This window comes from Diceros bicornis, chromosome X, assembly GCF_020826845.1.
Source record: "Diceros bicornis minor isolate mBicDic1 chromosome X, mDicBic1.mat.cur, whole genome shotgun sequence".
Taxonomy (NCBI): domain Eukaryota; kingdom Metazoa; phylum Chordata; class Mammalia; order Perissodactyla; family Rhinocerotidae; genus Diceros; species Diceros bicornis.
This window is the reverse complement of record NC_080781.1, coordinates 123,422,025-123,494,113: the sequence shown is the minus strand read 5'-3', so window position 1 is coordinate 123,494,113 and position 72,089 is coordinate 123,422,025. Positions and strand designations below refer to the sequence as shown.

Sequence of the window (72,089 nt, the reverse complement as noted above, 5' to 3'; positions counted from 1 at the left end):
AGTGATTGGGTGATTTACTTACAAGTTGCTGCAGCCAGAGCCCTGAGGACAGGTCACAAAGCCAGGAAAAAGCTGAGTTGGGACCGGATCTCAAGTCTTCTGAGCAATAATTCTCCTGTTTATAGCCAGCCATAACATTGTCATGAGTAAGGACAAATAGTGCTGAGAAAGAGGCAAGTGGAAAAGTGAAATCTTCTGATTTGGTCTGACTAGACTTGAAACCAGATCCTCTCCCTAGGTCACCTGGAATTGCGCATGGTAGTACTCTTCTCTCATTCAGTTTATTCCTCCAGTATTATGAATACCCACTATGTATCTGGCACTGTTCTAGGTGCTGCAGGCACAGCAGAGAACAGCAAAAGAAATCCCTGCCCTCATGGAGCTGACATGGAAGTGGGGAGAGACAGACAATACTTTTTTTTGTTTTTGCTGAAGAAGATTAGCCCTGAGCTAACATCTGTGTCCATCCTTCTCCACTTTATATATGCATACCGCCACAGCACGGCTGGACAAGTGGTGCATAGGTCCGTGCCCAGGATCCAAACCCTCGAACCTCAGGCTGCTGAAGTGGAGCACACAAACTTAACCACTATGCCACCAAGCCGGCCCCCAGGCAATGCTTTTTAAAACATATCAATAATGGAGCAGAAGGAGTGACATCAGCAAAATAGTGACATTGGGGTCTTCTAGTGCGTGTTCCCCCTACACACAAAAATACTTTCACGAGAGCTAAGGATTCCAGGTGAGGGATTACAGTACGTGAGTGAAGCACAGAAATAAGAAAAGATGCATTGAGGAGAGTAGCAAAGATAGATTCACATTGCCCCCATCACCCCTCTCCCAAGCTCTGGCAGCCCAGCACAGAGAGAGACAGCTTACCCATGGGAGGAGAGTCAAGTGAGCACCCAACTTCACTGCTGACCGTAGATCAAGCTGGCCTCAGAACCAGGCCTACTCCCGTGCCCCTAGGTTCTAGATTCTAAAAATAGAACTACATATGATCTAGTAATCCCACTTCTGAGTATATATCCAAAGGAAATGAAAACAGGATATTGAAAAGATATCTGCATTCCCATGTTTATTGCAGCATTATTCACATAGCCAAGATATGGAAACAACCTCAGTGTCCATCAATGGATGAATGAATAAAGAAGATGTAATACATATATACACACATACACACACACACACACACAATGGAATATTATTCAGCCATGAGAAAGAAGAAAATTCTTCCATTTGTGACAACATGGATGGATCTTGAGGGCATTATGCTAAGTGAGATAAGAAAAACAGAGAAAGACCAATACTGTATGATATCATATTATGTGGAATCTAAAAAAGCAAAACTTGTAAAAACAGAGAGTAGAATGTTGGTGGGTGGGGGAATTGGGGAGATGTTGTTTAAGAGTACAAACTTGCAACTAGTAGATAAGTAAATTCTGGAAATGTAATGTACAGCCTAGTGATTATAGTCAACAATATTGTATTATAAACTCCAAAGTTGCTGAGAGACTAGATCTTAAATGTCCTTACCACAAAAAAGAAATGATAATTATGTGATGTGATGGAGGTGTTAGCTAACACTACAGTGGTAATAATATTGCAATATATAAATGTATCAGACCAACACATTGTACATCTTAAACATACACAATTTATACATCAATTATATCTCAATAAAAAAATTACTCCCCATAATTGAAAAGAGAAGTACAAATGACCAATGGGCATATGAAAAAATTTAATCTTGATATGTATTCAAAGGCATGTGCACTGAAACATCAAAATAAACTATTTGGCTTATCCAATTGAGATTTAAAAATGAGACTTTGGTACAGGTAAAGAGGAGGAGAAGAAGGAAAACATCGAGGTCTTTATCCCAGGACACTTGGAGACTGGATTTAACGCTAACTGTAAATTGGGGATGATGGGGAAGGAAGAGTTTTAGGGAAATAATGGGTTAAATGAAAGATTACACTGATCTTGAGGAGAGAGAAATGCACCCAGCTTGAGGCAATGAAAGGCAGTAACAAATTTTAAAACATCTGTTGTTACCCAGAATTTCCACCCTTGTCTCAAAACACTCTCATTCCTGAGTGGAGTGTGTAACTCGGCACCACCATTCTGGAGGGTGTCAAAACCCCTAAAGCATGCACATCCTTTGGCCCACTTCTAGGAATATATGTTAAGAAATTGATCACGGGCCAGCCCGGTGGTGCAGCAGTTAAGTGCGCGCGCTCCGCTGCAGCGGCCCAAGGGTTCGCAGGTTCGGATCCCAGCGCGCACCGACGCACCCTTTGTTAAGCCATGCTGTGGCGGCGTCTCATATAAAGTAGAGGAAGATGGGCACGGATGTTAGCCCAGGGCCAGTCTTCCTCAAGAGCAAAGGGGAGGATTGGCGTCCGATGTTAGCTCAGGGCTAGTCCTCCTCACAAAAAAAAAAAAAAAAAGAAATTGATCATGACTATGCCACAGCATTTATCCACAATGACATCTGTCACTGCATCATTGATAAAAAACAAATAAAAACAACAAAAAGCAAATCCTCACAACAACCAAAAACCCAACCCCACAAACAAACAACAATAAAGGCAAACAACAAAAAGGCCTTGGGAAATACATGATGAAACCTTCATACAAGAGATACCGTGCAGTTTTAGATGCAGAAAAATACTTAATCGCATGGTAAGATACACATCAAGTAGGGGGAGTAGGTTTCAAAGTCATATGTGCCTAATTTTATATATATAAAATATGTACACACAAAGTGAAAATACACCCCAAACTCAGCAGTTTCCCTTGGGGGTAGGGTGGGCTGGGATTCTGTCCACTGTTTATATTTCTCGGGTTCTACTGTATTGGCTCTAGTGCTCCTGGAACTGCCAACTCGGCTGCTGTTTTGCCCTCCCCTCAGGTGCTTAGATCCCAGCCAGTCTCCAGAGGTGAGAGGTAAGGGAGAAGACAGTTGGGCCCATCTCAGCGTGGCCCCAGCTGCTCCCATTGCGGAGCTCCATACCGAGAAGGCCCCCAGCTCTGCCCCCAAGCCCTGGATTTCTTATCTGTTTCCTGTCCCCTACCCAGAAAGGACAGGGTCATCTTCAGCCTATGCCACTCCCCCACCCCTCCAGCCCAATTCCCTGACCCTCCAGGGGTACTGGGGCGTCAGGAAAAAAAGATTCTGCTTGGGGTTCTAGTTCAGACTGGGTTTGAGACTCCAGTCCTCAGTTTCTCCATAAAATGAGAATAACGGTTAAGTGGTGTTAGTTTGCAAATTGGCTCCCTTACAACACAGAGGGCGAGGAGAGACTGAATAAAGAGGCATACCACTCCAGCTTGGTAGGTGGCAGGATTAATAAGCAAGGGAACTCACATACAAGGCTTGTCTTGGGAGGCCACAAGATGAATAGATCTCTGCACCCACCCACTAGAATCTTAAAAGTTTATATAGGGGTCTTAATGGCATTTGTCACATATACCGTCCAGATGGTCTCAACAACACCTTACTCTCTCAAGGCTGCATCCCTGAAACAGCTCCGGCTATGGGAACAGTGGGCGGAACATACATTTCAAGGACAGGAGAGGGGTTGACCAGCCTCCGATTGCCCTGGTCCAGCTCATGGGTCAACCAGCGGTCACATCCTCTTGATGACCTCCTCCAACAGGTGGCTGTGTGGATTATGATGAGACTGTGGAAGCAAAGCACCCAGCAGGGTACCTGGAGGTGGGTAGGCTCTCATCGCATGTCAGTTCCCTTTACTTGGTTTCCTCTCCACATAGTGACAAGGCTGCTCCAGGTGAGATGTGAGGACAAATGTTGGATAGATATCATCACACTGAATGCCCGTAACCACCTGAAGGCTCCTTGCTGAAAACACATGAGCGCAGCTGACTAGCCTGGGGCCACGCAGTGGTCAGCGGAGGGCCTGGGCTCAGGGCTCCACTCTCAACCAGAGCAGGACGTGCCTGCCTGCCTTCCTCCATAGCAGGGAAGGGTGGTCCTCCCTCATCAGCAGGCCTTGGACCCCAGGCTCTGGTCTGATCCTCTCCCACCTTGGTTGTGCCAGGCTACACGATCCCTGGAGTGGGTGCGGGACCATCAGGGACTGACTAGGACCACCTGGACAAAGGGGATTGAAGCTCAGGGCACTGGCAGGGACTGGGGTCCATCCCTCCTATGGTGGCTGATGTTGGAAGGGTCCCTCTTATCAGGGTGCTTTGTCTCAGGCCGTGCTCCTCAGTGTGAACATAACCCTGCGTCCTCAGGACGCCTCCCTCCTGGGGCCTGTGGGCCTTCCTTCCTCTGTGGCTGGCTGCTGTGCTCCCCCCCAGGCCTCCCTCACCCAGTCCTCTGACCCCCTGCCCACCCTTACCATGCAGCGGCCTCAAAGCCCCCGGCCCGGCTTCTCTGGGGAGGCACTGGGAGGGGGGCTCTGAAGAGGCAGTTTGGGTCTAGAGTGGGGGAGGGGGAGCAGGTTTCTGATCCTGGTGGTTCATCTTCCCCAAAGCTCCGCATCGTCCTGGCCAGCAGGGAGGCAGGGGGACCTTGCTACCTGCTGCTGCAGAGGGGCCTCCAGGTGACACAAAATGATCTGCAGACAGTCTATTTCACCTCACTTCCCCCAGTCCACCCTCGGGGTTCAACTGAATTAAGCGCTTTGTAACGCCAGGCTCTAAAATGAAGAAAAGACTTAGGTAGTAGGTTATTCAAACAAAGGCTGTGGATGGGACAAATTGCCACCTCTCGGGCCAGGCCTATGTTGCTGCCTTCTCCTCATGGGGGCAGTGGTCCAGGTCAAGTTGGGTCTCTGAGCATCCTCTGAACGGGTCCCAGCCCCTTACAGCCCTCTGAGGGTGCTCCCCTCCCCAGCTCCTGGCCATCAGCGGGGTGAGCTCACCACTGGCCCCTCTCTCCTCCAAGGCGACTGCACCACACCAGAAACAGGAGGCCTCCAGTTTTATTTTATTTCATTTCATTGAACTCAAGGACTGTTTTCAACTTAGAGAGACAACAAGATGTGACAACAGCAGAAACAAGACCATTTCTCTGACCAGACTGTGCGGACCAGTACAGAGTTAACACCCACAGGAAACTGAAAGTCATCTTACTAGGTCGGTGTCTTTGATTTTGTAGAAGCTCTGCTACCTGAAAAGCAGGCTGCAAATAAATAAAGTGCACTGAGAGCCCGTCAAGCAGCGAGGGCCCAGGGGGGGAGAGAAGGAAGGTGGGAGGGCAGAAGCGTGCTAACTACTCAAGGCCAACACGGTAAGGAAAGCAGTGGCAGGGACTCAGGCTGAGGACCTGTCCCTGGCCCCTCCCCCAGCCAATCCCTCTGAGCCCAGACAGCCACAGCCAGAGCCACCAGGACTTCCTGTGCTCCCCTGTGTGGGGTGGGGCTCTCTGCAGGGGAGGAGGTCTCGGAGGCCAGGCCCCTGAGGCTGTGCCCTGTCTGTGGGGAAGCGGCCTCCTAGGCCCCAGGCAGCTCCAGCTGAGCCCCCTGCCCAGGGAGGGCCGGGCACTCAGTGCACTCATCCTGCTCCACAGCTCCACCCCACCTCACCACACACACATGCACACACACACACACCTGCACACGCACAGGCACACGCAGTGAGTGAAGAGCCTCCCTCGTGCCATTCCCAGGCCTTCCTCCCCCCTCCCTGCCTGGACCAGAAAGATGCTGGAGCTGGGGATCGAGTCACCCAGAGGGTGAGACCTGGGCTTGAAAGGGGCACATCTGCATGTCAGCACCAAGGAGGCCCCTCCTCCTCCTCTGCTCTCATGCAGTCCCGAGTTGCTCTCCTCTCAGAGGCTGCCCCAGAGATTGATGGGTGGAGTCAGCAGGCTGGCAGGCTCCCAGAAGTGGTCCTGGGTGGACAGAGCTGGGGTGGAGGAGGGACCACTAGGACGGGGGCTCCCAGGAGACTTGGCACAAGGAAGGAAGCCATCGGGGCCCTGTCTGTGGGAAACTGCAGGGGCCATGTGGTGGCCTTGGTCCAGCCTCGTCCCTGGGATGAGGCAGGCAGAGATCTTCACCAGGACTCAGGCTCCGCCGGGCAGCTGAAGAGGGCAGATGCTGTGAGAGCGGGCCGCTCTGTCCCTGGGCTTGAACAGACTGCTGTGGTTTTCAGTCCCAGGAACCTGAGCACATGGGCCTGGAGCAAGCAGTGTAGAGCAGATGTGGGACGGGGCTCCCCTCTGGGCCACCACGGGCCGTCCTGGTATGCCAGTCAGCAGTGCAGCCAGGGCCTCCAGGACCAACCCAAGCCCATCCAGAGGAGATTCTCCTGTGTGATCCTGGGCCGAGCCTGGGGACAGAGAGATGGAGTCACGCAGGGACCCAGCCCCATCCCACCCCAAGGTTATCCCTTCACTCTCCTGCTTACATCATGTCCCACCCCCACCCCGTCACCCAAGCTAAGAGGCTTGTGCCACCCAACTGCTGCAGAGCCCTTGGTCACACCTGGGGTGGGGGTGGGGAGGCTAGGCTCTGTGGGTGAGGACCTCGGCTCCGGGGGAGAGTGGGGTGGTTCTGGGACTCATCTCTCCCGTGCCCTTCTCAGCTCAGAATGTTCTCCTGGTCTTCCCTGTGACCTCCCCTGCCACTCCAAGGAAAGCTAGTTCCCCACCTTCCCTACCATGGACCTCTCTCTCCCTAGGTCCCTTGGGAGCCTTGTGCTCCCCTCCCCATCCCCCTGTGCCAGGTCTTGGAGAAGACTGGGGGTCGCTGGGGGAGTGCAGCTTAGGCACAGATTCAGCTCCACCACTTATCTGTGTGACAAGGGCCAATCCCTCTTTCCCCGATTGCCCCAGTTTCCCCAGTCAGTAGTGGGGAGACTGGAACTCCCTCATGGTCCTGCTAGGAGATTTCAGTGCCTAGGTGACAGGGTCTGTCCTTCCCCATGCCAGAACCCGACCACTGGCCTACCTCACCCCTCGGGCCTCTGCCTGGAAGGCCCTTCTTCTCCTCCTCCATCAGGCCCTCACTCGCTGCTCCTCAGGCAGCTCTAGAGCCAGGGGCCCCCCATGGGCAGGCATTTGCCTCTCCTGACAAGGCCAGAGAAGGGGCAGGTCACCACCCACACACACCGGTTCCTGAAAGACAGAAAGAGGGAGACTTGAGAGTTGCCTCGCCCCCCAGAGAGGTCCCTGTTTCCCCAGTGCTACCTCTACAAGCCCCTTCTCCATGTGCTCCCCCACCCCAGCCTGAGAGCTGCCCTCTGCACAAGGAGATCCCCATTTCCCCAGATCCTTTGGGTATACAGGGGCTGCTGGAGGCCACGCCGGGCCGGAGGAGGGTGTTCTGGGGCACCGGGAGGGCAGTGGTAGGGCTGCAGGGAGCATGGCTGAGATGGCAGAACAGCAAGACTGTGGGGGAGGAAGAGGGTGAGGGAGCAAGTCTTTCCCACTCTTCCTTGTCTCCAAATGCAGAGCTTTGGGGGACGCCCTCAGAGAGGGCAGAGGGGAGCAACAGGGACAGCAGCAGCAGGCGGAGAGCAGGCCCCGGGCCCCAAATACAGGGCAGGCGGCAGCCTGCAAAGGGCTGTGCCGGGAGCTGCAGAGAGCCCCAGGGGCCTGAGGGCTGCGAAGGGGACAGACCTGGGAAACGTTTGGCCAAGAACACAACCATCCTCCCGGGCTGTCTACCCCAGGGGGTGGAGGAGAAGGGCAGCAGCATCATTTCTCCTCTAAGGCCTTCTCCCAGCCCAGGGGGGTGGGGACTGGGCCGTGGACAGGAGGGGACGCCCGGGTCTCTGTCGGTGATGGGCTGACCCTCCGAGATGCAGATGCGCGGTGTCGAGGCGCCGCCGCCCCTCACCCCCATCTTGGAACCATGACACGGGGATCTGGAGAGCCTGCGCCTGCCCTGCCTTGCCTCCGCTCAGCTCGGTAGCTTTCCAGGAGGGCTTCCTCGGGTCCCTTCCATATTTCCCCCAAACCACCAAGGGGCTTGGACATCTAGATGTCATGGCAACCGCCTCCCTCCAGCCCGCGAGTCCACCCTCGGGCCTCCTACCTTTGTGGTCAGGGCCAGCCGAATCAAGTTCCTGCTGCGGAATTTCTCCTTTCTGGTCCCCCTTTGGCCAATGTGAGGCAACAGGTCGGCCACACTCCATTTTCTCGAGCCCGACGGAAAGGGCCCGTTGTGTGAGTTTCGGTGCAACCTGTCACCGGCTGCGGCGCGTGTAGGCCGGTCACGCCGGGGCTGGGGCTCGGGGGCTGGAGCAGGGGGTCGGCGGCTCGGAGGCCGGCGGCTCGGAGGCCGGCGTCCTCCCGCGCAGGTCTAGGGCCCAGGGGCCGTGGCCGCCCCGCCTCCTCCCTCCGCCGCGTCCCGGCGGCCCCGGGCGGCCCCGCCGTCCTTCATGCCGGCGCCCCTGCCCGGGGGGCGGGCGCGGGACCCTCGGACCGGGCCGCTGTGGCCGCGGGCGCTCACTCGATCCGCACCTGCAGGCGGACGTTGAGCATCACGGAGGCCACGACGTAGAAGTAGGGGAAGTTCATGCGCAGCCGCCAGGCCAGGTCGAAGAAGGTGAGCAGCGTGCGCGTGAGCCCCTTGCAGAAGGCGCCGTAGGAGCCGCGGGCCGCCACCGAGCGCGACAGCCGCACCGCCAGGCCCGACAGGGCCGCCGCCGCCGCCGCCGCGGTCACAGCCACCGACGCCGCCATGGGCCCGGGCCCGCGCAGGCCCCGCCGACCCACCGCAGCGCGAGCCGGCGGGCGGCTGGGCAGGCGGACGCGAGGCCTGCACCGACCCGCGCTCGGTCTCCGGCTCCCAGGCTAGGCTCGGGCCGCACACACCGCCACAGCCACGGCCGCTTCTCAGTCGCCCACCGACAGCTCCGCCCCCTCGCTGGCTCCCTGAAGTGCGGCCGCCAGCGGAGCTCCGCCCCTAGCGTAGCCACGCCCCCTGCCGTGCGCCCTGGAGCCGCCGCCGCTGACACAGCCCCGCCCGAGGGACCGCCCCCGGCAAGCCCCGCCCATGAGGCCGCCCAGCCCGCAAGCCCGCCCCCTCCTGGGCTCCTCCCGCCTCAGGGCCTGAGCTGATTGGAAGCCAGGGACCCGCAGGGACCGCTCTTGCAGAATGCTCTAGAGCGGAGTGCAGGGCCAGAGGGTCTGGACCGCTGTGCTGATTCTGTACAGAAGGTCCGCCTGGAACGCTCCGCCGTTCACCCCATTCGCTTTCCCCTACCGTCTCCGCAGAAAACGCGGCCAGCCAACCCGTTGTACCTTGCTTTAATTCGCATTTCTCTGTTTCACCAAAGCCACACGCGCATTTTTTTGCTTTCTGGTATGTTTGCTCGTCATGTGTGTTTCTTTATTCGTGAATTGTTCCATTGGCCTTCCTTGTCCCTGTAGGGGTTGAAAGACTCTCCCTCTACTCTCCTAGATTCAATATATATACACCTCTTAGGTCTGTCAAATAAACCCAGAACAGGCAGATTAACAGGAGAAATGTAAACACATTTATCAGCTTTTAATATTGCTTGCACGGGGGCATCACAGGAAAAAAAGTGAGCACCCAGAAAGGCAGTGAGATTTGAGAGCTTATATACCGTATTCTTCTTTTTTTTTTTGTGAGGAAGATCGGCCCTGAGCTAACGTCTGCCAATCCTCCTCTTTTTGCTGAGGAAGACTGGCCCTGGGCTAACATCTGTGCCCATCTGGCTCTACTTTACATGGGACGCTGCCACAGCATGGCTTGATAAGAAGAGCATCTGTGCACTCCGGGATCCGAACCAGCGAACCACGGGCTGCTGCAGCGTAGCGCGCGCACTTAACTGCTTGGGCCACGGGGCAGGCCCCTATATACCATATTCTTAATAGGGGAAGAGGAGGGAAGATGTAGGCAATTTAGGGGAAAGAATGATTTTTAGAAAAGATGAATGGTCCTTAGAAGAGTAGATGGAAGATATGATACTTTGTGACAGAGTTTGTCTGAGTGTGGTGTGGACTTCTAGTTTCCTCTCCTGTGGTAAGAGTTAATTCTTCCCTGGCTGATGAAACTCCCAAGGAAGGGATTTATGACAACTGAGTTCCTTCTGGAGGATCTGTCTTTAGACAGATAAGGGGATTTCAGAAGAGGCCTCTCCCTGCATTTGCTGTTTTTCAAGTGCCTTCAGCTCAAAATAATCAGTATACTAAAGTGGCATATTTTGGAGTGGCATGTCCTGAGCTCCCTCTTACCTCCTAGTGATTTGTAAACCCTCCTCTTAATCCATTGTTTGCCCTGGATGCTGCACAGGATCTTCTCAGGTTTTCGTTTGCACTTGTTCATAATGTTTTTCTTGCTAATGGGCTTAAAAGCCTTTTCCTTGTTTCATCTAATCTTTTTATTCTAAGCCAAATCCAACCCAAACTCGATCGTGTTTTCAAGACTATTGAAATGCTCACACTTCTTTATAGTCATGACTTTTTAAAAGCTGTCTGCTAGAAGTAGATTTACCACGACCCCATCCCAGTTTTCATGGGAAGGGCTGGGCTGAGTATTAAGGCCCTCTCAAAATGCCTGTTCACTGTCACACTTGAATATCTCTGTGGCATCTGTGTAAATATTTAAGGAACCCAGCAGATTCATATACACTGATTGTGCAATTGTCATTCCTCCCTGGTCAAGGAAAAAAAGCGAGTTTCAGAGACACTAGGTTATTTTGTGGCATCATGATTTTATCAACAACATAACTGTGCATGGGTATGAATGCATAAAAAAATGCCCGGCCATATATATAAAATTACTCAACATTGTTTACCTCTGATTAAGGCAATAGGAAGGAAGACATACTTATTAATCTCTATGTATATATATGTATATCTATAAGTATTACTTGTATAATACAATAAAAAATTAATTATTTGAAAAAGAAAGGGCCACAGAAATATAGACTTAAGCCACTTAGAAGCCCTTGGTTCCAGACTGGATCCAGCCTCATTCATTTGCAAAGCTTGTTTCCTCCAATCATTTCTGAAACTTCTTGTCCTCATCTCATTTATTTTTAACATTTTATTTTGAAATAATTATAGACTCACAGAAAGTTGAGAAAATAGTACAAAAAAGACCTGTGCCTTTCACCCAGCTTTCCCACTGGTGGTATTTTCTATAGATGCAGTATAATATCAAAACCAGGAAATTGATATTGGTGCATAACTGTTAACTAGACTATAGGCCTAATTCAGCTTTCACCAGTTTTCTAACCTGCATTAATTTGTATGTGTGCACATGTATAGCTCTAGCAATTTTATTCCATGTCAGGATTCATGTAACCCCCACTACAATCAAGATACAAAAATATTTCATCAACACAAAAGAACTCCTTTGGGCTACTTCTTTGTACTCACTCAGCCACCCTGTACATATTTTGTTAGTTATATCTATTTCGTTTTCTTTGGAGTGGCTGTAAGCGGTAATGTGTGTTTAATTTTGGTTTCCACAAGTTCATTGTTAGTGTATAGAAGTGCAATTGATTTTTTAATTAAACTTTTTATTTTGAGATAATTGTAGATTTACGTGCAGTTATCAGAAAAAATACAGAGCAATCTCATATACCTTTTACTCAGTTTCCCACAGTGGTAGCATCTTTCAAAACTATAGTACAATATTAAAATCAGGATATTGACACAATCCATCTATCTTGTTCAGATTTCCCCAATTTATTTGTTCTTGTGTGTGTATGTATATATTTAGTTCTATGCAATTTTATCACATGTGTAGGTTCATGCATCCACTACCACAGTCAAGATACAGAATAGTTCCATCACTGAAAGGATCTGTCATGTTGTCCTTTTTTGACCACACCCACTTTCATCTTGTTCCCCGTCCTTAATGCCTGGCAACCACCAATCTGGTGTCTATTTCTATAATTTTGTCTTTTCAAGAATGTTATGCAAATGAAATAATACAGTATGTAACCTTTTGGGATTGACTTTTTTCACTCGGCATCATTCTCTGGATATTCATCCAAGTTGTTGGGAGTGTCAAGTGTCAACCGTTCACTTCTTTTTATTGCTGAGTAGTATCCCTTGATATGGTTATATCATAGTTTTGTAACCGTTCACCAATGAAAGACATCAGGGTTGTTTCTAGGTTTTGGCTATCAGGCTGTGAACATTTTTTTACAGGTTATTATGTGAACAAAAATTTCCATTTCTTTGGGGTAAATGCCCAAGAGTGCAATTGCTATGTCAAATAGTAAGTGCATGTTTAGTTTTGAAAGACTCTGCCAGATTGTTTTCCAGAGCGGCTGTAACATTTTACGTTCCCATCAGCAATTTATGAATACGTCCAATTTTTCTGCATCCTTGTCAGCATTGGGTGTTATCACTATTTTTTATTTTAGCCATTCTGATAGGTGTATTGTGATATCTCATTGTGGTTTTATTTTGTATTTCCCTAATGGCTAATGATGGTGAAAACCTTTTCATGTGCTTATTTTCTATCTGTATATCCTCTTCAGTGAAATGTCTTTTGTAATTTTCTAATTTAACTGTTTGTTTTTTATTATTAAGTTTTGTTAGTTCTTTATATATTCTAGATATGAGTCCTTTACCAGTTATGTGGTTTGCAAATATTTTCCTCCCAGTCTGTAGCTTGTCTTTTCATTCTGTTAACAAGAGCTTTCTTACAGCAAAAGTCATTAATTTGATTAAGTCTAATTCATTTATGGATCGTGGTTTGGTATCATAATAAGAACTTTTTACCAAGCCTTAGGTGCCAAAGATTTTCTCCTGTTTTCTTTTAAAAGTTTTATTTCACATTTAACTCTGTAGTCCATTTTTTTTTTTTGAAGAAGAAGATTAGCCCGGAGCTAACATCTGTTGCCAATCTTCCTTTTTTCTCCCCAAAGCCCCAGTAGATAGTTGTATGTCACACTTGTACATCCTTCTAGTTGCTCTCTGTGGGACACCGCCCCAGCATGGCTTGATGAGCAGTGAGTAGATCCGTGCCAAGGATCCAAACTGGCGATCCCAAGACTGCCCAAAACAGAACTCATGAACTTAACCTCGCTGCCACCGGGCCTGCCCCTATAGTCCATTTTGAGTTAATTTTTGTGTAAGGTTTGAAGGTTTAAGTCCAGGTTCAATTTTTGACTATGAGTGTCCAATTGCTAGAGCACAATTTGTTGAAAAGGCTATCCTTCCTCCACTGAATTTCTTTTTCATCTTTGTCAAAAATCAGTTGAGCATTTTTCTATGGGTCTATTTTGGTGTTCTGTATTCTGTTGCATTGGTCTGTGTGTCTATCCTTTCTCCAATACCACACTGTCTTTATTACTGTAGCTACATATATAGTATGTGTTAATATCAGGTAGAGTGACTCCTCGCACTTTATTTTTCTTTTTCAACATTTCTCTAGGACTTGTGTTTGTTCATATAAATTTTAGAATAAGCTTGTCTATGGGTACATTAATCCTTGCTACAAATAGTGTTAAACTTACAGACCAGTTTGGGGGAGAATTGACATCATTTCTATATTTGATTTTCCAATTCATGAACACAGTATGTCTCTTTATTTATTCATTTAGATCTTTGATTTCTTTCATCAAAATTTTTAAGATTTTCTTCATTCGATTCCTGTACATGTTTAATAAATGTATTCCTAAGTATTCACTTTCTTTGAAGCAATTATAAATGATATTGTGTTTTTAATTTCAGTTTGCACATGCTCATTGTTACTATATAGAAATTATGTAGAATTAATTAGAAGTGTGTTGTTTATTTTCCACATTTGGAGATTTTATTATTATCTTTCTATTATTAATTTATAGTTTGATCCCATTGTGGTCAGAAATCAAACTCTGTATGCTTTCAATTCTTTTAAATATTTCTTAGATTTGATTTATAACTTGAAGAAGAGCATTCCTCTGGGGTGTTTCCAGAGGAAGACGATGTGGGTGATGAAGGAACTGGTTCCATGTCTTGTGATGAATGATTGAAAGAAATGTTTATAGTTTAGAGAAAAAAAACTTATAAAAGAAACATGAGAGCATCTTCAAATCTTTGAAGGTCTACTGGGCTCAAGAGGGATGAAACTTCTGTACTATTCCACGGTTTAGAATTTAGGCCAATTGGCTGAAATTGTCCTTCACCAATGTAAGGAATGGACAGCCTTGAGAAGCAATGAGGCCCCTGTCATTTCAAGTGTCCTAGCACTGCCTGGAAATTAATTATTGGTGAGAAATATTGCTAAATTGAGTTTTCCATGATGGGGCCATTAAACTACATGACCTAAAAGATTACTTACAATTCCAGGCTCTTTTGCTTCCAAGTTCACTAATATTTATGTTCATTACAAAACTAAGAAATTTTATTTTGTACTTTATTTGGAAAACATGTTTTTTGTATAAGAAGCATAAAACTATGCTTTAAAATGAGTAAATCTTTAAAATCACATAAAAATCTTAAGTGAGGTTCTTGTAGGCAGCATAGAGATGGGTGATATGTTTTAAAAATCTACCCTGCCAATTTCTGTCTTTTAATTGTTGTTCTCACACCATTTACATTTAAAGTAATTATTGATATGTTAGTGCTTAAATCTGCCATTTTATTATTGGTTTTCTGTTTGTTCACTTTGTTCTCATTCCTCTTGCCCTTTTCTTGCCTTCCTGTAGGATATTTGAACATTTTTTAGAAATTCCATTTTGATTTATCTCTGTTTTTTAATATAGCTCTTTGTATAGCTTTTTATCTTTTATTTTATAGTTTTATTATTTATTTTATAGTTTTTTAATGCAATATACATGTGTACATATCACAGTTTACTGGTATCAGCACTTAAACCACTTCAAGTGTAGTGGAGAAACTTTACTTCCATTGAGGTCCCATTACCCTCTTCCCTTTTAAATATAAATAGCTTAAATATTTCCTATATGTACATTGAACCCACAGCAGATGGTGTTATAGCTTTTGCTTTCACCATAAAACATGATCTTAAAAATTCATCAGGAGATGATTATTCTATTATATTTACCCTGACTTTTACTCATCGCATTGGTCTGTCTGCCTTCCTGAAGTCCCATCGTCCTTGTGTTATAATTTCCTTTCTGGTTAGGGCATTTCCTTTAGCCATTCTTTAAGGGTAGGTCTGCTGGCAACCAATTCTCTTAGATTGCCTTCATCTGAGAAGGTCTTTATTTCGCCTTCATTCCTGAAGGATGTATTTGCGGATATAGAATTGGCGGTTGTCAGTGGGTGGAAAAGCAGAGGGCCAACTAGTTCTGCCCGCCTGTTTCCACGAGGGGGTTGGAGGAGGGATTGAAGATCAGCTCCCTGCTTAGCCCTGTTGAAACTGTGGAGAGGAGGCGGCACTTTGACTGGAGAAAGGTGAGTACTGTCAAAAAGGTGTCCTGTTCTGTTAGGCCACCTTTTCCCCAGTTCTTTGACTAAGGGGAATAGGCTTTTCTTTGTTGGAGGTTCTGTGTTGCAGGCCTCTCCAGCGCCCCGTCAGGGATATGTGGGAGGCAAAGAGAAAGCCCAGGGAACTCACTGCCTTGTCTTTCCTCAAGTTCCAAGGTCCCTAGGCAGTCTTTACTTCCACCTTCCAGAGTTTTCCTATGTTTGAGGTATAATTAACATGCAATGAAATGCAACCATATTAAGTATACTTATTGATAAGTTCTGTTAAATTTCTACATCTCTGTAGCCATCACCACAATCAAGATACAGACCATTTCCATCACAACAAAAAGTTCCCATGTGCCCCTCCCAATCAACTCCTTCCCTCTACACCCAGGCGCAGGTCACTCCTGATCTGTTTTCTGTCACCAAAGATTTGTTTTTGTCGCTATGGATTTGTTTTTCTAGCTGGTTCACATAGATGATTCATACAGTATGAAATCATTTCTGTCTAGTCTTTTTTGCTGAGCACAACGTTTTTGAGATTCGTCCTGTTGTTGCATGCGAGTATTTAGTTCCTTTTTATTGCCCAGTAGTTTTCAATTGTATGGATATATTACAAATTGTTGACTCATTCACTTGTAGTAGGCAGCCTTTAAGATAGCCCCCAGTGGGCTGGCCCTGTGGCTTAGCGGTTAAGTGCTTGCACTCTGCTTCTGGTGGCCCAGGTCCGGATCCCGGGTGCACCCCGACGCACTGCTTCTCCAGCCATGCTGAGGCCGCGTCCCATGTACAGCGGCTGGAGGGATGTGCAGCTATGACGTACAACTATCTACTGGGGCTTTGGGGGGTAAAAATAAGTAAATAAAATTATAAAAATAAAAAAAGATAGCCCCCAGTGATCCCCCACAACCTGGTATTTACTTCCTTGGGAAATCCACAGCCTTGAATGTGGGCTGGACTTACCGACTTACATTTAATAGCAATGCTTGGTAGAGAGAGTCTTTAATTTTAGCCATCCTAATGGGTGTGTACTGATATTTCATTGTGGCTTTCTTTTGCATTTCCCTTATGACTAATAATGCTGAGTGTCTTTCCATATGCTTGTTTGCCATTCAATATCTATTTTCTTGTAGTGTTCATTCAAATCTTTTACTGCCTTTTAAAAATTAGGTTGTCTATTTATTATTGAATTGTAAGAGGTCTTTATATATTTTAAATACCAAGCCTTTGTTGGATACATGTTTTGCAAATATTTTCTCCCAGTCTGTGGCTTGCCTTTTAAATTTTGCAATGTATTTCAAAGACCAGAAGTTTTTAATTTTGATGAAGTTTAATTTATCAATGTTTTCCTTATGATTCATGGTTTTTGGTCCTGTGTAAGAAATCTGTGCCTATCCCAAAGTTACCAAAATCTTCTCCTATGCTTTATTTTAGAAGTTGTCACTGACTAACTGCCCTGAGTAACTCAAAGGAGGGTTGGGAAGCACTTACTTGTTTCTCTTTTAGTTATGTTAAGAGATGCAATTGCCAACTGCCCTGAACTGGTCCAAACGCTACTGCAAGAGTGACGCCTGCATAGACCGGCTGAGAAGTACCTGAGAGGTTACATTTGCTTCTGTGGGAGATCAAGATTTGGCCACCATGAAATATTTCTTTACCTTGATTGTTTTCTCTGATGAACATTTGATCTCCCCCACTAACTGCCTAAAGAATTTAACATAGAAGACCTGTTCCAGGAAGGAGTTACTATCTGATAGCTGAAATATAATGTAAAATAGATGTTACAATAGGAAAGGCACCAACGGGCCCCTCTTATCAAAAATTCTGTCTCTTCCTGGCCACATTCTCTAGGTGGCCCTGCTAAGAGTTGCCAGACAAACATTTACATTTATAAGGGAAATCTCCATTTGTAAAGGTATCTCCCTCTCTGTACTGGGAAGAGGAGGGATGACCTCATCTCTAAAAACTTATCAGTGTGAAAAGTGAGGCCTTAAATCTGCATAATAACCTTACTCTTGTTTACTGTGCTTTTCTGGTAATCTCCTGTAACTGACTCCCCCCACCCCCAACATCCTCCTTTGTCTTTAGCTGAAGATAGTATTTAAGACGAGAATCTCTGCTATTGTGTTGAGAAACTCAGTTTCCCTGGTTTCTCCCATGTATACATGTTATTAAACTTGGTATTATTTTCCCCTGCTAACCTGTCTTTTTAATTATTTGGCCAGCTAGAAGAACCTTAAGGGAATGTGCAGAGGGGGATTCTCCCTCTTCCCCGACACTTCATTTTAGTGTTAAGATCTCTGCCCCAGGAGGAGCTTAGGCCTTATTACCATAACATGTGACATATGTGGAAGCATGTTTTCAAACTGTGCCTGTGCAAGCAAATACCCACCTCTACATGTGATGACGAAATCTCCCTTTTGAATATTCATTCCCCATCTGAAATAAAAGGTACCTGTTTTCTCTTGCTCAGGGGTCACGGCTTTGGAAACGATTCACTGTGGTCTCGTTATTTGCTGCAAATAAATCATACTTTGTGTGACAACTACTTCTGGTGAAGGCTTTGATTTCAACGCGCCAAGAAGCAAACCCACTTTGGTTCAGTAACAAAGTCTTACAGTTTTAGTGTTCCATTTTGATCTGTTACCCATTTCAAAATAATTTTTGGTTATCCTCTGCCCAGTCGGAGTGGCAGCTGGGTGCTTCTGGCTTACAATGCCAGGAGAGTGGAAGTGCCAAAAGTGTCTGCACCCAGTGAGAGAACATTTATGCTCTGGCTGAAAAAAATAATAATGACTTTTGTATGTATGGTATGAAATAAGAGACAATGTTCATTTCATTTTTTTAGACACCTTTATTGAGGTATAATTGACATACAATATATAGAGCATATTTAAAGTGTATAATTTAATACGTTTTGACACATGTATACCCCCTTGAAACCATCAGTGCAATCAAGTGAATACATCCATTACCCTCAAGTCTCCTTATGCCCCTTTGTAATGTCTACCTCCCATCCTTTCCTGCCTCCCACACCTAAGCAACCACTGATCTACTTTCTGTCATTGTAGATGCATAGAGGAAGGGTCATTCACCAGGAGCTACAATTGTGGAGGGACATAGCCTCTGCCAGAAACACAATGACAAGTCACGGTTGTGGTAAGGAGTAAACACCTCGGCCTATTTCCTCCCATCCTCGGATTTCATGAAGTTGCTTACCATTGGCCAAACCCAACTACCAACCAGAGGGCAAGGAAGCCCAGGTAATACAGTCTATGAGTGTCAGCCTTCTAGGGCACACAGTGTGTAGAGATAGTCATATGTACATAGCATGTACAATAGTCATCTTTTTCAGGACCTGTGATGGAAAAAATCCAGTAGTGGTCGGCCTATGGGATTGTAACTTGAAGAGAGAGGAACCAGAACTAATCATCAAGACCATCCAGGCGAGTAAGTGCATCTCTATGTAGTGGGAGGTGAGGGGTGATGGGCAGAGGGCAGTCTTCCTCTCCTGTCCCTTGTGCCGCCATTATAGATGGTGTTGAAACCCCTTCCCTGGGTCTCTAGAGACAGGAACTCTCAGCAGTGGCACAGTCACTCCTGGGCACTGCTGACTAGCTCCATGGTAGAGACCCTGTTTCTACAACCTGTTCCCTTCACTACACAGTGACATCTTTTCCAGTCCTTATTTGTGTTCCTCTGTCAATTGTGGATGCCACTGTTATAGACACATTGACTATATTAGATGGTTCTCATTTAAAATAAACCTAACTTTGACCTTTTAAGCACCAAAATTTTGATCTTTATTTTTATCCTTATTTTAGAAAGCCATGCCATAGCAGGAAGCAGCAGGATGATGGACTGGGTGGGATTGTCGAAAAGAAACCACAAAAATCCAGTGAGTGCAGGTGTACTGCTCAGGTGCCTTTGTTTCAGAGTTGAGAATGTGGATCTAAATGTTATTTAAAGCCAGCTCTATCTATGAGAAAGGTGAAAGATGGGACCCGTGGACTAAGTGGGGAGCAGGGAGTGGTGGTCTGCCAGTCTCTCCCTGTGGTGATGAAGTAGGCATGTGGAGGCATAGGCCAACGATCAAAGTAATAGATACAATACTCCTCCACATCTTTACCTTTGATATATTGTTGTCCATTTTCTTGCTTTGCAGATGTTGCTGGGATCACAAAGCATGTTTCATTCACAAGAAGTCTCCAGTATCTGAGTCTGAAAGACCTTTGGCTCATTCTCACTAAATCTCATTTTCAAGCCTGAGTTTCCTCAGCCATCAAATGGGGATCACACCTTGCTATCAGGGATGTTGTGAGGATCAAGTGTGATTATCTTTGTAAAGTGCCCAGCACACAGGAGGTACTCAAGGAATTGGTATCCCATATCCTTAATTCATGTTTTGGAGCAGAACATTATGGTGCTTGGTTTAGTATTTCCTCCTACCTGACCACCTTCCCATCCCCTATCCCCATCCCTGCCACCCCCCAAGCTCTTTAGATTTTTGTCATCATTTCCTTTACTTGTTTGTTTCCTTTCCTAGGGCCAGCAAGTTTCCTCAGAGATTACATGGGCTTCCCTTTGGAAGCCACCCTTCTGTAATCTTGCTGGCCCAGGTAGCCCAGGACCCCGGGCTTCTCCTTGCTTTGAGGTGGGTTTTGCTGTGGTCAACTTGGACACCTTATGTGGAGGCCTATGTGGCTCAACACCCAGTGCCCATCTGGACTTTCTAGGATGTGTACACTGTGCAGACCAGAGACTGCCTCTTCACTGGCAGTGCCAGAGAGGTCTCTGCTCTTTCCTTGCCTATGTAAAGTCAGTTCTTTTCTGGGCAGTGATTAATTCATTGAAGACTTTTGACAATTTGAGCAGGGAGATTGTTAAATATAAATATGAACTATTAGAAAATATTCTCAAAGAGACTTTTCACCTTTATTCTCAGTAGACATCTCTGGTCATTCTGTTCTATATGCACAGGTTTTATTCACAGGAAAAGCTACCTAATTTGCAGGACCCAAGTGCAAAACGAAAATGAGGAGTCTTTTGTTCAAAAATTAAGAATTTCAAGATACCAATAGCAAAGCATTAAACCAAGCTTGGGTCTTTGAATGCACAGGTGTAACACATGAGGCCAGCTGTTCCCCACACCTAAGATCCAAAACCCTAAATTTTTGGGGCCGGCCCGGTGGCGTAGCAGTTATGTTCACGTGTTCTGCTTTGGTGGCCCAGGCTTCACTGGTTCCGATCCTGGGCGCAGACCTACTCACCGCTCATCAAGCCATGCTGAGGTGGCATCCCACATAGAAGAGCTACAACTCTGCAACTATGATACGCAACTATGTACTGGGGCTTTGGGGAGAAAAAAGAGGAAGATTGGCAACAGATGTTAGCTCAGGGCCAATCTTCCTCAAAAAAAAAAAAACCCTAAATTTCTATTTGATTAGAAACTGAACACCCTACCTTGCTTTTGTAGAGCACATTGACATTTCAAAGCCTTTTGATTTATTACTATAATTTATTAAATTATGTAAAAGCCTAGGAAGGTGGGGATCATTGTTATTTTACACCTGTGAAAAGCCGAGGCCTCATATATTTTAAAAAAGCTTAACCCCAAACCACTTATTTGAGCCATGGCAGCCAAGTTCTTCTATGAGCCAAGCTCTTCCACCGTGAAAACTTCCACCGAGTTCTTTGATGGTGACCAAGGGCCAGCCACTCACCAGTTTCATATTTGGTTCTTGACAATAATGTTGTTTATTTGCTAAACCAAGAAAGTTGTGAAAGTGAAACACATCCGTGAAACCTCTTTTACCTTAGAAACCCAGTTGTCTTGGGTGTCTTTATTGTACTAGGTTGGGGGAAGTCCTCAATAAATTGTTTGGTTTAATGAGCAATCCCACTGAGAATTGGTATTGAAAAAGAGGTCACAAGGCAGAGGAGTCCAAGAGAGGTGACTCTAATTGGTGGCAATCTCCAGAATTGGAAAGCCACCCCTTCCCCTGAGAAAGGGAAAGTGACTTTTCTCCGAATTTACAGTAGCTCATGGCTCCTTGGATCACTCACAGGGAGTTGACTCCTAGGCCAGCGTTTGTCCTTTTACTCATGTGCCTTTTGTTCAGTGAATGGTTTCTCATTAGTAAGAATGTTAATTTGCTATAAATTATTGAGGTGATGTATTCCACATCAAACAAATTATTGGATTGTGTGTTTTCCTTTTCCTTGTTATTGTCCTTATCAGAAAGAGAATGAATTATTGAAACTTTAAGGCAAGGTCATTGACTCAAACTATGGATTATCTATGTAGGAGACAATTTTGCTAATACTTGATGAAAAAGCACAAAAGCACAAAAAGGCTAGATGTGCTCAATTTGTATTCTTTTGGAAATGATTTTTCAAATTATAGATGTAATATATGCTTGTGTAGAAGGTCTAGAGACTTCAGAAATATATAATAAATTTTAAAATCACCAAAAATCCATCTACCTGGAATTACACCCACTGTTAGCATTTTAGTGTATTTCTAGTTGTACTTTCCTCACTCCCTAGCTAGACTGGACAGAAGGTCTAGGTGTCTCTGCTGTACTATTGCATAAAATGGCACAGAATAGCCTGGTAACTGATAGATTTCAAAGAGTAGACCTGTGAGCTTCCGCTAGTGCACTCCTCCCAGAGTCAGACCTTGCTTGGATGCTTCTCCCTTTGATGACACAGTAACTGATGTTTGGACAAGGATTTCACTAGAGGAGGCAGGTAAGAGGTGCCAGTTGGAAGCATGGTGAGAAAGGAGTAGAGAGAGAAGCAGGACCATACTCAGTGCACAAAGGAACCTGTATAGCCTCCTACTCAGAGGGTAACTTCGTTCCTTCTCTAAATGTGGCATCTACCCAACAGATCCAATTTGTTGTTTTCACTGTTCCCTCTTGGCTGTTAAGTGCCTGCCTCTCTCAGGATCCTTGTGAATTGAGGATATGTGCAAGTAACAGAAGAGAAGGCCTATTTTTTTTTAATTTATAGGTAGAGGAAAGGCCCTCTCCCCTCCCCCCTTCAGAAACTTCAGGCCTGTACTTCTCACCTTGAGTGCCACCTTCAATCCTCCTAGTGACTAAGTTGTTTTTCTGGAGCCTAGTTTCCAACCACAGGTGGGAAACATTAGCCACTGAAAACAGTGTAGCTGTGTGTATTCTTTCCTGAAAGAAGAAGGGTTCCTGTTAAACCTCACCAATAGAGGAAGCCATGCAGCAACAGTCATTTTGAAAGAGGCACTAACTTTTTGGAAATGGCCATTGTGATGGTGATAATGGTGGTGCTGCTGGTGGTGGAGGTGATGATACATACGAAAACAGCCATAGCTACCAATGATGTAAAGCTTACTAGGACCAAGAATTGAGCTCAGCTCTTTTCATCTATCTCACTTAATCTTCTCAGAAACCTTATGAGATAAGTACTACTTTTATCTCCATTTTACAGATGAGATTGATTATTCCAGCATTCATCATTGTACTTGATGTCGCACACTGAACTATAACCTTATTACAGTCATCATCATGCTTGTTGTCACACACCGAACCTTACACTTCTCCAGCAGTCATCTTCTTGCTTGTAATCTCACATTGAACCTTAAAATCATTCCAGCAGCTATCTCACGCTTATTGTGTTAGACTGAACCTTTATCTTATTCCAGCCTTCATTGTCATGTTTGTTATTTTGCACTGAATTTTTTTTGTGAGGAAGTTTGTCCCTAAGCTAACATCTGTTGCCAATCTTCCTCCTTTTGCTTGAGGAAGATTGTCCCTGAGCTAACATCTGTGCCAGTTTTCCTCTATTTTGTCTATGGGATGCCACCATAGCATGGCTTGATGAGCGGTGTGTAGGTCTGTGCCGGGATCTGAACCCACGAACCCCAGGCCGCTGAAGCAGAGTGCACAAACTTAATCACTATGCCACTGGGCTGGCCCTTACACTGAATTTTAACCTTATTTCAATAGTCATCATCATGATTTTTGTCTCACACTAATCATTATCCTTATTCGAGCAGTCAACATCATGCTTGTTGTCTCACACTGGCCCATAACTGTATTCCAGGAGCCATGATTATTCTTGTTGTCTTGTTGTTAAGGACACTGAACCTACACATTTTCCAGTTGTCTTCATCATGCTGGTTGTATCACGCTGAAACTTCACCTTATTGCAGTGGTAATCTTCATTCTTGTCTCACTGCAGTGTAATCCTTTGAAGTAGTCATATTCATGCCTGTTGTCTCACATTGAATAATTGCCTTATTTCAGCATTCATCATCATGCTTGTTGTCCTACACTGAAACTTAAATTTATTCCAGTGGTCATCCTCACAGTTGTTATCTGACACTGAACATTAACCTTATTCCAGCAGTCAGCATCATGCTTCTTGTCTCACCCGAATGTTGCCCTCATTCCAACAGGCATCTTCCTGGTAGTTGTGTCATCCTGAATCTTAACCTATTCCATCAGTAATATTCTCCATTGTTGACATACTCTAAACCTTAACCTTATGCCAGTGGCCACGTTAATGGTTGTTGTGTCACACTGAACTTTAACTTTATTCCACCAGTAATCTTGTTTGTGTTGGCTCGGTGAAATTTAACTCCAGCAGTTGTCTTCATGCTTCTTGTTGCAAACTGTAAATTCACTTTATTCTGACCGTCAACTGAATGCTTGATATCACACATGAAACAAAACATTATTCCACTGGTCATCTTCCCACATTTAGTCTCATACTGAATCTTTTTTTTTTTTAATTTTATTTATTTATTTTCCCCAAAGCCCCAGTAGATAGTTGTATGTCATAGCTGCACATCCTTCTAGTTGCTGTATGTGGGACGCGGCCTCAGCATGGCCGGAGAAGCAGTACGCTCCTGGGATCCGAACCCGGGCCGCCAGCAGCGGAGCACCCGCCCTTAACCGCTAAGCCACGGGGCCGGCCCCTCATACTGAATCTTAACCTTGTTCCAACAGTCATCATCACGCTTGCTGTCTCACAAAGAACTTTAATCTTATTCCTGTGGTCGTCATCATGCTTGTTGTCTCACACTCAACCTTAACCTTATTCAAGCAATCATGTTCCTGACAATGTTTGACACTTAACCCTATGACACTTAACCTTCACTTTATACCAGTGGTCATCTTCAGGTTTGTTGACTCACACTGAACAGTAGCCTAATAGCAATGGTCATCTTCATGCTTGATGTCTCACAACAAATCTTATCCACATTCCAGTGGTCTTCTTCCTAACTGTAGTCTCACACTGACCTTAAACTTCTTCCAGATGTCGTCTTCACGCGTGTTGCCTCACACTGAAGCTTAACCATTTTTGCAAGTCATCTACTTGCTTATTGTTGCACACTGAACCTTAACCTTATTTCAGCAGATGTGTTCATACAAACTGTCACACTTTGAACCCTAACCATATTTCCACAGTCATTTTCAGGTTTGTTGTCTCATCCTGAACTTTCATTATAGCAGTCATCAACAAGCTTGTTGTGTCACACTGAACCCTACCTTTATTCCAGCAGTAATCAGCATGCTTGTTTTCTCACATTGACTATACCTTTATCCCAGCACTCAACTTCTAGCTTTTTGTTGCTGAAGAATCACCTTAATCCAGTGGTTATCTTCATGATTGCTGTATCACATGGAACAGTAACCTTATTCCGACAGGCATCTTCACGCTATTGTCTCACTCTGATCCTTAACCATAGTCTATCAGTTATTGTGTCACACTGAACCTTATCCTATTCCTGCAGTGACCTTCTAGTTTCTTGTCACACTCTAAGCCTTTACCTTATTCCAGTAGTCATGTTCACGGTTGTTGTGTCACACTGAACTTGAAACTTATTCCCCAGTGATCTTCTTGTTGTTGCACACCAAATCTAACCTCATTCAGCAGTCAGCTGGATGCTTTCTGTCTCACACTGATAAATAATTCATTCTGGCATTCATGGCTATGCTTATTGTGTTAAACTGAAACATAATCTAACTCGGGCAGCCATCTAATTGCTTGTGTTGCCCAGTGAACCTTAACCTCATTCCAGCAGTCATCTTCAGGATTGTTTCTCACACTGAGAATAGCCTTAGTCCAGGGGTCATCTTCATGCTTGGTGCCTCACAGTGAACCGTACCTTTACCTGGTGAAAATGTCCTGCTTTTATCTCACATTGAACAAGTGATCATCTTTGTGCTTGTGGTTTCAACCTGAATCTTACCTTTACTCCAGTGGTCACCTTTATGTGTATTGTTTCATGCTGAACCTTAAAATGATTCCATCAGTCAGATCGATATGCTTATTATCAAACACTGAACCCTATATTTATTCCAGGTGTCATCTACGCTTGTTGTCTCACTCTGAACCTTAATACAATTCATGTAAGTCATTTAAAAAAGTAAATGTGACCGTATCTGTTTGTCGCTGAACATTTAAAAGAAAATGATCTGTCCAATTGCTATAGTTTAAAAAAATAAGTCATTTTTCCTTTCTCTTTTAGGGAAAAAACTACAGCACAAATTAACTCAGTAGAGAGTTAGAGAGTAGTGAAAACAGAATTACATTGAAAATATAATTTAGAAAACAAATGTGCTTATTTTAGGTTAATAAGTATGATATGTAATTGTTGGTAACAAAAGCCAACAAGAATGAAATACAGACATTTGTATACCACCGTGTTTGCATGCCTCAAAAAGACAACAAAAAACGTGTTAAACTTTTCCAAGAGACGAATATACATATAAATAGGAAAAATTGTCCCTTGTTTATTTTTACCCCCAATTTTTTTCTATATTCAGTAATAAAAGTTTTTACTTTTTAAAAGTAGATGACAGCTATCAGTACAAATTTCTCATTTTAACAGTCACTTTTCATTTTATAATACGCAAGTTAGGTATAAATGATGCATGTTTAAATGGAACAATTTAATGTCACAACCCTTGTTGCTTTAACGTAACTAGAGAAGATTGAAAGCTAGCCCTGTAGCATATTTTACTGTGGCAGACACACTGTGTTACCCTGTGCTAGTCTGATAGACGCTGGTCAGTGCTGCCGTGGTAGCAATGTTAGGTGGCATTCCTCGTTCCTCTGCTTTTTCTTCTTGAATCTTGGGAACACCAGGCACATCAGAGAAAAAGTTCATTCAGTATTTTTCTATAAAGGGTCTTCATGAAAGGATTACTCTACATTTATGAGGTTTGATTACGCCTTCTGATTCTGCAGACTCATCTGTCTCTGCAACTGCTGCTACCTGAACAGTTTGCATTCGTGGCGACTGAATAACTGATGGCTGTAGTGTCTCAATTACGCCCTGGACATGTACCGTTTGGCCTTAAGGTAGCGGCACTAGAGGTAGAGCTGGGGAGCCTCTTCTCATGCCTGATCCAGCTACAGAAACCTGAGCTAAAGTAGAGTTTGAATTTTGATCAGTCTGGGTCTGCATATGAGCAGATTCACTCTGCCATAGAATCTGTTACACAGAATCTGTTTCATCCTGCTGGGATTCAATTGTTTCCATGGTCATTTGTCTTAATATATTTTTTCCTGCCATGTTTGCTCATTATTAAGACATTTGTAATCAAAGCTTTGCTCCTTTCCCTTTTTCTTCTTCATCTATCCCTCCGTGATGTGATTTCTGTAGCAGATCTGGTCACTGATTACAGACGGGAGGAGGTGGAGAGGCCCAGTCCACCGCCCCTTGGGAGCAGGGCTGCTGCCCAGCAACCAGGCGCACGCGGCCCCTTGTCGCTCCCACATCAGCTCTGACGCGCAGCGGCGCTTCCCCACCAAGCTGGGACCTGTAAGTCATTTTTATGCTGTTGTCACACACTGGACATTAACATTATTTGCGTCTTCACCTTAATGTTTCTTGTGTCCTGATCAGTAACAGCTGCAGGTATTATCATCATTCTTGTTGTCCCACATTAAGCCTTAAACTTACTCCACTGAACACCCTCATACTTTTTTCACTTTTAACTTAAACTTATCCCAAGGTCAGCTTCCTGCTGTCTTACACTAAACCTTACCCTTTTCCAGGCTGTGAACTTTGAATCCTAATGGGCAACTGTAGATGAAACTGGATGCCCAGCACTCTCCTAGATCAGGTCTCCAGACTGACTGTTTAACCCCTACTATTCCTCAGCGTCTCAGAGGGCACGTACCTGCAGACTGACTCAAAGGCAGGAAAAGGCTAGGTTACAGAAATTGCACATGCTTGATATCAGAATTACTAAATCCCTGCATCATATGGAGCTCCAATCAAATATAATTAGCCCAGGGACCACTGGGCTGTGACCTAGAAGCAGACCACCTCGGTACAAGTTTATTTTATGAGGTTTCAAATCAAAAGACACTCAAATCCTACAAGTCCACTTTAAAGCATGTATTGTTTAGTCCTTGAGGGAAAAAAGTCATCATAATATAAGGTGCAGAGAAGAAAGGGAAACCTTGAATAAGTTTGGTAAAGTGAAATGCAGAGGATTGTTCAAGGCTTCCTAAATAAAGTTCTGATAAGCAATGCCCCTTTGGGAAAATGCAAGTGACCCTCTGAGAAGACCAAAATGACAAATGGGTTCAGACTACAAACAGCCAATGGCTTTTAGCAGAGAAAAAAGCAGAGTAAGACATTTTCTTGAGGGCACACCAACTTCATACTAAAGATGTTAGGCAGCTAAATCCTATAGCAACATGCACCTATACTGTGAGTAAATGACTTGTACTAAGAGGCTTTCTGGCATCACATGGAAGAATTGAATTTTCAGTCCCACCTTTACCAACAGGGGTGACCCTTACCCTTGTGTATGGGGCATGATCTTGTTGATGCTCTTAATCTCAGGGGCCTTTAACAAGGTGAATGTGAATGTAGTGGTGTGAGGAAGTTAAGATAATGCCCTCTAAGGGGAAAACCAGACTCCAAAGCTTGGAGATTCTGTTGTCCAGAACTCAGTGCATAGAGAAGGTCTGAATGGAACCTGAAGATTGCTGAGGCAGATAGAGGGAACATCCTGGTTTGAATTCATCCCTCTCATGGAAGGCGTTGCGGACACAACAGAGAGAGATTTATTCAACTTCTATAGTTTTTCAGCAGCTGGAGTGGTTGAAGGATAAGGCTGAAGTTGCTTTTAGAGGGGTGGCTCGGTTTCTCTAGTTCACTCTTTTGACTTCTCTAGAAGTGTGAAATCTGGGTCAGTTTATGCAGGAGTCAGAGCAGGGGCTTTGATAAGACTGAGAGAAAAGGTATTTTGTTTTGAAAGGGAGTATGAAGAAGCGAGTGGTTTAAGGGATATAAAAAAAGTCTGGCGTGAAGAAGAGTATTATTCATCCTGGACATTCTTCCCTTCAGCATGTAGCACTTCAAAATGCAGGCCATAGTGAAAGGTGAAGATGGTGAGAGGAGTATGCAGGAGATAGATGATCATGGATGGAATCCGGCATTGCCCCGTTGAAGGGAAATTCCGAGCGCAGCAGGAAGTGGTCACATACAATCAACATAGACTACTAATATTGTTTATTTCAAATAAAAATCCAGAGGAATTCTTCAGTGACTCAGTAGTTTTATATCTTTTGCATGTAAACTGGTTCTCTAATATATGAATCAGGTTTCCAGGTAATCCTTGGAGATAAAATTTTGTTTTTGAAAATCGGTGTATCATGTCTGTTGGGGATTGTGATGGGTTTCACTTATTCAAAGGAAAGATATGTAATAGTTTAATATCTTTGGATCCCTAAAAAATGTGACCTTAGGTCTTGCTAGATGTCTGAGAAGTCCTGTCTGACAATGCAATCTAAAAAAGGCTAGACAGAGACTAACCTATATATCACTCTGGTGAGAAAAGAATCTACCACTACCCCCACAATCCCAGTAGTTAAAATTCCAGAAGTGGGGGGCTGAGTAAACTGATTATTGATGCTAAGGGTAGACTAAGAGATGAGCTGTCTTCCTGCCCATTCCATATCTGTTACAGAGGCCTAGAAAAGAAGCAGGGGCTACCCAAGGCTAAAGTGTGAGCTTTTGTTATTTATGAGATTATTCAGCCCATATCACAAGGTTAGAAATGAGACAGGGTTTCAGCAGGAAAGATCATGCAGTTTCCTGCAGGTGACCGAGACTGTTTCTCTTCCGAACGTCATGGTGACTGCAGGTGCAAGAGGGCAAAGTGTAACATCTCCTCCCCCACCTGATGGTGAGCCACTTGGGGGCTGAGTCACCCATACATTACCTTGATTTTGGCCTAGACAACCTCCTCAGCATGCTGTGAAACAATCCCTGTTGATTCAAGAGGGCCTGTTGCAGAAACCTCAGAGTGCCCACTGCAGCTCCTCTCTGTTTTCAGGAGGACAGACCACGATGGAATCCCAAGGGAGAGCTTTCTCAGCTTGGTATGGAGAGGCCAGGTCTCTCCTAGGTCCTTCAGCTTCCTGCTTTCACTGCCAGCCTCGATAGCTGGGCAGCTATTGACAATTGCTATGTAACATCCATAGAACATATCCCCAAAAAACCTCTTACCAAGGAAATGGGGAGTACAAAAATGCAGGGAAGCAGAAATGGGGAGCAACCCAATCTCTTCTATGCTACTGCCTATTCACAAACACTAAGAACACTCTTAAAGACATTAAAGTGATTGAGAGGTCCAAGGCTGTATTCTAAATTTGTACCTTACAAATAGAATCCTTATTTTCCAGGGTCTTTAGGATACTTACCAAATTTTATCAAATATAAGTTTAAAAAAAACCTAAATGAACTTTAAAAGCAGAAAAAGAATGAACCTCATTTTCTAATCACAATGCAGCAAAACAAAAAATTAAGAAAATGGAAATATTGTACAGCTCTTGGGTCAAAGAGGAATTATGGAAACTGCAAAAACAATTTTGAAATCTTCAATAATAACATCGTGATGGTTCGTTTTATGTGCCAACTCGACTGAGCTAAGGGATGCCCAAACAACTGGTAAGACATTATTTCTGGGCATGTCTGCCAGGATGTTAACAGACGAGATTAGCATTTGATTTAGTGACTGAGTAAAGAGATCTGCCCTCACCAATGTGCGTGGGCATCATCCAATCAGTTAATGGCATGAATAGAACAAAAAGGCAGAGGAAAGGTAAATTCTCTCACTCTGTTTTTCAGCTGGGATGTCCATCTTTTCCTGCCCTCGAACATCGGAGCTCCTAGTCCTCTGGCTTTTGGACTCTGGGACTTACATCTGTAGCCCACTAGTTCTTAGGCCTTTGGCCCTGGACGGGGAGTTACACCATCGGCTCCCCTGGTTCTTACGTCTTCAGACTCACACTGAATTATACCTCCAGCTTTCCTTGTTCTCTAACTTGCAGATGGCAGATTATGGGACTTCTCTATCTCGATAACTGTCTGAGCCAATTCCTATAATAAATTTCCTCATGTATCTATCTATCTATATCTATATCTATATCTCCTATTGGTTCTGTTTCTCTGGAGAATCCTGACTAATACAAACATTACATATAAAATCTATCGAATGTGACTAAAGCCATATTTAGAGGAAAATTCATAGCCTTTAATACTTTTATCGTTAAAAAATAAAGAATTAAAATACAATTTGCTGGATATTTATTGAAAGCCTATACTGTGTAGGGCCTGGACAAAATATATTTCATTTAATCTTCATAGTGCTTATGAGGTAGGTACTGCATTTTGCCCTTATCTTTCTGTAATGTTCAGAAGTATATTAGGCACATCCACACAATGTTCTATGATATCTGTTTCCAAGAACTATTTCACATATTTCTTGATTCAATGCCACAAATATTTATTAGTGCTTATTACATATAGGACACTGTAACAAAGAAATGAATAATAGATGTTCTCTACCCTGTAAAATCCAGTCATGTGTGTTTAAGATATAGATGAGGGGGAGGATGCAGCTCATATTATGATTGCAACTAACCCAACTAGCTAAAATTGACTGTATTAAATGCTAAAAATGATGTATAAAGCCAGCACCATGGTTGCAAAGAGTAAAGTGATTCCAACTTAGGGTGGGGGCAGGAGTCAATTGTGGTGCTTGTTGCCACTGCTCAGAGAAGCAGCTCTAAGTTGTTCAAACAGTTAATGTGAGTGAAGCAGAAAGAGCATATACATTTCCACTTTATTAAAATATTGCATAGATACACAGCAGTTGGGCACATCCATTCTAAGGCACTGTTCTGGTTTGAATGCAATTCCACAAGAGAGAAAAGAGAAGCCATTACATTCCGTATTTTTCATCTCTACATTCAGACTCTTCCCACGTTACATGTTTATTGCTACTGGGATCTCAATTTTAACCCCACACTTATAGCAGCATAATAAAGAGACCTGGATGACAAGAATTAAAGACACATCCTGGCTCTAGCACTTGATATCATTTGGCACTTAATTACAAACTCTCTTGCACTGTTCTCCATTTGTTTCCCAACTCTTGTTTAACTAAAGATATTATAAACTAGTTATGAACCTGACCAATGAATTAATTTCTTTAGTAGTTTCCACTAAGCCTAGAACAGGACTACTTAGGCACATGGTAGATACCCCCCAAATACTTATATTAAATATCACTTCCAAGAACTTCAATGGAATAGAAAAAATATACTTTCCCTAATTCTAGTTTAAGGAAAGGATGACTGGTATCCTCACAAAGGGAAAATACTTGAATATCCTATTGTATTTTATAACAAGGAACTAGGATGAATTAATATTTTCATGTATTATCAGCTTTAACTGACAAAGAGAGTTCTTTCCTTGCTAACAGGAATTTGAGTCATTAGCATGATTATATGAGAACATTTACATACGCAGCAATGTGTGTGTGATTATAAGTAAAATTCAAACAGGTTGAGAATCACTGAGTAACTTATAAATTATCTGAATTAGTGACCCTCACCTCCTTAAAATGATGTGTGAATGCATATGTGAATGTGTGTGTGTATATATTACATAAAAAATGTATATGTATAAAAATTTTTCATAATACCCTTGAAACAACTGGAGATAACTAGGCTTGGGAGCAAGAAGATTATACTGATAGCTATAGGAATATTTGTTAAAGGCAGTGTGTGCCAAGAAGTATTTGCAGAATACTACTTCTGTGGGTTATTACTAGGTGTACAAGAAAAAAGTTCTGGAGTCAAACAGGCTTGCAAAACATTGGGCCAAAAGAGGTACTTTTTCCCCCTCTCCGGGAGGATCTCTCAGAAACTCTCATGTGCTGATGTGCACTGTGAATTTAGAGAGGGGAAATAGCAGGAAGGGATTCCCAAACTTATTTGCAGAATATCTTGTAGAACTAAATGTTTTATGACACACACTTAGGGAGACATGGAATTAGAATGGGTAAAATTTAAAAAGTTCTGAGAGACATATAGTTGAATACCAAAGGAGAGTAAAAAGCAACGGACCACTGGTTCCTCAGTAAATCTAAATTAAATTAGATTCTACTTGTATGACTTCAACTGTCAAATGGATTCTTCCACATCCAGCTTACTTATTCTGTGAACAAAATAAATCATCAACTAAACAGCATCACCTCAGACTGCCAACTATGCAGACTAGCAAACTTGGCAAAATTCAAAAGTAAAGGTTAAAATCCTAATTTCCTTAAACATAAAAAATGTCAATGGTATTAACCCAGTTCTTACTAGGCAAATGAAATCCTCTTCATCCATGTGTTCCTGACACATTTATTATTTGACAAAATACACTGCCTCCTTTCTTTGCCACTTGGGACACATATAAAGCTTTGAACGAACATAATCACCTATAATAATGACAGTAGAATACTTATGGTGCTGTTATAAAAGATATGTCAGATAGGCATGATTATCCATTATATTGACTCTACCCTGAAAAGGATTGTCATCAAAGGATTGTTATATACTTTATGCTTACATCTATGATACAATTGGCTTGGGACCAAAATTTTTCATTGTAATAAAAAAATAAGAATTGTAGAGACAGAATAAATCAAATTTAGGAAAGTTGCAAGAGTATGAATACTCTAGAATTCATATGCCTTGGAAGATGGGTTTTTAAAATAGTAAAAAAAAAAAAAAAAAAAAGCTGTTCTTATAAGCTCAAACAAAAAGATTCTTCCAAGACAAACAGGCTGCTGCAGGTTAGGATTTTTTTTTGAGTTACTGTCAATTTCTGTAGGATCTGTTTCCTTTAACAATTCTTAAAGAAGTCCTCTAAAGTGAGTGACTTGGTGCATAATAAGGCCTGCTCTCTGTCTGAAGCTTTTAGAACAATGACTACACTTGTATGGCTTCTCCCCTGTATGAATTCTTAAATGAATAACGAGGCTTGGTCTCTGTCTAAAGCTTTTCCCACAATAATTACATTTAAAAGGTCTCTCTTCAGTGTGAGTTCTCTGGTGCAAAGTAAGAGCTGTCAGTCTACTAAAACTTTTTCCACAATTAGGACATCTATGAGGTTTTTCACCCGAATGAGTTTTCAGATGTCTTTTAAGACTTGATCCATGACAAAAGCTTTTCCCACACTCAAGGCATTTATAAGTTTCTTCTTCAGAATGGGTTCTCTGGTGCCCTATAAGGTGTGACCGCCGAGTGAATCGCTTTTTACACACAGTGCATTCATAGGGTCTCTCCCCTGTATGAAGTCGTTGGTGTCTATAAAGGTCTGAACTACGAAGAAATCTTTTTCCACATTCAGGGCATTTATGAGGTTCCTCTCCTGAATGAATTCTCTGGTGTCCTGTAAGTTGTGACTTCCGAGCAAAACATTTTCCACACTGAGAACATCGGTGAGGTTTGTCTCCTGGACTCTTTTTCTTATGCGGTCTAGGGTTGAGAGGTTCTTCCAAATTGGAGCTCTCAGGTTTCTCTCCTGCAGAGGGGTTCTGATGATCTACCAGTTTTGTTAAATCTGTCTGTAAATCCTCTGGGGGGTTTTCCCACTGATTTTCTAACTGTACATAGTCTTTTTGCAAAATGGGACCATGGAGAGCATTCCCCTCTAAAGTAACACAAAATGGATACATATCCTCCAGTTTTTTCTGTTTTGAAGTATCTTCTTCATTTTCTATCCCGATCTCAAAACCTGAGAGAAGAAACAGAAACTGCAGCTGTCACTGTGTCCCACAGAGAAAAGAACATGAGGGAAAATGAAGACTTATATTAAACCACTAGTGGGAATACAGAAATTCCTAAGTAGAATCCAAAACTCTTTACCCTGATTCAGGTTGAATTTTTCTTTTCTTTCTTCTCTAGTGTCAATAAACAATTACTTACCTATCTTGGAATCAAGTAATTGTTTAATTTCTTTGGAATCTTGTAGTTCCTTCACCCATGCCTCTTCTCTATGCTCCAATGGAAAGCTCATGTCAAGCTTTGGTATTGGATATCCTGGCCATAAGAAAGATGAGAAGCATAATAGTTGGAATCATTTGGTTTCTGGTTTTGGTTTTTCCAGAGTTCAGGCTGATATCTTGGACCTATGGCCACTTAATATCTACTTCCTCCTCAATTACTATTACTTCACCTGGAATATCTTACAAGAGTCTTTTTTTTAAAGATAAGAACAAAAGAAAAATGAGAGAACACCCCTTAGTGCTCAATCCAAAGCTATTCTCCTCTAATCTATGGAAGGGGAATGAATCAATTCTGTGCTGAAATCAATGCACGAAATTACTTCTGTATCTATTTTGATAATAGATTTATTTAGGTTAGAGCCAAAATATGACGCAAATCTTCATAAGGTTTTGGCATATTAAAACTGAGAAATGCTGCTATTGAGTACCAAGTGAAGAGAGAGAGGTAAAAGTCGGAGTTATGAAATTGTTTACTGGAATAATTTCAGTTGAGATTTTCAAATTAAAATGGAAATTGACTGGGTTGGCAACCAGCAAAAGCAGTCTTCATGTTTGCTTTAGCTGAAGTCTAGAAGTGGATTCTCTTGAAATTAACCCAAATAACTATCAAACAGTATTCCTCACTGTCAATCTAAGGACAACCGGGAGAAACATCCACCCTCCCTGGCCCCCTGTGTCCTACCACCCCTCTCCTCAGTAAGAGCTGCTGTGGCTTGCATCCTCTTTCCTTCCACACTCCATCCTTGCCTTCCTCGGCTCTGGCAAAGTATACTGGTCTACAGTCAAGTGTGGGTTGAAAATTGCTGATTTGAGATCAAAATGCAGAATGATGTTTAAATATTAGCATTATTAAAATAAAATTAGCAAGTCAATTTGACAGAAATTTAAATTTAAAAACATTGTATCAAAACATAGGAAGTGGACTAAAATACCTTATTTTATATTTTCATGGAAAAGAGATCTTTTTAAGATTAAGAAACAAAAATGCATTTCAAATAAAATTCTGTTTAAATTCATTATATGGTTTTTGTTGGGATATCAAAGCCAAGAGTGGGATGAAAGGGTAACATGGCACAGGTCAAATAAAACTGGTGGTCAAATATCAAAGGAAAGCTGCCATTAGGTAAAGGTGGGAACAAACTGAAACTTGAAGTAAGCAGAGAGTAGCAAAGGCCTAGGTGTAAAATGTTGATTTATAATCTAAATGTAGGGAGGGAGATAGACTTCCAGAATGATACCATGAAAAGCTCTGCAGACCTACTTCCCAATGAAATTTGTGAAAATTATTAAAAATAAAAAAATTTTAAAGTCTCTCAAAGAGGTCCTAAGGGCATACAACAAATTAGGAAACACCTATCTTTTAAAATCTGCTAAAATTCAAAGAGAACAGTGAGAATCTTAAGTATTTAAACCAGAACTGTTCTCTTTAGTCCCCCTCCCAGCTCCACTCTAAATTGGTGTAGCCAAAGGCCTGGGACACCCTCTGCCCCCAGTTTCCTTTCAGAGGTATATCTTTCTGGGAGGGGCAGGACCTCAGCATTTCTCATCCTACTCTCAGCTACCTATTGTCGAGTCTAAATTCCAGGCAATTGTGGCTGAGGGGTGGGGGCTCCTTTTATCTACCCAGTTTCCACTGGTGTGTGGAGGATCTACCTTGGGTGTAGTATTGCTGAGAATACTAGGGCCCTGATTGCCCTTGTAAGGCAACTGTGGTTTTTTAAGGCAATTGTGATTGTAAGTCAGTGGTCCATGTCTGGAGAGGCAAGCCAAGGAGGCCTGAGGCTCAGACCTAGTGCTCAGGTCCTAAAGTGGCAATGTCACCCATAGATAAGCACACCATTGTTCCCATCTCCATCTCCAGAGAAATGTGCTAGAGATTTGGCCTGGGAAGAGAAGCACACCTTAAAACAGATAGCTCCTAATGTCTTCGCAAAGAAACCAACTTCATTTGCAACAGAGAGTGGAGAAGTTCAAGCCTAAGGGTACTCTCAAAAAGAGCGGAGGTTGTAACAAAAGGTGTGGGGGATCAGAATTGGCCACCTCAAAATATGTCTCCTTGCCTTGATTATTCTCAAGAACAAAAGACTCTGAAAGAAACTTTGACCTCCCCCCAACTAACTGCCTAAAAGAAATTTAAGATAGAAGGCCTGTCTCCAGGACAGGCCATCATCATAGATAACTCTGGGTATCGCTAGACTAGGAGGGTCCTGCTGAGCGCATTCTTATCAAAGCTCTGAAAACCAAGTAAAAGTTGAAGTTATACTTTGTAAGAGACATTAACATTTGTAAGGGAAATCTCCATTTGTAAAGGTATCTCCCTCTCTGTACCAGGAAGAAGGGGGGATGACCTTATCTCTAGAAACTCTTATCAATGTGGAAGGCGAGGACTTAAATCTGCATAATAACCTTATTCGTGTTTACTGTGCTTTTCTGGTAATCTCCCATAACTGACTCCCCCCACACCCAACATCCTCCTTTGTCTTTAGCTGAAGATGATATTTAAGATGAGAGCCTCTGCCATTTTGGCGAGTTATCCAGTTTTTCCTGGGTCTCTCTCATGTATACATGTTACAAAGCTTTGCTTGATTTTCTCCTGTTATTCTGTCTCATGTCAATTTAATTTGTAGCCCAGCCAGAAGGACCTAGACTGAGTAGAGGAAATCTCTTCCTCCCCTACAAAGGCAATTGGAAAGAGTTTGATCAATTTATTGAATATACAGGCTAAACTGTAGGCTGACTAGTTTGCAGAAGAGAACTGGGAAAAGAGACAGCTGGGAGGAGCCTGGGCTCAGAACAAATCTCAAAAAATGACCTCAGAAACTAGCCCATCAAAAATGTCTGAATTTGACTGGATTAGTCTGCAGAGCAATTTATGCTGCAGGGCAGAGTTGAAAACAATAGAGCAATTCACTGGCAATTAATAGGTGGGTCTGGTCAGGGAAAGAGACAGACAAAGAAAGCCCTGCAAAAACTACTGTCATTCCAGGGTGACTGTGTGCTGTGAGGGGTAACATCAAATGCTTAACATTGCAGAGTGGGCTAGACTTCACTAAAATAATCCAGCTATTCACCAAATAAATAACAATAACAAGCCCTGGGGAGTGGGGAGAAGGACACAGAGTTGCTATAATATATTATTTAAAACGTCCAGTTTCTAACAAAAAATGATGAGACATGCATGTGGACAAGAAAGTATACACTGGAATAAAAAGAGCAGGCAACAGAATCTGCCTATGAGAGTGACTAGATATCGAATTTAACAAAGACTTCAAAGTAGCCATTATGAATATGTTCCAAGAACTAAAGGAAACCATGATTAAAGAAGTAAATTATGATGACAATATCACATCAAATAGAAAATATAAATAAATAGAAATTATAAAAAAGAATCAAATGGAAATTCTAGAGTTGAAAAGTATAATAACTGGAAGGAAAAATTCACTAGAATGGCTCAAGAGTAGATCTGAACTGTCAGAAGAATTAGTAAACTTGAAGATAGATCAATAGAGATTATGCTATCAGAAGAACAGAGAGAAAAAAGAATGAAGGAAAATGAATGGAGCCTCAGAGAAGAGTGGGGCACCATTAAGTGCACCAACAGATATATAATGAGAACATCAGAAGGAGAGGAGTGAGAGAAAGGAGCAGAAAAAATATGAAGAAATAATGGTACCAAACTCCCCAAATGTATTAAAAAAACACTAATCTACACCCCTAGGAAGCTCAATGAATTCCAAGTAGGATAAACACAAAGAGATCTACAAACAGACATATCACAGTAAAAATCCTAAAAGCTAAATAAAAAGAAAAACCTTGAAAGACAGCAAGAGAAAAATGACTTTTCACTAATAAAGGAGCTCCAGTAAGATTAAAAGCTGAGTTCTCATTAGAAACAATGAAGGCTAGAAGACAGTGGGATAACAGATTCAAAGTGCTCAAAGAAAAATGAAAACTGTAAACCAAGAATCTTATATCCAGAAAAGCTATCTTTCAAAAATGAATATGAAATAACTTTTCTGATAAAAACTGAGAGAATTTATTGGTAGCAGACTTGCCTAACAAGAAATACTAAAGGAGGTTCCTCAGTCTGAAAGTAATTCCAAATGGTAATTCAAATCCACATGAAAAAACAAAGGGCACAAGTAAGGATAAGTATGTAATTATGAAAGATAGTATATATAAAAATTTCTGTTTCTTTCTTCTCTTAAAAGATTTTAAAGCAATCACATTCAACAATATGTATACAGTGCATTCTTGGGCATATCACATATAGAAATGTAATACATTTGCCAATAACAGCACAAATGAGGTGGGTGGGAGCAAAGTTGTATTGGGATAAAGAAATGACTGCAGTTAGTAACTTGAATCCACAGGAAAAATGAAGAAAACCAGAAGTGATAAATAATGTTAATATAACAAAAGCTATAACATGTACTTGTTTTCCTTTCTTCTTTCAAGTCCTTTAAAAGTCTTAAATTATATAAAGTAATAGCTATAACAATGTATTGTTGAGTTTGTAACATTTTTGATTTAATCTGTATGATAGCAATACCAAAAAAAAGGGGGGAAGGGGAATAGAGCTATATAGGAGAAATAAGTCAGTATCTCACTGGCATTAAGCTAGTATAAATCTGAAGCTCATGATGATACGTTAAGATACACATGCTAACCCCTAGAGCAACCACTAAGGAAATAACTAAAAAAGATGGTGAAAATTCATTAAAGTAAGTAAAATGTTACAGTAAAAATACTTAGTGTAAAAGAAAGCAATAAATGAGGGATAGAGGAACAAAAAAGATATGAGACATATATAAAACAGAAAGTAAAATGGCAAATGTAAATCCAAAGCATATCAAAAATGGATTAATTGTGCATGGATTAAATAACTCAATCAAAAGGCAGAGATTGTCAGACTGGATAAAAAAAATCCAACTATATGCTGTCTATAGGAGACACACTTTAAATTCAAAGATGCAAATAGATTGAAAGTAAAGGGATGCAAAATGATATATCATGCAAATAGCAACCACAAGACAGCCACAGTGACTATACTAATATCAGACAAAATAGACATTAAAACAAAAAAAGTTACTAGAGATAAAAAGGATCATTTTATAATGATAAAAGGATCAATCCATCAGGAATATATAACAATTATAGCCATACAGGCACTTAATAACAGAGTACCAAAATACATGAAGCAAAAACTGACAGAAATAGTAAAAGAAACAGACAACTGAACAATAGTAGTTGGAGACTTCAATACCTCCTTGCACTATTGGCTAGAAAATCTAGGCAGAAGATCAACAATAGAAGACTTAAAATATACTATAAACCAACTAAACGTCACAGACATTTATAGAACACTCCACCCAACAACAGCAGAATAGACATTATTCTCAAATGCACATGGAAAATTTTCCAGGACAATAGAGATGCTACACCATAAAAAAATGTTCAAAAATTTAAAAATATCCACCATTACAAAGTGTACTCTCCCACCAAAATGGAATGAAATTAGAAATAAATAACAGAGAGCAACTTGGGAACTTCACAAATATATGGAAATTAAACAACATACTCCTAAAAAACCAATCAGTCAAAGAAGAAATCAAACGGGAAATTAGAAATATTTTGAGATAAATGAAAATGAACACACAACATACCAAAACTTAGGGATGTACCTAAACCAGTGCTTAGAGGGAAATTTATAGCTATGAATGCCTATATTAAAAAAAGAAGAAAAATCTCAAATTAATAACCTAACTTTGTACCTTAAAATACAAGAAAAAGAAGAGCAAACTAAACTTAAGACAACTGGAATGAAAGAAATAATAAAGATTAGAGTGCAATTTAATGAAATGGAGAATAGTAAAACAATACAGAAAATCAATGAAATCAAGGTTGTTTCTTTTAAAAAAATTAATAAAACTGACAAACCTTCAGCTAGGTTGACCACGAAAAGAAGAGAGAAAACTCAAATTACTACAATCGGAAATGAAAAGGGAGGCATTACTACTAACCTCACAGAAATAAAAAGATCATAAAGGAATACTATGAACAACTGTATGGAAATAAATTAGATAAATGAAATGTATAAATTCCTAGAAATACACAAACTACCCAAAATTGAGTCAAGAAGAAATAGAAAATCTGAATAGACCTATAACAAGTAAAGAGACTGAATTAGTAATCAAAAAACTTCTCACAAAGAAAAGCTCAGGTCCAGATGGCTTCACTGGTGAATTCTACCAAACATTTAAAGAAGAATTAACACAAATTCTACATAATCTCTTCCTGAAAATAGAAGAGAATGGAGTACTTTCCAACTCACTTTACTGGCATGAGGAAAGAAAGATATATCAATGGAATAGAATTGAGAGTCCAGAAATAAACTTTTACATTTATGGTGAATTGACTTTTGATAAAGGTGCCAAGACAATTCAATGGGGAAGGAATGGTATCCTTAACAAATGGTGCTGGGACAACTGGATATGCACATGCAAAAGAATGATGTTGGTTCCATTCCTCACATCATATACAAAAATTAATTCAAAATGGATCAATGACCTAAATGTAAGAGCTAAATCCATAGAACTCTTAGAAGGAAGCAGAGGTGTAAATCTCCATGATCTCGGATTAGGCAACAGTTTCTTAAATATGACATACAAAGTACAAGCAACAAAAGAAAAAATAGCAATTCTTCACAAACACTTCCAAAAAATAGAAAAGGAAGAAAGACTTCCCTACTCAATCTATGAGGCCATTATTAGCCTGATAACAAAACCAGATAAAGACAGAACAAGAAAACTACAGACCAATATCTGTGATGAAAATAGATGCAAAAATCTTCAACAAAACACTAACAAATCAAATTCAGCAATATATAATATGAATTATACACCAGGACCAAGTGGTATTTATCTCAGGAATGCAAGGTTGGTTTAACATTCAAAAGTTATGGTAATATACCATTACAATAGAATGAAAAGTAAAAACCATAGGATCATCTCAATAGACACACAAAAACCATTTGACGAAATTCACCACAGTTTCCTGATAAAAACACTCAATAATCTAGGAGTAGAAGGGAACATTCTCATCCTGATAAAAGGAATCTATGAAAGACCCAAAACTAACATTATAAATAATGGCAGAAGGCTAAATACATTTCCTGTGAGATCCAGAACAAGACAAGGATGTCTAGTCTCGCCACTTGTATTCAACATTGTACTGGAGGTTCTAGCCAAGGCAATTAGGGAAGAAAAAGAAATAAAAGTTATCTAGATTAGAACATGAGAAGTAAAACTATCCCTTTTTTCAGATGACATGATCTTATATATAGAAAATCCTAAGGAATCTACTAAAAAACAATTCAAACTAATAAATGAGTTCAGTAAGGTTACAGGATACAAGATCAATACACAAAAATCAATAATAATTATATATATTTTCAATGAACAATCTGAAAATAAAATTAGGAAAACAATTCAATTGACAATAACATTAAAAAGAATAAAATATTTAGGAACAAATTTAATAAAAGCAGTGTAAATCTTGCACCCAGAAAACTACAAAATACTGTTGAAAGAAGTGAAAGAAGATCTAAATAAATGGAAAAGCATCCCATGTGCATGCATCACAAAATTTAATATTGTTAACATGGCAATACTCTCCAAACTGACCTACAGATTCAACACAACCTCTACTAGCATCCCAGCTGACTTCTTTGTAGAAACTGACAAGCTTATTCTAAATAACACATGGAATTGCAACAAACTCAGAATAGCCAAAACAATCTTGAAAAATGAAACCAGGGCCAGCCCCGTGGCTCAGTGGTTAAGTGCGGGCGCTCTGCTACTGGCGGCCTGGTTTCGGATCCCGGCGCGCACCGAATCACCACTTCTCCGGCCATGCTGAGGCCGCGTCCCACATACAGCAACTAGAAGGATGTGCAACTATGACGTACAACTATTTGTGGGGCTTTGGGGAAAAAAAAAGGAGGAGGATTGGCAATAGATGTTAGCTCAGAGCTGGTCTTCCTCAGCAAAAAGAGGAGGATGAGCATGGATGTTAGCTCAGGGCTGATCTTCCTCACAAAAAAAAAAAAAAAGAAAAATGAAACCAAAGCTGGAGTCCTCACACTTTCATATTTCAAAACTTACTGCAAAGCAATAATAATCAAGATGGTGTGGTACTTCCACAAGAATAGATAGATCAATGGAATAGATAGCTCAATGGAGTAGAAATGAGGGTCCAGCAATAAATCCATATACCTGTGGTCAAGTGATTTTTGACAAGACCATTCAATGCGGAAAGAATCACCTTTTTAACAAATCATGCTGAGACAACTGGATATATATATATATAAATGTTATATATATATATATAATTTGGACCCCTACCTTACACCTTATACAAAAATTAATTGAAAATGGATCAAAGCCTTAAATGCAAGAGCTAAAACTATAAAACTCTTGGAAGAAAACTTAGGAGTAAATTTTTGTGACCTTGGATTGGGCCCTGGTTTCTTAGATATGACATCAAAAGCATAAGCAACAAAAGAAAAAATAGTTAAATTGGACTTTGTCAAAATTAAAAAAAAAAGCTTTTGTGCTACAAAGGAGACTATTAAGAAGCTGAAAAGATGAATCACAGAATGGTAGAAAATATTTGCAAATCATATACCTAATAAGGGTCTTTTATCTAGACTATACAAAGAACATACACAACTTAATAAGAAAAAGACAAATAATCCAATTAAAAAATGGGCAAAGATCTGAATAGACATTTTCAAATGAAGATATACAAATGACCAATAAGCACATGAAAAGATGCTCAACACTATTAGTCTTCATATAAATGCAAATCAAATCGTCAATGAGATAACACTTCACACCCACTAGGATGGCTAGAATAAAAACATCAGATAATAATAACAAGTGTTTCCAAAGGATGTGGAGAAATGGGAACCCTCTACACTGCTGATGGGAATGTAAAAGAGTGCAGTCAGTTTGGAAAACAGTCTGGCCATTCCTGGGAAATTTAAACATGGGGTTACCATATGTCCCAGAAATTCCACTCCTAGGTATATACCCAAGAGAAATGAAAGCATATGCCCATACAAAATCTTGTACCCAAATTTTTATAGCAGCATCATTCATAATAGCCAAAAGGTGGAAACAATCTGAATGTTCATCAACTGATGAATGGATAAACAAAATGTGGTATATCCTTACAATGGAATATTATTCAGCCATAAAAGAGAAAGAAGTACTGATACATGCTACAATATAGTTGAACCTTGAAAACATTATGCTAAGCGAAAGAAACCAGTCACAAAAGACCACATAATATATGATTCCATTTATATGAAATATCTAGAATAGGTAAATCTATAGACAGAAGTGGATTAGGGCTGGGAGAGATGAGGGGAAAGAAATTGGTAGCTAAAGGGTACAGAGTTTCTTATTGAGGTGATGAAAATATTCTAAAATTGACTGTGGTGATAGTTGTACATATCTATAAATATACCAAAAAACAATGAATTATATACTTTAAATGAGTGATATGTATGATATGTGAATTATATCTCAATAATGCTGTTTTAAAAGATCTAAATGTAAGAAAATGTTTAAATGGTAACATCATTAAATAATATTAGCAAGTTAATTTGACTGATGTTAACCTGAAAGAAAATTTAAATTTCAGTACATTATATCAAACCCTAGGAAGTGGCATAAAATATTTTATATTTTCATAGGGAAAAAGCAATAGATTTCAGATCAAGAAAAATAAAATGCATTTCCAATAAAATGCTTTTTAAATTCAGTATTTTGTTCATGCTTAGATGTCAAAACTAAGAGTAGGATGATTAAGTGATGTGGTACAGGTAAAATAAAACTGGAGGTCATAGATCAAAGTAGATGCCATCAAGTAAAAGTGGGAAGAAACTGAAACTGAGGAGAGAGCAACAAGCAGCAAATGCCTAGGGTGAGAGGAGCCTGGAGGCCCAGGGTGTCTTAATATAAAAGACAGGAAAAATAGTTTGGGGAATGACAGGAACTGTTCTTATGGCTATGTCATCCTATAAGCATGAACTTGAAACCCTTCAGGCTACAGATTTAATCAAATGTAAGTTTGAAAACCTGGCCTAGACAATGGCCCTTGGGTGAAAGTGAAGCTATTAGACCTAGTCAAGGACTAAAAGCAACCCTGGAGGCAAAATCTAGGACCCATGAGAACTAAGACCCCTGGTAATACTCCTAATACTGCTACCATACAGCTGTGTCTCATGGGTTTCCCATAAGGTTTGGCCCTCAAGTCCAACTGCTACTTTCTGCACAGCACCAAATAAAGAGGCCTGAGAACTTTCACTTTGGTTTTTCACCCTTAACATCGTACTCCTGGTGCCAGCTATCAAAATGCTTGGCTGCAAATTGGGTGCATCAGGATAGTCCCCCACAACCTGGATGCAGAGAACATGTGCTCAACCTTGAGCTTCCTCCTGGATGTTACGCTCATGCACTTCCTAACTATCTACCCCCCCACACATACTCCATCACCCTGTGTGACGCTCAGATCCTTGTCCTCAGTGCACTTAGCCTCTGCTTCCTGGACTCTCAAAGCCCTGCTTCTGACACCATCACCAGTTTGCATCCCCCATCCTATGCTCACAGCCCATGTCAGCTAAGGCCTCTCACCATTTCCCTTCGTCCCATCTCCCACCCTTCTGACCTCAGTTCCCATCTCTCTTATACATTCCATAAAACACCATCATGAATGCAGAATGAACTTGACACTTAGAAAAAATGTTTTCACAGATATTAGCCCTCCTTCTGTCTGTCAATATGGTGAGAACAGTTATGACTCTTTACAGCAAAGATCAAACAGTTGGATGATACAGTCTAAGTGAAGGCGTGGAGAATTTGGCACTCTCATATGCTGTGGTGGGAGGATAAATCGGTACAACAATTTTGGAGGAAAATTTGATAATATCTATTAAAGTTTTAAATGCCCATTAACCAATTGATCCCACTTCTAGAAATTTATCCTATCGACACCTGCATTTATATAAGAATGCTCACAGTACCTTTTATATCTTGGCTCCAGGGCTTTTGGGTCAATGTTGCATGGCAGTCAGAAAGCAGGCCCTAATGCATACTTCAGTTAGGGGGCTCTTCTCTTTACCCTCAATGGAAACTAGTCTGTGGAGCTACTATTACCATTGGATGAATGGTAATAGCATTAGAAGAATACATCAGCAGTAGAAGAAACATCAATTGCTGTCAGTCAGTATAAAAAGGAGGGTCCTACAGATAGAAAGCCAACCCTGGTGGTCTAGTGGTTAAGATTCGCTGCTCTCACCGCTGCAGCCTGGGTTGTTTCCTGGTCAGGGAACCACACCACCGTCTGTTGGTTGTCAGACTGGCAGCTGCATTGTCGCTGTGATGCTGAAAGCTATGCCACTGGTATTTCAGATACCAGCAGGATCACCCATGGTGGACGGGTTTCAGCGGAGCTTCCAGACTAAGACAGACTAGGAAGAAGGACCTGGCCAACCACTTCCAAAAAAAAGTTGGCCACAAAAACCCTATGAACAGCAGTAGAGTAATTGTCTGATAGAGCACCAGAAAGTGAGAGGATGCCACAGAAAGACTGGGCAGGCTTCTGCTTTGCTGTACAGAGGGGTGCTAGGAGTCGCAATCCACTCGATGGCACTAACAACAAATGAGATAGAAACCAAAGCCTGTTACCTTAAATTTAATCATGTCTTCTGCCTTTTAGACTAGAGTCTAGAACATTAGTTTTCCAGTGATGATAATGTATTGTCCAGGATGTTAAATTCACCTTACGGCTATAGCCAAGAGATTCATCATGGATATATTCCATTTGACCTAATTAACTGAAGAAATTTACTTAAGAAAAAAAATTAGTTTCTGACCTAAAAAACTGAAGTAAAAAGTAAAAGGCTACTAGGGACAGGGAAGCATGGGTGTATAGTTGTTTTAAATATGCCCCCAAATTCTTCGATATTCCTCCCTTAAAGAGGTGAAGTTTAATTTTCTTCCCCTTAAGTGAGGGTTGGACTTAGTGACTCTCTTCCAATGAATAGAATATGGTAAAAGTGATGGTGTGTGACTAGTTCATCAACATTGTGGCATCCGCCTTGCTTTCTCTTGATTTGTTTGCTCTGGGGAAAATCTGCTGCCTGCTGTGTGGACACTTGGGTAGCCTATGGAGAAGACCACTTAGCAAGGACTTGAGGCCTCCCCACAGCCCCTGCTGACATCCTGACAGCTACTATATGAGAGACTGATCCAGGAACACCCAGTAAACTACTCCTGAATTCCTGACTCTCAGAAACTGTGAAATGATAAATGCTTTTCCCTTTAAGCAGCTAAGTTTTTGGGGGTAATTTATTATGTAGCAATAGCTGTCCAAAACAAAGAGGGAAAAAGCAATCTGAAGTTAACAAAGAAGGTGCTTCATTGATGAATGTTCCCCCCATGCCATGCTCAGGGAATGACTTTATTAAGCCCCATTATCAAAGACTGTGTCATAAAGGCTCCACTGCCCCAAGAAATATCATTACTATGGTTGGGGTTGGATATTAGCTAATGATATATTATTTGGTATAATAGAATAATCTGAAGAGATTTAAGTTACAAGAATCTTCTGATGCTTTGCAGACAGCATTTGTTTGCCCTATATTTTACTTGAAATTTTCATCTCTCATATTCTTCATCACCAAAAAGATATGATCTTTGATATTTCACCTACAATTTCCTCATCAATTTAAATAAAAAACCCAAAGCTTTGACAAATGAAAATGTGTTCCAAATTTGGTGTACTAATTTTGAACTCCACGTTTTCAAAGATAAGAATTATATGTTTTATATTTTTAGGACCAGCACATCTATTCTTTCTTTTTTTTTTTATAGGTTAATTTTTGAGTTATCTTTTTTTTTCATTCTTTTTGAGGTTTATTTATTTTTTCTTGTTTATTGCAGTAACATTGGTTTAAAACATTGTATAAATTTCAGGTGTAGATCATTATACTTCTATTTCTGCATGGATTACATCATGTTCTCATGTTCACCACCCAAATACTAATTATAATCCATCACCACACACATGTGCCTAATTATCCCTTTCGCCCCATCTATTCTTTCTGATTGCAGACATTCTAATATCTTTGCCTACCTCTAGCATCTGGTGTGTCTGGCTTGAATTCAAAGGGCTTTTCTTTAAGCTTATGTGTTTCTTAGATCACTTTAAGTTTTTCACTTAAGTTATTTTTTTTTTGTGAGAAAGATCAGCCCTGAGCTAATATCTGTGCTAATCCTCCTCTTTTTGCTGAGGAAGACCAGCTCTGAGCTAACATCTATTGCCAATCCTCCTTTTTTTCCCCAAAGCCCCAGTAGATAGTTGTATGTCATAGCTGCACATCCTTCTAGTTGCTGTATGTGGGACGCGGCCTCAGCATGGCCAGAGAAGCGGTGTGTCGGTGCGCGCCAGTGATCCAAACCTGGGCTACCAGTAGCAGAGCGCACGCACTTAACCACTAAGCCACGGGGCCAGCCCCCACTTAAGTTCTTTTTTATTTTACTCCCTACGTGTGTGTTTGTATTCACTTATATCAAATGAATATCATTAGATGAATATATATGTGTGTGTATAAATATATATATTTTTTCATTTAATATATACTCAACAACTTAACTTTTTGCTGACAGGGAATATATTCGAAACTTTAATATAAAATCAATTGACTTCTTCCATTGCTTTTAAATTTCTTCTACTCTGCTAGCATCCCGTGCTTTCCAATCAGCCTACAATAAGATGTGCTTCATGTAATACATTAAAGATATTTTCATTTTTTCAAAAAAGCAGTAAAAGTGTAAGTAACCTTTACATTATAGAACAATAAGTCTTGTATCATTTTGCAAAGCATAATATATCACTTTAAAAGTGATGATAAATAAATAAATTAAAAAAAAAAAGGGGCCAGCCCTGTGGCTTAGCCGTTAAGTGCATGCGTTCCCCTGCTGGCGGCCTGGGTTCGGATCCCGGGCGCGCACCGACGCACCACTTCTCCGGTCATGCTGAGGCCGCGTCCCACATACAGCAACTAGAAGGATGTGCAGCTATGACATACAACTATATACTGGGGCTTTGGGGGAAAAATAAATAAATAAACAAATTTAAAAGTGATGAGAAAGGGGCAGTTTCCTCTCCTCCAAATTGGTTTATTTCACTTGTTTAATTCATTCTATCTCATCCTTGTTCAATACACTGCACTCTCCTGTATTGTATTACAACGAAGAGCAATATTGCTGCTCGGCATCGTATGTGATCTTTGTAGCTGGCACTGTTGCCAAGAGGAGCAAATGAACACGGGGAATGTTAATGCATATGTAGAAAATTTAGAATTAATATGACTGGCTGGGCTCTGTCATTTGTTGCAGGCAAACACACAAAAATACAGATTTTTTTAGAAATTTTTAATAGACTATAAGCTATAGGTAAGGTAAAGATTGGAACACAAATGACAATATTATATAGTTCTGCTTTGATCATAATATGCATATATATGCACTTGTGGGTTTTTCCTCTTTGTCATCTTTATGTAAAAACATTCTGGAGACCCATAAACACCTCAAACTCCACAGGACCAAATCTAAACTCACTTTGACCCACCAAATCTGATTCTCTTCCTGTGTTCTCTATGTCAGTGAATAATATTACCATCTACCCAGTTCACTGACCAGAAACCTGGAGACCATACTTAACCCCTTCTTCCTCACTCAACACCCAATCAATCACCAAATTCCACAATTTCTACTTCCTACATATCTTTTGAATCACTCCTTTTCTCTCCATCATCACTGACACAATCCTAGTCCAGATAATTATCCTGTGTAAGGTGGATGATTGAGGGATACCTGCTTCCAGTCCTACCCATTCCTATTGGAGCCAGAGTGGTCAGGTAAAATGCAAGTCTGTGTCTACCACTCCCCTACTTAAGAACATCCAGTTGTCCCCCACTGCCCTGACAATAAAGCACAACTTCTCAGCAAGGCTGACAAAGTTCTTCAGGATCCAGGCCCCTGCTTCTCTCTCCAGCCTCTTTGAGGCTGGCTCCTCTGGCCACTCTGGCTCCTCTGCTCCTCCTCTGCACCCCTCACACTGCAGCAGGAGCTCTTCATATATGCCAAGCTCTCTATCCCTCCGAGCCTTTGCACATGCCGTCCATTCTGCCCAGAGCCCTCTCCCCTCCCCACTTCCAGCACTCAGCAGGCTTACTCCAATTCATCCTGTAGGTTTCAACGCAGATCCCCCTTCCCCTCTCAGGACATCTTCCCTCTCTGCCAAAAGCTGGTTAGGTGGCCCTCCTCTGGGCTCTGATAGCATCCTACTCCCTCCAACATATCGTTTCACAGTCCTATTTACATCGCATACGGTATCTACAGTCCTATTTACATATGTGAATGGTCCACAGGAGTTGAAGGTCCAGGACACCTGGGACTGATCTTCTGCCTGTGTCCTGCTGGATCCCCAGGGCCTGGCACAGTGCCTGGCTCTTAATAGGTGCTCGTGTATATTGGTTGAATGAATGAATGTTAGGATGTAGAAAGGGACAGGGTTGCTAAGTCCTGGCACTGAGCTAGTTAGAGATCGACCAGGCATCTATAGTTTGTAACTTGGATTATTCTCAATATGTTCATCTTTTATGTCTCTTTTGTTTTCTCAGTATTTCACAGTGTCTTAAAAGTGCCAACATGTCGAAGCTGTGCCTGAGAGAGTTAGGACAGAGGTACTGGCCACCCTCGGGCCAAAGCTTTAATGGGCGGGGATTGGGGGGGAGTGCTTGGAGGGTGTTGGGTAGAGACAGGGATCGTTGGTGGCAACGTAAGAAAATCCCCAAAGGAGGTGAAACAGAGGAACACAACAGCTACGCGGCCCACTTGGACTTTTATCCTTCTAGTAGTAACCCCTGTAGTGTCTGGTGCAGTGGTTCTCAAACTTCAGTATGTACAACACTCACCTGGAGAGCTTGTTAAAAATGCACTCCAAAAAGGGATAATTAGGCACATGTGTGTGGTGAGGGATTGTAATTGGTATTTGGGTGGTGAACATGAGAACATGATGTAATCCATGCAGAAATAGAAGTATAATGATGTACACCTGAAATTTATACAATGTTATACACCAATGTTACCGCAATAAACAAGCAACCAACCAAAAAAATGCACCCCAGGTGATCCTGATAAGGACAGTCTGCTGACTACACCTGGAGAAACACTGTTCTAGGTTTTGATCAAATGAGATAGGTATTTCCTTCATATTGTGGTAATTCAACACTCTGAAAGGATCTGAGGTGAGGATATTAATAAACTATCAAGTTTGAATGAGGGTCTTATGCCTTAAAAGCAACTGAGGCCCTTGGGTCCCACAAGATCACAGGTCCCATTGATTAAAATTTGCTGGGGAAATGAATCCATATACAGAGTAACCAAACTCCCATAGTTTCCCTGTATAACATCCTTGATCAAAGGCCACTTGAGGTAGAGAGGATTCTGGGAAGATGGCAGAGTAGGAAGCACCATGAATCTGTCTCCCCACCTATTCAACAGTTACATTGGCAGAATCTGTCTGATGTAACTGTTTTGGAAATCTAGAGTCTATTCAAGGCTTGCAACTTCCAGTGGAAGGCTTGGATGGTAAATTGTCGTTATTTTTCGTCAATTTCAGCTCTAAACACAGTAGCACCTACCTATCCCACATCACTAGCGCTGTGGCAGGCAGCTGTGCACGTGTTCCTGGAGCAGCTTACACACAGCTTGTGGGAGCCAGGGTGGGCAAAAAGGACCCAGTTCTCCAAGTATCAGGGATCTGGGCTCTGATCACTGATTGCTGCTTTACATTATAGAGGTGCAGACAAAGAGGTGGCAGCCATTGTTATTGTGCCTCCACCTATTGCTGCAAGCCCTTTCTCCTCCTATGGAAGTGACTCCCAGGAGATTTAAAGAGTCAGCAATCTTTCCCCCTCTTTAATTTTTCTGTTTTTCTGCTTTTGGGACCAGACATTAAAGACTAGGATATTCAAAAGCAACTGCACATATGGGGAAAATCAGAAGATGACCATGCACGCATAGGGAAAGGTGCAGGCTCAGAAAAGACCAGAGAAGACCTTAAGTTTATACCTTGGTCTGATGTTTGGCACAGATACAGCCTACAACAATCAAAAAAACCCCAAATAATAAATACAAACAATAACAAAAAAGCAGCAAACCCTAGGGAAGGGAGAGAAACTGATTTCCAGAGTTACCACATTATTAGATTCAAATGTCCAATTTTCAACAAAAAAAATCACAAGTCATACAAATAAACAAGAAAGTATAGCCCATTCAAAGGAAAAAATCAACAGAAACTGTCTCTGAAAAAGAATTGATGGAAGATCTATTACACAAAGACTTAAAAAAACTATTTTAAAGATGCTTAAAGAACTAAAGAGGGGCCGGCCTGGTGGTGCAAGCGGTTAAGTGTGCATGCTCCACTGCAGCGGCCTGGGGTTCGCAGGTTCGGATCCCGGGTGCGCACCGACGCACCGCTTGTTAAGCCATGCTATGGCGGCGTCCCATATAAAGTGGAGGAAGATGGCCATGGATGGCCCTGGCCATTGGCTCAGGGCCAATCTTCCTCAAGAAAAAAGGGGGAGGATTGGCATCAGATGTTAGCTCAGGGCTAGTCCTCCTCACAAACAAACAAACAAACAAAAAAAGGAACTAAAGAAAGATACGACGTATGAACAAAATGAAAATATCAATGAAGATACAGAAAACCTAAAAAGAAACCAAAAATAAATTCTAGAGCTGAATAGTAAAATAATTGAAATGAAAAATTCACTAGAGGGATTCAAAGGCTAATTTGAGCAGGCAGGAGAAAGAATCAGGAAATCTGAAGATAGGACAATGGAAATCATCAAGTCTGAGGAACAGAAATAAAAAAAGATTGAAGAAAAGTGCACAGAGCCTAAGAGACCTATGGAACACCACGAAGAAGACCAACATATACATTGTGAGAGTCCCAAATAGAGAAGAAAGAAAGAAAGGGGAAGAGAGAATATATGAAGAAATAATGGCTGAAAACTTCCCAAATTTGATGAAAGACATGAATATAAACATCCAAGATGTTCAACAAACTCCAAGTAAGATGAACTCAAAGAGACTCACACCAGGACACATTATAATCAAACTTTAAAAAGCCAAAGACAGAGAGAGAATCTTGGAAACAGCAGAGAGAAGAAACTCATCACATACAAGTGAATTTTAATAAGAAAATTAGCAGATTTCTCATGAGAAACGATAGAGGCCAGAAGGCAGTGAGCTGATATATTCAAAGTGCTAAAAGAAATAAACTGTTAACCAAGAATCCTGTATCTAGCAAAACTCTCCTTCAACTGTGAGGGAGAAATTAAGACATTCCCAGATAAACAAAAGCTGAGGGTGTTCATTACCATTAGACTTGCCCTGCAAAAAATTCTCAAGGGAGTCCTGCAAGATGAAATAAGGACACTAGACAGTAACTTGAAGCCCTATGAAGAAATAAAGATCTCAATAAAGGTAAATAGGCAGGCAATTATAAAAGCTAGTATTACTGTAACAATGGTTTATAATTCCACTTTTTGTTTACTACATGATTTAAGTGACTAAAACAGTTTTTTTTTTTGTGAGGAAGATCAGCCCTGAGCTAACATCCATGCCAATCCTCCTCTTTTTGCTGAGGAAGACTGGCCCTGAGCTAACATCCATGATCATCTTCCTCCACTTTATGTGGGACGCTGCCACAGCATGGCCTGACAAGCAGCGCGTCGCTGTGCGCCGGGGATCCGAGCCCAGGCCCCCAGCAGTGGAGCGCACGCACTTAACCGCTACGCCACGGGGCCGGCCCCGACTAATACATTTTTAAAAACACAATTATTAGTCTAAAAGCTAGCATTATTGTAACTTGTTTGTAACTCTGTATTTTATTTTCCACATAATTTAAGAGACTAATGCATTTAAAATAATTATTAGTTTATGTTTTGGAGCACATAATGTATAAAGATGTAATTTTGTGACATCAACAACAGAAAGGAGTGGGGATGGAGCTGTAAAGGAGTGAGTTTTTGGATGTTATTATAGTTAAGATGTTTTAAATTCAAATTAGCGTTATAATTTCAGGCTGTTAAATGTAATCCCAATGGTAACCACAAAGAAAATAGCTATAAAATATATTCAAAAGGAGGGCCGGCCCCGTGGCTTAGCGGTTAAGTGCGTGCGCTCCACTACTGGCGGCCCGGGTTCGGATCCCGGGTGCACACCGACACACCGCTTCTCTGGCCATGCTCAGGCCGTGTCCCATATACAGCAACTAGAAGGATGTGCAACTGTGACATACAACTATCTGCTGGGGCTTTGGGGAAAACAAAAAGGAGGAGGATTGGCAATAGATGTTAGCTCAGAGCCGGTCTTCCTCAGCAAAAAGAGGAGGATTAGCATGGATGTTAGGTCAGGGCTGATCTTCCTCACAAAAAAAAAGAAAAAAAAAAGGAAATGAGAAAGGATTTAAGCATTTTGCTACAAAAAATCAACTAAACACAAAAGAAGACAGTAATGCATGAAATGAGAGACAAAAAAACTATAAGGCATATAGAAAACAGCAAAATGAAGGAAGTAAGTTCCTCCCTATCAGTAATTACTTTAAATGTAAATGGATTAAACTCTCCAATCAAAAGACAGAGCTTGACAGAGTGGGTAAAAACACATGATCCAACTATATGCTGTTTATGAGAGACTCACTTTTGATCCAAAGATACAAACAGATTGAAAGTGAAAGGATGGAAAAAGATATTCCACGCAAATAGTAATCAAAAGAGAACAGGGGTAGCTATACTAATATCAGACAAAACAGACTTTATATCAAAAAAGGTTACAAGAGACAAAGAAGGACATCGTATATTAATAAAAGGTTCAATATAGCAAGAAGATATAACAATCATAAACATTTACACACCTAATAACAGATCATCAAAATATATGAAGCAAAAACTGACAGGAATGATGGGAGAAATAGACAGTTCCACAATAATAGTTGGAGACTTCAATACTCCATTTTCAATAATTGACAGAACAATTAGATAGAAGATAAGTAAGGAAATAGAGGGCTTAAACAACACAATAAACCAATTAGATCTAATAGACATTTACAAAACACTCAACCCAACAACAACAGCATTCTTCTCAAGTGCACATGGGACATTTTCCAGGATATAGGCAATATGTTAAGCCACAAATTAGTCTCAATAGATTTAAAAAGATAGATATCATACAAAGTATTTACTCCAACCACAACGGGATGAAGTTAGAAATCAACAACAGAAGGAAAACTGGAAAATTGACAAATTTGTGAAAATTAAATAATACGCTCTTAAACAACCAATGGATCAAAGAAGAAATCACAAGAGAAATTAGAAAATACTTAGAGACGAATTTTTGAAAACAAAAACATACCAAAACTTATGAGACAGTGAATGCTGTGCTAATGGGGAAATTTATAACTATAAATACTTATATTAATAAATAAGAAAGATCCCAAAACAACAACATAACTTTACAACTTAAGGAACTAATAGAAAAAGAAAAAAACTAACTCAAAGTTAGCAGAAGGAAGGAAACAATAAAGATTAGGAAAAGATAAACAAAATAGAGACTAGAAAAACAATAGAGAAAATTAATGAAACCAAAAGTTGGTTCTTTGAAAAGATCAACAATATTGACAAATCTTTAGCTAGATGGATTAAGAAACAAAGAAAAGGCTCAAATTACTAAAATCAAAATTAAAGTGGGGACATTACCAATGATTCTACATAAATAAAAAGTATTATAAGAGAAAAGTATTATGAACAATTGTATGCCAACAAATTGGATAACCTAGATGAAATGGATAAATTACTAGAAATACAAAACCTACCAAGACTAATTTTTTTTTCCCCCAAAGCCCCAGTAGATAGTTGTATGTCATAGCTGCACATCCTTCCATTTGCTGTATGTGGGACGCAGCCCCAATATGGCCGGAGAAGCAGCGCGTCGGTGTGCGCCCGGGATCCGAACCCGGGCCGCCAGCAGCAGAGCGCGCACACTTAACCGCCAAGCCACGGGACCGGCCCTAAAACCTACCAAGACTAAATTGTAAAGAAATAGAAGAATCTGAATAGATCTATAACTAGTAAGGAGATTGAATCAGTAATCAAAAATCTCCTGACAAAGAAAAGCCCTGGACCTACTAGCTTCGCTGGTGGATTCTACCAAATATTTAGAGAAGAACTAATACCAATCCTTCTCAAACCTTTCAAAAAAAATCAAAGAGAAAGAAACACTTCCTAATTCATTCTCTGAGACCAGCATTACCCTGATACCAAAGCCAGAAAAAGAGTATAAGAAAAGAACACTACACACCAATATCCCTTATGAATACTCATGCAAAAATCCTCAACAAAATATTAGCAAACCAAATTCAGCAGCATATTAAAAGGATTATGCACCATGACCAAGTGTTATTTGTTCCTGGAATGTAAGGATGTTTCAACATATGAAAATCAATCAATGTTATATGCCACATTAACAGAATGAAAGAAAAAAAACCACACAATCATCTCAATTGATGCAGAAAAAGCATTTGACAAAATTCAACATCCTTTAATGATAAAAACACACAACAAAATAGGAATAGAAGGAAATTACCTCCACAAAATAAAAGCCACATATGAAGAACCCACAGGGAACATCATACTCAATGGTGAAAGACTGAAAGCTTTCCCTATAAGATCAGGAAGGCAAGGATGCCTACTTTGGCCACTTCTACTCAACACAGTACTGGAAGTTCTAGCCAGAGCAATTAGGCAAGAAAAAGAAATGAAAGGCATTCAATGGAAAGGAAGAAGTAAAATGACCTCTATTGGCAAATTATATGATCTAACATATAGAAAACCCTAAAGATTCCATTAAAAAACTGTTAGAATTAATAAATGAATTCAGCAAAGTACCAGAATACAGAATGAACAAAAATTAGTTCCATTTCTATACACTAACAATGAAGAATGAACAATTCTGGAAATTATGAAAACAATTCCATTTACAGTAGCATGGAAAATAATAAAATACTTAGGAATTAAACAAGTAGGTGAAAGACTTGTACAATAAAAATTACAAAACATTGGTAAAAGAAATTAAAGAAGACATTAATAAATAGAAACACACTCTACTTTCACGGATTGGAATACTCAATATTGTTAAGATGTTAATACTACCCAAAGTGATCTACAGATTCAATGCATTCTCTATCAAAATTTCAATGACTTTTTTTTTCAGAAATAGAAAAACCCATCCTAAAATTCACATAGAATCTCCAGGGACCCCGAATAGACAAAATAGTCTTGAAAAGGAAGAACAAAGCTGGAGGACTCACACTTCCTGATTTCAAAACTTACTACAAAGTTACAGTAATCAAAACAGTTTGGTACTGGCATAAAGACAGACATATAGGCCAGTGGAATAGAATAGAGAGCCCAGAAATAAACCTCCACATATATGGTCAAATGACTTTTAACAAAGATTCCAAGATCATTCCGAGGAGAAAGGACAGTCTTTTCAACAAATGGTGCTGGAAAAACTGGATATGCACATGCAAAAGAATGAAGTTGGACCCTTACCTGACACCATATACAAAAATCAACTCCAAATGGATCAAATACCTAAAAGTAAGACCTAAAATTATAAACCTCTTAGAAGAAAACACAGGGCAAAAGCTTCATGACATTGGATTTAGCAGTGATTTCTTGGATATTCACCAAAAGCATAGGCAACAAAAGAAAAGATAGATGCGGAGTACTTAATGAAAATTTTAAAAATATGTCCATCAAAAGACAATATCAACAGAGTAAAAAGACAACCCACAGAATGGGAAAAATATTTGCAAATCATATATCTGATAATGGATTAATATCCAGAATATATAGAGAACTTTCAAATTCAACAACAAAAAAACAAACAACCTGATTCAAAAATGTGCAAAGGACTTGAAGAGACATTCTCCAAAGATATACAAATGGTCAATAAGCACATGAAAAGATGTTCAACATAACTAATCATTTGGGAAATGCAAATCAAATGTACAATAAGATACCACTTCACACCCATTAGGATGGCTACTATCGAAAAAACAGAGAATAACAAGTGTTGGCAAGGATGTGGAGAAATTGGAAAGCTTGTACACTGCTGGTGGGAATGTAAAACGGTACTGCCGCTGTGGAAAACAGTATGGCAGTTCCTCAAAAAATTAAAAACAATTACTATATGATCCACCAATTCTACTTCTGGTTATATACCCAAAAGAAGTAAAAGCAGGGTCTCAAAAAGATATTTGTACACCCATGTCCATAGAAGCATTATTCACAATAGCTAAAACATAGAAGCAACCCAAGTATACATTTATGGAAAATAGATAAGCAAAATGTGGCATATACATACAATGGAATATTATCCAGCCTTTAAAAGGATGGAAATTCTGACATATGCTACAATATGGATGAACCTTGAGGACTTTATGCTAAGTGAAATGTCAGTCAGTCACAAAGACAAAGACTACATGATTCCATTTATATGAAGTACGTAGAGTAGTCATATTCATTGAGACAGAAAATTGAATGGCGGTTGCCAGGGGCTGGGTAGGGGAGCTGGAAATGGGCAGTTATTGTTTAAATGGGTATAGAGTTTCAGTTTTACAAGATAAAAATAGTTATGGAGCTGGATGGTGGTAACGTTTTCGCGACATTATGAATGTATTAAATACCACTGAACTGTACATGTAAAAATGGTTAACATGGTAAATCTTAGGTTATGCATGTTTTACCACAATACAAAAATTGAAGAGAAAAATAGGCTTCTTGAGCAGGGTCATTAGCTGAGGTGGGTTTTAATCCTGTTCTATCTAGTGTGCTTTGTTTCTGCCATTCCCAGAGAGACAGTCCCTCCTCCCACTCTTTGTCAGACTGGTCCGTTTCCATTAGGTAATCGGTGTTTCTAACCCAACCTCAACCCTGGAGAGCTCTTGAGCTCTCAAAGCAGAAAGCAGAGAAAGGAAACAAAGCCCTTGCCTTACCAGGGTCCAGGAAGGGCTGGCACTCCCCAGCAGCACCGTAGCTCAGCTCCTGTGGCCCTGGCTGTGGGATCCACGCCTCTGCCACTGGGGCCTCGGGGGCAGGTCCCATGACTTGGAGTGGGGGTGACTCCAGATGGATGTCTGGTGGCATGTGTGCTGTCCCCACTGGTGCCAGTTCTTCCAAGAGCATTTCCTGCCTGTCGATCTGGGGAAATGCCAGAACCATCACTCTCAAGTCTTGACCAGCACTGCCTAGCAGCAATATAATGCGAGCCACCCATCTCATTTTAAATTTTCCGGTGGCCATAAAAAAAAAATGAAAAGAAAGAGGAGAGGTCATTCTTCATAGTATGTTTTATTTAATCCAACATATCCAAACTATCAGTATTTCAACATGTAATTGATATAAGCAAGTATTAATGAAATATTTCATCCACTTTATTTTTCATATGAAGTCTTCTGAATGTGGTGTGCATTTTATACTTGCAGCATATCTCCATTTGGACTAGCCACATTTCTACTGCTCAAGAGCTACACTTGGCTGGTGGCTTCTGTACTGGGCAGTGCACGATTAGACCATACAAAGATGAAATCTTATATAGTAAGCCAAACAAGAAGACAAAGAAAGGAAGGGAAACCGTAAATTCATTCCATCCTAGGGAGACAGGAAACTTTGGAAGAGTCCTGTTCAGGCAGGCTAACTGCAGAGCCCCATCAGCACACGACACGCAGAGCCCCTAACGCCCAACCAGAAGCCCTTCCTCCCTTCTCCCAAAGATCTGCCCTGGGCTCAGCCCCAAAGAGGTTTCACTCAGTGGTTCTGAACAGAGGGCAGTGCCACTGTCCCCATGGGGTGCTTTGGATATGATGGCATGTGGTGGCTATCAGAATTTAGTGGGCACAGATGGGAGTACATACAATTAATAGTGCAGAATTGTTCCACCTTCCAAGCAATTTTGGAATGTCTCCCTCATACATTTAAGTAAGTAAAAAGAACCTGTCAAGAACTTACAACCTCATCTTGTAGGTCATAAAAACAAAGTATTTTTCCATATTTTAGCAAGACTTGAATTTTCTAGGAAAGCACTACTTTGGAAATCAAAGAAAGACTATACTACCTACTGTTCAGATTTAACCAAGACTTGGTTGTCGCTTTGGAAGATCATAGGACCAGCAGCAACACCGCGCACAGTGTCTGAGCTGCGTCAGCGTGACTTTCCGGCTGTGGCCTTCACGGGGAGTCTATGCAGGTGAGCCTCGGACAACTTCATGAGGTTCTCTGGTGCGGTCCAGCCCAACATGTGCGTGCTGAGATGCTTATTAGTTTATACTAAACCACATTCCTTTTCCTTTATATCCCTTCTAGACTCTACTTGACTTAGGGCTGGCAAACTTTTTTGTAAAGAGCCAAGGAGTAAATATTTTAGGCTTTGTGGGTTGTGTTGGTCTGTTGCCTATTCTTTTTTTTTTTTAACAACATTTTAAAAAGGTAATAACTATTATTGGCTTATAGGCCATATAAACACAGGCCTTGGGCTGCATTTGGCCCACAGACCACAGAGCACTTACATTGATGTTTTTGATTTTATGTATGTAGGTAGATTATAATATCTATAAATTTCATTTTAGGATAGTAAAGGGGACATTCCCAAATATTTGTTACACAAGAGGAGTTGGGTTTAATAGTTGAGAATCATTGAACCACACACCGACTCTAACAGAAGGAAAAAATGAAAATCATTGCAGGGAAATCTTGGGGCACAAAGACAAAATGTCTGATCTAGGCCCAGCTGCCTCTGCTACTTCTTTTTGTCCAATTATCAAGATCCCAAACTCTTTTCTCACCTGCTGCTCTGGTATCTCAAGTTCTCTCTGTAAGTCTTCTATGAGTGACACAACTCTTTCTCTATTCTCTGGGCAGTGTTCCCTCACCCAGGTCTCTATCTCCGTGGGCAGAATGGTTAGGAATTGCTCCAACACCAGCAGCTCCAGAATTTGTTCCTTAGAACGCATCTTTGGCTTCAGCCACTGACAGCAGAGCTCCCAGAGTTTGTTGAAAGCTTCATGAGGCCCGGCCGCTTCTTTGTACTGAAACTGCCTGAAGCGCTGGCGGAAGACTTCACAGTCGGTATCATACTCCTGAAACACTGAGCCCTGATTCAAGGAGGCCTGGATTGCACACCCCAGGGCCACAGCCATCACGCCCTTCCTGCAGTGTACAATGTATCTGGGCCTGAAGTCTCAGATTCCAATTGGTTTCTTGGTGTAATTGTGGGGCGGGGAGCCACCTACAGCTGCAGACAGTACAAAATGAGAGAGGAGAAACACAGTGGTTACCAGAGGGCATACTTATCTCTCTTAATTGCTTACTTTTCACCAAAGCCTTAAAGCAGCAGATCATAAATTTTTTGGTGGCTTTGGAAAAACCATAGACTCAATTCCTAGAAAAACCAAAAGGTTTATAAAATGTCGAAACCCATTCACGGACCCTCTAGAACTGTGCTGTCCAATATGGTAGCCACTACACCCATGTGGACATTTAAGTCAAAATTAAAATAAAAATTGCAGCTCCCAGCCACATTTCAAGTGCTCAATAGACATCTACAGCTCTGCTCTAGAATTCCACCAACCAAGGCTAAGAACCCCCGCCCTGAAGGAGAACCCACCATGCCGCTGCAGGCCTGTAACCCCACTCCCAGTCTAAGACGGGCTGTCTCGTGTTTCTGAATACAGGGAGGCCACAAAAGAAGTGGAGGAGCCATACGTATAACACTGGTGAATAACCCCGGACGCCCATCTAGCTTTGAGGAACCCTTAGTCTCCTGCAACCACAGCATCTCAGCTAGAGCCATGCCTTGCAAAGGCAGCAAATCCTCAACCCCCCATTCTTCTCCACTCGAGGTGTGTGTGGTTCAGCCAACATCACCGTGTCCCTCATCCCGCTGTGGCCTTCCAACTGGTTTTCTCATGAGAAAAATACACTGCAGCGGGGCAGGCCATCATGACCCTGGTCTGCATTAGTAACAAGGACATTTCTCACATCCATCACGCTGTGAGCCAGGAGCTGTCCTAAGCCTCCTATGCATATTAGTTCACTGAGCCCTCCGCCAGGGTTAGGAGGAGGGTACTAGCACTATGCCCTGAATACAGACGAGGGGACTGAGGTTTGAGGCTGAGGAGGACTGAATAACTAGTCCCAGGTCACACAGCAAATGCCACAGGAAGTGGTGATAGACTCCACAGATTCCTGCCATGCTCATGTCTGCAAACATCCAAGCGTTCTTAGTGCAGTCTCTGAGGTCACAGAGGCGGTCACATACATGTCTCCACAAGTCTAGAGACCAAGACCCGCCCACGCCCTATGGGTCCTCTCTCCCCGTATTTGCCGACATGGCTCACGTACCTGTCCTCTTTCCTGGAGGGGATCAAGAAAAGAGTACTCAGGCCTCTTCCCACCAAGTCATCCCAAATGGACACTGTTCCCATATCACCCTTTATTTCGATGGCAGCCTGGACTTGAGCGGCAGACCCATGGAGGTGTGACAACCTGCTAGCTGTGTGACCCTGCCACCCAGGGCTTCTGTCTGTAACATGAGAATAATCATAGCATCTATTTCACAAAATTTCCTGCGGTGGATCAGTCGCATGGAAATCGGACAGCAGCGTGCCCGGCACAGAGGAAGCGCTCAAGCAAGGTGATTGCTCCTGAGGACTCATTCCTGGGAAGCTTCTCTTTCCCCCGCCCAGGCACCTGACCGTGGCTGGAGGGCATCCAGGAACAGTGCCGGTTTTGGCTGTGGACCCACCGTTAACCCCTCCAGCCTCACAGCTGGGCAGCCCTCCCCTGCCTGACCCAAACCTTCCACCAGCTCTACCGGGGAATCGACCTGATCCTCCGGGTCTCCCTCCATCGGCGCCTCCAGAGAAAACCTCACTCCACCTCGGGGCTGATGGCTTCTCCCCAAACCCTCCTGAAAGAAGCCGCGCTCATAGGGCCCGTGGATAAAGAGGGGTGTGACAAGAGGGCACTCGGGGAAAGGCAAGAGGGACAAGTCCCTAAAACGTCTAAAAGACGGTGTAAAATCGGATGCCGGGGGCGCGGGCGCGGCCCCATCGCGCTGCCCGTTGAAGATGTCCTGCCGCCCGGGGGGCGCTCCCAGCCCCGGAGGACCCCCGGGAAGGCCTGGCTGGGTCGCAGGGAGAGGCGGCGGGGACCCGGGCCGGACAGGGGCCCGCCGCCCGTCGTTCCTCCCCGCGCCCGCCGCCCGGTCAGGGCTGCAGGCGGCCGGTTCGCCTAGCCCGAGCGGGACCGGAGCCCCGCTACCCGCGCCCGCGCCCCAGGGACGGCCACGCCCTCTCGCCGCTCCGGGACTCACCGCCTCGGCGCCCACGGCTCTCCCAGGCTCACCGTGTGCAGCTGCCCAGGGCGCAGGCGCGCGGTCGCGCTGCGGACTACATCTCCCGGCAGGCCTCATGCCCCCTGCCCAGACATCTGGGCCCATAAGGATGCTGACGTGGGAGGGGCTGGGACTTTCCTTGGCTTCCACCAGGCCTCAAGCCGTTTTGGAAGCTATCCCATATCCGGTCCTAGGCGCTTCTAGATCCCAGGGGATTGGGTGGGGCATGCCCTGATCTTGATCCTAGCGAGGACTTCTTTCCCATCAGCCCTAGAGTAACTGGAGCTGGTGGAGACCTCCTTTAAATTTGTTATGACTGGGTCGGTGATTCTCAAACCTCTCTGTGTAGGAAGAATTTCTTGGGAGAGCTTATTAAAAATTCAGATTTCTGGGACCCACCCCAACACCCTGACACATTGGATTTCGTATGAGCTGGAGACTTCGCATTTTAATAAGCTTTCCTGGGTATTATGATTCTGGTTTTCTGCTTTCAGGTCACAGTGGCCTTGAGCTAACTTCGTATTTTCTTCTGTTAATGACCCGAGCTTCGACCTAGTTACCCCGTGCATTCATCTCCGTCTGCAGCCGCCACCAGAGGGCTCTTGGGTCTTTGGGTTCGCCCGATGGCCTCGCCTCTTGTCTTCCAATTGGTCCCTCGCTGGTCCCGCCCCTGCAGTGAAATTTTCCCTTCTGGGAGGTCAGCAGTGAGTTGTGCGAGGCCAGATGCGATGCTGTCCTTCAGGAAACGTAGTCCTGACATTGGTCCCGAGCTAGTACCGTTGGTCTTTGGACGCCAAACTTTAGTGCTGTTACTTCCTGCATGGGACCAAGACCTAGTCCTGCGTGTGTCCAGGACAAAGAGGAGAGAGCTGCCTGTGTCTGTGCCTCCTGGAGGCCCTGGTGGAGGCGAGACGAGGGGTCAGGCAGCCCACTGTCCTGGACCCACGGAGGCCAAGGCACTGGCGACAGCTCTGCCTGGGCTGGAGGTAGGCTCATGAGCTGAGACTTGGAGCTCGGGCACACCAACTCCCGCGGATGCCGTTTATTGTCACACGGGGAGCCAGAAGCCTTTTCTGGCTGTCGCGGCTGGTTTCAGGGCCAAGGTGGTCCAGGAGCCTGACGGTGGCTTCTGCCCCAGGCTCCCAGGAGCGAAAAGGGTTCCTGATTGTGAAACCGGAAGAGTTCCTGCGCCTGGAGCCAGGCTGCCCAACCTACGGCCCAGCGTGGAGGCCTCCCACCTGTGCTTCTGTGGGTTCTGTCGCTTGTTCCCGTGAAACCCTCAGGTGACACCTGGAGCTTTGCCATGGGTGAGTGGCTTAGGCCTAAGATGCGCACGATGAAGCAGATCTTGGAGCTACTGGTGTTGGAGCATTTCCTGACCATCCTGTCCTGGGAGATCCACAGCAGGGTGCAGAAGCTGCACCCGCAGAGCTGCGAAGAAGCTGTGACCCGTACAGTATAGGCAGAGAGAGCTTGCGACACTGAGAGAATAAGTCAGTGAGAGAGAGCGAGCGAGAGAGCGTGCAAGAGAAGTTTTATCTGTGGTTTGGTTGGCTCCGAAGACTGGGACATCACGGAGTCTTATTTCCCCATCCGGATTTCCTTGATTGCCCTGAGTAGACCTTTCATGGGTGAGTGACTTTGTGTAGTTTAGTCTGGAACTTGCATCTTCCAGATTTTCCCCCGAGCGCACAGAGTGAACAGTGAAGAGCACCTGTTTCCACGGGGAGGCAGCGTTGCTGCTGCAATAGTTGGTGTCAGCTCTGGAGAGCGATCAAAGGGGTTCAAATCCTGGCTCTGCTCGCTGCGCACTAGCTGTGGGACTTTGGGCAAGTTACTATTCCTCCTCGGGCCTCCAGTCCTCCGTTGGTAAAATGGCTTCTGGGACTGTTTGGAGGATTAAAGGGGGAGAGAGCAGCATGTACGGTTTAGTGGCACTGCTGGCACGGAGTTAGTGCTTAAAACTGTTAGCTGTTGTTATATTAGGGTCGGCAGTCTGGTCTCTGCAGAGCTGGGTCTCAGTTAGTGGTGAACTTAGAAAACCCGTTTGGCACTGAGGCTTTGAGGTCACTGCCCCCAGGGCCCCCCAAGTTAGCTTATCTAGCAGTGAGGGACCAGAGCTTCTGGAAAAGGGGAGGGAGGGAAAGGGGGAGTGAAGTACATCAGAAGATCTGTGGGGGAAAGGTGTGCCCTGGGAAGGACCCTCTCCCACACCCTCCACACACAATCACATGCACACATTTTAACTCGTGGACATGGCATCGAAAACCCTTCTCGTTTAAACCATCCTTTTCTCTTGTTGGGTCCGAAGAGATAGACTGGTTTCCTGTTGATGGTTTGCCCTCAGAGTCCTGTAATAATTTCCCTTTCTGTTGGGCCCTGTTGTGATGATAAGTGATGGCAGATTGGCTCCTACGTTAGAAACAATGGGCTGGGCACACAAGTGCTTTTGGAGGAGGCTTTGCCTCAGGAAACAGCATGAAAGTCACTGAGCTTCAAGCTGGAGCCAAGGGACACTCAGGGAAGCCCTGAAGTCTAGAGTAGTTGCTACTACTTGCTCACTAGGTCCAATCAGCTTATCATCATCAATGTAATAGACCTTTGTGATGTCTTGTGGAAGGGAAAGTTGATCAACATCTCCACGAACTAAATTATGACATGGGGCTGGAGAGTTGATACACCTCTGAGGTAGGACAGTGAAGGTGTATTGCTGGCATTGCCAGCTGAAATCAAACTGCTTCTGAGGGTCTTTACTAACAGTTACTGAGAAAAAAGCTTTTGCCAGATCAATAGCTGCATACCAGGTACCAGGGGATGTGTTTAATTTGCTCAAGCAATGAAATCACATCTGGAACAGTAGCTGCAATTGGAGTCACCACCTGGTTAAGATTACAATAAACCACGGTCATCCTCCAAACTCCATTTGTTTTCTACACAGGCTAATAGGCCAGTTGAATGAGAATGTAGTGGAAATCACCATCCGTGCATGTTTCAGGTCCTTGATGGTGGCACTCATCTCTGAAATCTCTCCAGGAATGTAGTGTTGCTTTTGCTTTATTATTTTCCTAAGTTCTAGTGGCTTCTACTTGGCCTTTCTCGCTATAATAGCTCTCACTCCACAGGTCAGGGAACAAATGTGGGAATTCTGCCAGTTACTTAGTGTGTCTATTCCAATTATACATTCTAGAACTGGGGAAATAACTATAGGATGAGTTTGGAGAATTCACTGTGAGACGGACCTGAACTAAAACTCCACTGAGCAGCTGACTACCATAAGCCCCCCACCCTGACTTGTAGACCACAGTAATACTTTGGGCCTCCTAGAATTAGTGTCAGTTCAGAAGCAGTTTTCAATACTCCCTGAAAAGTCTGATTATTTCCTTTTCCATAATGCACAGTCACCCTGGTAAAAGGCCATAGATCCCTTTGGGGAAGGCTGACAGAAAGATTAACACTATATATATATCTTGGCAGTGTAGCAGGATCCGTCCTCAGGGGACCCAGCCTCCCCTTCATTCAAGGGGTCCTGGGTCTGTAAACTGGCTCCCAAGGGCCCTGACTGTCTGTTTTGGTGATTCAAATTAGACTTCAGTGCACTCAACCTAGAACTCTTCTGCTTATACAGCTCAAGTAAGAATTTAGTAGACTGCCTATCTATTTCTTTTCAAGGGACACCATGGTCAACTAGCCAACACCATAAGTCAGACTGTTCTCATTACTGCTTTGACTCTACTGTCCATTATAGTAACTGTGTCCACCTTACCTCTGTCGATTAAGTGCCCTCACTTGGCGCCTGCCACCCCGGAATCCAGATATCCCCATTGCATTCAGTGGCAGTAGTTCCCACTGTAATTTCCGACCTAGAGAGAAAAGCTAGCACAGAGCTCTTCAACGTTGTTGGGGTTCCCCTCACAAATTTATTTCTCACAGTCATGAAAGTTGTGTTCCTGGACCTTCTGCGGTGGATGAACAGCTCTTACACGATAAATCCACTCCTACATTCCAATCTCCCTCAGCTTTCAGACACAGTATACCAAGGCAGTTCTAGCATTTCAACTTCATTTAGCGTAGACCACCTTTTGGTTCATGTTTCAGCCAACCAACCAACCAAAGTGTTAGCGCCCTTTCTAGCCCCTTGAGCTGCATCTTTGAGTCCAGAATCTTTGCTTAATAGGCCCATATCCATATATTCAACCTGATGCAAGTTTATGTTCTTCATACTGTTATCTCATACCCTTAATATCCATTTCCACACAGATCCCCCAGATTTCTGTTGGTATAAATTGGAAAAATCATGCAGTTCTTTTGATGTGTAGTATGCCTCTTCATGGGTCACTTCATACCTCACCTTTTTGGGCCTGCTGGGACTCAAGGCTAGTTATCAGTCTAGAAGCAAAGATGAGTGTAGATCCTGAGGAGAATCAGCAGTGTCTTCCAAGTCAACTACCTCAGGCGAGGCCATTAAAGATTTTCAAGCAAAGCAGGGTTAACCTCCTTAGATGGGGTAGAAGGGATACTTCTATTGGCAGAGGAGACTCAGCAGAATTTATGGGTTCAATGTCCCCAGCTTTATTGGGATCTGTCCATATGTCTCCATTCCAATGATCAGGATCCCATTTCTTTTTGATCAATGCCCTCACTTTAACAGAAGACACTCTGAAGTTTGGGATCTAATTTGCATTGTAATTTAGCCATGGGCAGAATGATAGTCCGGGTTCGGTTTTCAGAAATCTCAGCCCTGTGGCTACCCTGTGGTTACTGTATTTTTCAGTTCTATAATTGTCATTTGGTTCTTTTTTATAACTTCTATTTATTTTCTGAGATTTTCTCTTTTTTCTTTCATTTCAAGAGAATCTGTGATTGCTTTTTTGAATTTTTTTTAACTTTTAAAAAAATTAATAGATTTTATTTTTTAGAGCAGTTTTAGGTTTACAGAAAAATGAGCAGAAAGTACAGAGTTACCATATACCTTCTCTTAGCCTTTCTCCTCCTTTCCCCTATCAACAATCTTGAATTAATGTGGTACATTTGTTACAAATGATGAGCCAATATTGATATATTATTATTAACTAAAGTCCATAGTTTTTATGAAGCCTGCTTTAAAATCCTTGTCAGAGAATTCTGATATCTGATTCATCTCGGTGTTAAGGTCAGTTGATTGTCTTTTCTCATTCAAGTTGTGACCTTCCTGGTTCTTTGTATAAGGGATGATTTTTTTATTGTATTCTGGATATTTTAGGTATTATGTTAGGAGACACTGTGTTCTATTTAAATTTTTTACTTTAGCAGGCAGTCCCCCTGTTTAGGTTTGGCATGCAGGTCCTGGCCTAGTGTTGTGCGGTGTGGTTGTCATGACAGTATGATGTTCAGAGATTATATGGTGCTACACAGGTATGCTGGGTTTATCACGTCTTCCCTGTGGATGCTGCTTGACGGAGTGAAAGGAGCTTCCCCAGGCCTGGCCACCTAGTGGTGGGTGAAGGGATTCTGCTGACTTCTGGAAGAAGAATGCTACCAGTGTTGGGAGCTTCTGGAGGCAGGGTGCCCCCTGCCAGTGGGGGATGGGAAACATTTCAACCAGGCCTGGCCCGATTCCCCTTGTTGGTGTCTCCCAGCAGCGAAGTGGCTCTGAGTGGGAGAGGGCATTCTCAGGCCCAACGGTGAGGGAGAGGGTTCCTGGGCCAGGCACTTTGTTGTGGTGGGATCCCCCTTGCTGGTGTCCCTTGATTTCATGGTGCTTCTGGCTCAGAGCAGGGACTCTCAGGCTTGGTAGAGAAGGAGAGTGCTTCCCAGGCTGGGTGCTTGTTGTGGTGGGATCTCCATTGCCCGTGCCCCAAGTCACAATATCTCTGCATGGGGGTTGGGGGATGGGCAGCCTCAGACCCTGTGGGGAGTGGAGTCCTTTTCTCTGTCGTGGGAGGGCCAGCTGGATGGTAGGAGGCTTGGAGCACTGCAGGCCAGCAGGGAAAGACAGCCAGTGTTCCTTTCCTGTGACCCCATCACTTTGGGTATTATTAAGCCTCAGTTGCCCTGTCTTTTCGGAGTATTTAGTTCTAAGGAGCAGGGGCTGGGTTTGGGGGAATGGATACTATGTTGTAATAATCCGTGGGACGCACGGGTTACAGGTGCTGTTGTCATTGTGATTTCTATCACCTTCAGCATTATCTGCCCCCTGACTTTCTCTCTTTCCTCCTGAGGGGACCATGGAAGGCCGGGAGATGATGGACCCAGGTGGCATGGAAGATGCTACTTCCTCCTCGCTGAGTGCTCCTCTTGTGGGAGCCATTGCTGCCACTTGCAGAGGGTCCTTTCTCTCACCCACACGTGTCCCCCCTGCCCTCCTCATTTGTCTCCCCCACATCTCAAACGTAGGCCCACTCCCCTGCTCCCCCATGAAAACTGTTCTCCTCACGCCCATATTTTCCCCTCTAGTCCATGGCTCTTTTGTAGAACTGTTCTTGATGCATCTGGGGCTGAAGGGGACCTTGTGCTCTTTCCGTGTCCTGGGTGCTTAGGGGACATGACTGTGTACTTCTCCCAGGAGGTGTGGGGTGTCAGGATCCTAGCAAGGGGGTCCTCTCTAGGGACACAGGACACAGGGCACGGTGCAGGAGACTAATGGAAACGTGGACTCAGTGGGTTAGGACTTCTTTTCCAGGGATGAAGACTGAGCCATTTCTGACCACGATCCTGTCCTTCAGACACTCACCTCCTGACATAAGCTCTGAGTTTTGCCTAGAAACCTGCACAGGAGGCATCCCCTGACCTAATGTCCCCTTGACTAGAGTCAGTTCCACATCCGCCAAGTGGCACAGTGGCCTCAGACTCAAGCCCCAGCTGCCAGAGTTTAAGGAAGGGAGGCGGCCCCGTGGTGGACTTGCTAGGACAGAACAAGTAGAATCCAGTGACCCTCCACCACAGCGTGCCAGGGTACTGTGTCTGATCTAAGTTTCTGACTCTGCAATATCCAGGTACCTGTTCTTCTGAATTATCTTACACATTCTGTTCTCCATTAGTACTTTAGGCTTTTCCCCAAAGTCAAAAATTTCAGGGGCACTGGCTCAATGTTCCAGCTTATCAGCTGTCACAGGCCTTAAAAATTCAGGAAGGAGGGTCTGTGTGCTCAGGGAATTTCATCTAGCATTACTTATAAGTTTGGAAATTTGGAACCAAGGAGTATATCCAAAATAGGAGATTGTCTAAATAAATTAAGATGCATCGATGTGCTGAACTATTATGCAGAAATATAAAATGATGCCCAGAAAATGTGACCAAAAGTTCATCATTGGACTGTGGTGGAGGGTGGACAGGTGTGCACTGGCCAATTGTTCTAACTTTACTATATGCAGGAAAATTCTCATGAGAAAAGGTTTGGGGAAGTCTTAAAAAACGATATCATGGTTCATGCCACAGAGGGACTCAAAAAAAAAAAACACATAAAATAAGACCAACATACATTATGATTACAACCACGTTGAAACACACATGAGAAGAAAGAATAACACTTCAATTTGTTGTCATGCATCAAGTACATAAAATGAGTCACAACTGTAAAACATTTACACTAATTCTGAAAGGGGTTACTGTTAATTTCCTTTCACTAGGACCATCTCCTTGTTCTCTGTATCACTTTTCAGCTGTTGTGCTGCCCAAAGTCGAGCCCAGCTCCTTCAGTGAGTGCCAGATATGGAGGGAAGTTCAGACCGGTTTCTTGGGGCTGGACTTGTGTGTATGTCTCTGTTTGCTGGAGGTGGAGGGAGGCTTTCGTTGTTCCTCTTGTTAGCAGAGTACGCGAATAGGACTTTTGATTTTTAACCTCATTTTCCTCTGAACCCCAAATCCTTTTCTGGTTACCTATCATTTTCCTTTTTTATCCTTCTGGAGTTTCCCAGTCAAATGTAGTTCTATTTTATATTTATACATAAGAGTTAAGACTCTTTTATAATATTAAACTCATTCTTCAAAGAATGTAACCCCTCCCCCCCACCACTGTAATATCCCCATGCAGATCTTATTATGTCATCAAAATGATGTTGCTCCTACTTGAGGCATTGTCCCTTGATCCTAGAACAATGAGGAGCCCAGATACTTGGTCATGGGCAATAAAAAAGCATTCCAATAGGAGACTTCACCCAGTACCCAATCTTGCTCCCCTTCTGGCAAACTTCATAGGCATAGCTGTTCACTGCCTTGTTTTAATGAGATGATGTTGCACAAAATATTGCATGTAAAACACTTAGTGCCTGGTGCACACATGTATTTGTGCCAACTGTGGGCAGATAAAACTGGCATATTTCCTTTCTTCTAAGTTGCTGGCACTGGGGTCACTGTAAGACAACATTGGTGGGAATTTTAGGGAATAGTCTGCTATTGAAAGGCAGGATTGATGACCTCCCATTCTCCTGTAGTCATATTTCAAAGAGCAGGTCCAAGCTCCTTACTGGAGGATCCCATGAGGTCACTGCAAGGGACAGCTAAGGAGGCAGAGAGAATGGCCTAGGTAAATTCAACAATGTCACACAATGGTTGCTGATGAAAAATTGTTCATGCTACACCAAAAAGAAACCTGATAAATCTTCCAGCTAACGTTAATATCCTCAGTTCATTCCTCAACCTGCTAAAGAGCATCTATGAAAAATCCACAGGTAACACCATACTTAATGGTGGAAGAGTAAATGCTTTGCCCCTGAGATCAGGAACAAGACAAGGATATTTTATAGATTTCCCTATTCTGGACTTTTGTATGAATGGAATCATATAAAATGTCATCTTTTGCAACTGGCTTCTTTCACTTAG

The 72,089-nt window shown here is 42.5% G+C and overlaps 2 protein-coding genes, 1 long non-coding RNA gene and 1 pseudogene across 5 annotated transcripts; all 4 read right to left on the bottom strand.

Moving 5' to 3' along the window:
• Positions 1-6,220: 6,220 nt before the first annotated feature.
• LOC131400614 (uncharacterized) lies at positions 6,221-8,249 on the bottom strand. The gene is made up of 3 exons (XR_009217382.1): positions 8,019-8,249; positions 6,930-7,096; positions 6,221-6,309 (listed from the first exon to the last, which is right to left on the bottom strand). It is a non-coding gene; the product is annotated as an uncharacterized LOC131400614 (long non-coding RNA).
• On the bottom strand, positions 8,250-8,763 carry LOC131400613 (small integral membrane protein 10-like protein 2A). The gene has a single exon (XM_058535320.1). The coding sequence runs from the start codon at positions 8,666-8,668 to the stop codon at positions 8,432-8,434; it is 237 nt and encodes a 78-aa protein (XP_058391303.1). The 5' UTR covers positions 8,669-8,763; the 3' UTR covers positions 8,250-8,431.
• A 17,497-nt stretch (positions 8,764-26,260) lies between these two features.
• LOC131400612 (cAMP-responsive element modulator-like) lies at positions 26,261-27,038 on the bottom strand (annotated as a pseudogene).
• Positions 27,039-33,420: 6,382 nt separating this feature from the next.
• ZNF449 (zinc finger protein 449) lies at positions 33,421-63,318 on the bottom strand. Of its 3 annotated transcripts, XM_058536811.1 has the most exons (5): positions 63,273-63,318; positions 60,742-61,190; positions 58,897-59,101; positions 34,613-34,726; positions 33,421-34,421 (listed from the first exon to the last, which is right to left on the bottom strand). In XM_058536811.1, the coding sequence occupies exons 2-5, from the start codon at positions 61,093-61,095 to the stop codon at positions 33,538-33,540; spliced, it is 1,557 nt and encodes a 518-aa protein (XP_058392794.1). In that variant the 5' UTR covers positions 61,096-61,190; positions 63,273-63,318; the 3' UTR covers positions 33,421-33,537. The 3 variants fall into 3 exon arrangements, with proteins under 3 accessions (XP_058392794.1, XP_058392796.1, XP_058392795.1); XM_058536813.1 differs by lacking the exon at positions 34,613-34,726; XM_058536812.1 differs by lacking the exon at positions 63,273-63,318 and having other exon boundaries at positions 60,742-61,919.
• Positions 63,319-72,089: the final 8,771 nt, after the last annotated feature.

What these genes read in the sequence shown, in the direction of transcription:
- ZNF449 (XM_058536811.1), bottom strand. Translation starts at nt 61,095, where the DNA reads ATGGCTGTGGCCCTGGGGTGTGCAATCCAGGCCTCCTTGAATCAGGGC. An exon ending in CCAGCCCTTCCTGGACCCTG is followed by an intron (nt 34,727 to 58,896) that starts GTAAGGCAAGGG and finishes TCTTATGGCCAG; the next exon opens with GATATCCAATACCAAAGCTT. An exon ending in ATTACTTGATTCCAAGATAG is followed by an intron (nt 34,422 to 34,612) that starts GTAAGTAATTGT and finishes TTCTTCTCTCAG; the next exon opens with GTTTTGAGATCGGGATAGAA.
- LOC131400613 (XM_058535320.1), bottom strand. Translation starts at nt 8,668, where the DNA reads ATGGCGGCGTCGGTGGCTGTGACCGCGGCGGCGGCGGCGGCGGCCCTG.